Here is a 72,089-nt window from a genome sequence, read left to right as displayed (position 1 = left end):
AGTTGACTGTGCCTTTAAACAACTTTGAAAATTCCAGAAAATTATGTCATGGCTTTAGAAGCTTCTGATAGGTTAATTGACATAATTTGAGTCAATTGGAGGTGTACCTGTGGATGTATTTCAAGGCCTACCTTGCTTGACATCATGGAAAAATCTAAAGAAATCAGCCAAGACCTCAGAAAATGAATTGTAGACTTCCACAAGTTTGGTTCATCCTTGGGTGCAATTTCCAAACACCTGAAGGTTCCGCGTTCATCTGTACAAACAATAGTATGAAAGTATATGGGACCACGCAGCCATCATACTGCTCAAGAAGGAGACACGTTCTGTCTCCTCGAGATGAACATACTTTGGTGCGAAAAGTGCAAATCAATCCCAGAACAACAGTGAAGGACCTTGTGAAGATGCTGGAGGAAACGGGTGCAAAAGTTTTTATATCCACAGTAAAACGAGTCCTATATCGACACAACCTGAAAGGCCGCTCAGTAAGGAAGAAGCCACTGCTCCAAAACCTCCATAAAAAAGCCAGACTACGGTTTGCAACTGCACATTTTTATTTATTTTTATTTTACTAGACATGTCATTTAAGAACAAATTCTTTTTGGGGTTAAAACTTCTCTAGGGTAGGGGGCAGCATTCGGAATTTTGGATGAAATGCATGCCCAAATTAAACTGCCTGCTTCCCGGGCCCAGAAGATATGATGTGCATATAACTGGTAGATTTGGATAGAAAACACTCTAAAGATTCCAAAACTGTTAAAATAGTGTCTGTGAGTATAACAGAACCGATTTGGCAGGTGAAAACCTGAGAAAAATCCATTCAGGAAGTAGTTTTTTGGGGGTTTTGTAGTTTTCTATTCAATGCCATTACAGTATCCATTGACTTAGGACTCAAATTGCAGTTTCTATGCCTTCCACTAGATGTCAACAGTCTTTAGAAATTTTCAGGCTTGTATCCTGAAAAATGAGGAAGTAAGAGCAGTCTGAATGAGTGTCACGACTACAACCGAAGGTGGCTCCCCTTCCTGTTCGGGTGGCGCTCAGCGGTCGTCGTCACCGGCCTACTAGCTGCCTACTAGCTACTTGTCTGTTTATTAGTTACACCTGTTTGTAATTAGGTTAATTAGTTGGGCTTTATTACCCAGCCCGCCTGCTGGGTGTGCGGGATTGTTTTATGTGTACTGTTGGACACGCCTGTATGTTACGGTTGTTTCATATACATTAGTTCTTTTCGGGACTGTTTAGTTCCCCTGTGTTTTGGGGCATTTGTTTTCAGTGACGTCGTTTTCACCTATATGGTGAATAAAGAAGTAGCGCTACTCTGAACTCTCTGTCTCCTGCGTCTGACTCCTTCCTCCACTACACCCCGGGCATTACAATGAGTGGACCCTAAAGTGACACAGAGCTTTATCGTGTGCAAGACGGAGAGAGTGCGTTTCTTGTTTACCTTTTAAATTGACAACGTTATTGTCCGGTTTAATATTATTGATTATTTAGGCTAAAAGCAACCTGAGGTTTGAATATAAACATCGTTTGACATGTTTCTATGAACTTTACGGATACAATTTGTATTTCTTTGTCTTCCTGTTTTGACTGCGTTTGAGCCTGTGGATTACTGAAGAAAACGCTTAAACAAAACGGAGGTTTTTGGATATAAAGAGACTTTATCGAACAAAAGGAACATTTATTGAGTAAATGAATGTCTGCTGAGTGCAACCATATGAAGATCATCAAAGGTAAGGGATTAATTTTATCTCTATTTCTGACTTGTGTAACTCTTCTATTTGGCTGGTTACTGTTTGTAATGATTTGTCTAGTGGGCTATGTTCTCAAATAATCGTAAGGTATGCTTTCGCCGTAAAGCATTTTTTAAAATCTGACACCGTGGTTGTATTCACAAGAAGTTAATCTTTAAACCTATGTAAAATATGTTTTGTTTTCTGAATTTTTATAATGAGTATTTCTGTATTTCACTGGCTGTTGAAGAGGTGGGACACTAACGTCTCACGTACCCAAGAGAGGTTAACTGCCTTGTTCATGGGCAGAACGACAGATTTTTACCTTGTCAGCTCATGGATTCAATCTTGCAACCTTCCGGTTACTAGTCCAGCGCTCTAACCACTAGGCTACCTGCCGCCCATGGGGACAAAGATCGTACTTTTTGGTGAAATGTCCTCTGGTCTGATGAAACAAAAATAGAACTGTTTGGCCATAATGACCATCATTATGTTTGGAGGAAAAAGGGGGAGGCTTGCAAGCTGAAGAACATCATCCCAACATTGAAGCACGGGGGTAGCAGCATCATGCTGCTTTGCTGCAGGAGGGACGTGTGCACTTCACAAAATAGATGGTATCAGGAGGCAGGAAAATTGAAGCAACATATCAAGACATCAGTCAGGAAGTTAAAGCTTGGTTGCAAATGGCTCTTCCAAGTGGACAATGACCCCAAGCATTCTTCCGGTCGGCGGTTCGGAGCCTCCAGCGACGGTCGGCGGTCCGGAGCCTCCAGCAACGATATGCAGTCCAGAGCCTCCAGCGACGGTTCCCAGTCCGGAGTCCTCGGCAACGATCCACGGTCCAGTTCCTCCAGCGACGATCAACGGCCCGGAGCATCCGGCGACGATCCACGGTCCGGAGCATCCGGCGACGATTCACGGTCCGGTTCCTATGGCGACGACCCACGGTCCGGTTCCTATGGCGACGACCCACGGTCCTGTTCCTCTGGACAACAAAGTCAAGGTATTGGAGTGGCCATCACAAAGCCCTGACCTCAATCCCATAGAACATTTGTGGGCACAACTGAAAAAGCGTGCGGGAGCAGGGCGGCCTACAAACCTGACTCAGTTACACCAGCTCTGTCAGGAGGAATGGGCCAACATTCACCCAACTTATTGTGGGAAGCTTGTTGAAGGCTACCCAAAACGTTTGACCCAAGTTAAACCATTTTAAAGGCAATGCTACCAAATACTAATTGAGTGTATGTAAACTTCTGACCCAGTGGGAATGTGATAATAAAAGAAATAAAAGCTGAAATAAATCATTCTCTCTACTATTATTCTGACATTTCACATTCTTAAAATAAAGTGGTGATCCTAACTGTCACGCCCTGACCATAGAGAGCTTTTTATTCTCTATGTTGGTTAGGTCAGGGTGTGACTAGGGTGGGTCATCTAGGTGATTTATATTTCTATGTTGGCCAGGTATGGTTCCCAATCAGAGGCAGCTGTTTATCGTTGTCTCTGATTGGGGATCATATTTAGGCAGCTATTTCCCTTTTGTGCTTTGTGGGATCTTGTTTTTGTGTAGAGCCTGTTAACACTGCAATTTCTTCACGGTTCGTTTGTTTTTCTGTATTTGTTTTGGTGAGTTTCTTTGATTAAAACATGTGGAACTCTACGCACGCTGCACCTTGGTCCAATCATTCTAACGAACGTGACAGAAGATCTCACCAACAATGGACCAAGCAGCGTGCCCAGGAGGAAAGCCAGGAGTGTAGGACATCCTGGACGTGGGACGAGATTATGGCAGGAGACAGAAGCCTGACATGGAAGCAGGCGGAGGCAGCGAGGGAACAACAACGACCACACCGGGGTTCGCGGCCACGATGCAAGCCCAAAAGACAACCCAAACTTTTTGGGGGTGGGGCACACTGAGTGGTCGGCGACACTGAGGGGTGAGTCAGAGACCGAGGAGGAATATTGGGACAGATTGAGCGAGGAGTGGGCAGGGAAAGTTGATGGTAGTGAACCAGAGACTGTCAGTGAGTTGAGGGAGAATGTGGAGGAGAGAGAAATGAGAGAGTTATTGAATTGGTGGAGGATGCACGACATTTGCCCTAAGGAGCGTGTTAACGATTTAAAGCCACCTGAGTCAACTCCCCGTACTCGTCCTGAGAAGTGTGTTAAAGTTCCGGTACAATTGATACTGGCTATACGCACCAGGTCTCCAGTCTGCCTTCACAGCCCAGTACGTCCTGTGCCAACTCCTCGTAATCACCGTGTGAAGAGTGTCATCGTTCCGGTACAATGTGTGCCGGTTCTACGAACTGTGTCTCCAGTGCGCCTCCACAGCCCGGTACGTCCTGTTCCTGCTCCTCGCACTCTCCCTCAAGTGTGCCTTCCCAGTCAGGTACATCCTGTACCTGCTCCTCGCACTCTTCTTGGAGTGCGTGTCCCCAGTCCAGTACGTCCTGTACCTGCTCCTCGCACTCGCCCTGAGGTGCGTGTCACCAGCCCGGTGCCACCTTTACCGGTCCCACGCATCAGGCCTCCAATGTGCCTCTACAGTCCAGTACGTCCGGGGCCTCCTCTCCGCACTCGCCCTGAGGTGCGTGTCACCAGCCCGGTGCCACCTGTACTGGCCCCACGCATCAGGCCTCTAGTGCGCCTTAACAGTCCAGAGCATCCGGCGACAGTTCCCAGTCCAGAGCTTGTGGCGACGTATCACAGTCCGGAACCTCCAACGACGGTCCACGGTCCGGAACCTCCTGAGTCGGTCGGTGGTCCGGAACCTCCTGAGACGGTCCGCAGTCCAGAACCTCCTGAGACGGTCCGCGGTCCGGAACCACCAGCGACGGTCTGCGGTCCGGAGCTTCCTGCAACGGTCGGCTGTCCGGAGCCTCCAGCGACTGTTCCCAGTCCGGAGCCTCCGGTGACGATCCACGGTCCGGAGTCCTCGGCAACGATCCACGGTCCAGAGCATCCGGTGACAATTCACGGTCCGGTTCCTCTGGCGACGACCCACGGTCCGGTTCCTCTGGCGACGACCCACGATCCGGTTCCTCTGGCGACGACCCACGATCCGGTTCCTCCGGCGACGAGCCACGGTCCGGTTCCTCCTGCGACAATCCACGGTCCGGAGCTTCCGGCGACGCGCCCCGCACCGGAGCCGCCCCCGACGGTAGATGCCCACCCGGACCCTCCCCGATTGAGTCAGGTTTTGCGGTCGGAGTCCGCACCTTTGGGGGGGGGGGGTACTGTCACGCCCTGACCATAGAGAGCTTTTTATTCTCTATGTTGGTTAGGTTGGGGTGTGACTAGGGTGGGTCATCTAGGTGATTTATATTTCTATGTTGGCCGGGTATGGTTCCCAATCAGAGGCAGCTGTTAATCGTTGTCTCTGATTGGCGATCATATTTAGGCAGCCATTTCCCCTTTGTGCTTTGTGGGATCTTGTTTTTGTGTAGTGCTTGTTAACACTGCAATTACTTCACGGTTAGTTTTTTTCTGTATTTGTTTTTGTGAGTTTCTTTGATTAAAACATGTGGAACTCTACGCACGCTGCGCCTTGGTCCAATCAGTCTAACGCACGTGACACTAACTGACTTAAGACAGAACATTTTTACTAGGATTAAATGTCAGGAATTGTGAAACACTGCTTAAATGTATTTGGCTAAGGTGTATGTTAACTTCTGACTTCAACGGTATATGACATAAAATGCAGTATAAAATAGCTAAAAGGCTATAAAGTTGCATTAACTGTAAAGCTATCAGTCACTAGTGGAAACATTTACAACTGAAATTAAGTTACGTTATCTTAATGTATTTTACCTCAGACGATCTGGTAGTAAGGTTGCTACCTAGTACTCCTAGCAGCTTATGCTAACTAGCTAGCTGGCTAGCATTTACTGCTAGTGAAGTTGCTAGCTATCAAGTTAGCATAAACAAGTGCTAACTGGGTGAGTCACTGTCTAAATGACAGGTAGATACACATTCATCAACATAAAGAGGTAACTAGCCCCCAACACACTCATCCAACATATTATAGTATTACTTTACTAAAAGAGTAGCTACATTTCTGTCTCTAAACAATTTGATAATTTATCTTAAGGCTTTCCTACTGTATATTTAAAAAATATATATTATAGATCTAACTTCATTAGAATATATCTACAACTTTTTCAAATGTTCAATAAATTAGATCAACTTACACAAAATAATTTTTGGGAAATTTCTCAAAGTTCTGACGACACAGAAAAAAAGTTTTGTTCACCAAGAAGGACAACCAAGGACAGTGCTGGGAAAATAATTGAGACATCTTGTGGTCTTTATCTGAATTACAGGGGGAAGTCACCTCATACAAGTACTTGGGAGTATGGCTAGTCGGCACACTGTCCTTCTCCCAGCACATATCAACGTTGCAGGCTAAGGTTAAATCTAGACTCGGTTTCCTCTATTGAAATCGCTTTCACCACAGTTGCCAAACTAACCCTGATTCAGATGACCATCCTATCCTTCTTGCCCTTCGTGCTGTTGTCTGTGCCCAATAATGTTTGTAACATGTTTTGTGCTGCTACCATGTTGTGCTGCTGCCATGTTGTGTTGCTACCATGTTGTTGTCATGTTGTGTTGCTACCATGCTGTGTTTCATGTGTTGCTGAGATGGTATGTTGTTAACTAGCATCCCGGAGTCGCCTCTTCACTGTTGACGTTGAGACGGATGTTTTGCGGGTACTATTTAATTAAGCTGCCAGTTGAGGACTTGTGAGGCGCCTGTTTCTCAAACTAGACACTCTAATGTATTTGTCCTCTTGCTCAGTTGTGCACCGGGGCCTCCCATTCCTCTTTCTATTCTGGTTAGAGCCAGTTTGCGCTCAGTGAAGGAAGAAGTACACAGAGCTGTACGAGATCTTCAGTTTCTTGGCAATTTCGCGCATGGAATAGCCTTCATTTTTCAGAACAAGAATAGACTAATGAGTTTCAGAAGAAAGTTATTTGTTTCTGGCCATTTTGAGCCTGTAATCGAACCCACAAATGCTGATGCTCCAGATACTCAACTAGTTTAAAGGCCAGTTTTACTGCTTGTTTAATCAGAACGACAGTTTTTAGCTGTGCTAACATAATTGCAAATGGATTTTCTAATGATCAATTAGCCTTTTAAAATGATAAACTTAGCTAGCACAACGTGCCATTGGAACACGGGAGTTATGGTTGCTGATAATGGGCCTCTGTACGCCTATGTAGATATTCCATAAACAATCAGCCGTTTCCAGCTACAATAGTCATTTACAACATTAACAATGTCTACACTGTATTCCTGATCAATTTGATGTTATTTGAATGGACGCTTTAAAAAAAAAAAATCTTTAAAAAACAAGGACATTTCTAAGTGACCCCAAACGTTTGAACGGTAGTGTATATATGAATATAGGACAAAACACACAACATGACAAGAGAGACAACACTACATAAAGAGAGACCTAAGACAACAACATAGCAAGGCAGCAACACATGAAAACACAGCATGGTAGCAATACAACATGACAACAACCTGGTAGCAACACAACATGGTAGCAGCACAAAACCTGGTACAAACATTATTTGACACAGACAATAGCACAAAGGGCAATAAGGTAGGGACACCAATACATCGCAAAGCAGCCACAACTGTTAGTAAGAGTGTCCATGATTGAGTCTTTGAATGGAGAGACTGAGATAAAACTGTCCAGTTTGAGTGTTTGTTGCAGCTCATACCAGTCGCTAGCCCTCGTCCCTGTAGGAAGCCTTTGGCCTTCTGGTAGGCCGTCATTGTAAATAAGAATCTGTTCTTAACTGGCTTGTTAAAAAAAGGTTCAAGAAAACAATTGAAATACTATACTACACTACTGTTGTGTATTCTGTTGCCCCTTCTGTTGACACGGCTCTTTCAGAACTACAATCTGCCTTTTTTGCTTTCCAGATCGCCTTGGTTGAACTGAAATTGGTACTTAATGCAGGTAAAACTAATTACATTTTATTTTCCAAAAAGCTTCAAAATATATCTGATGAATTATGCATATATAGGATTGGACGGTGCCCACATTAATAATCGTGTCCCCGTTTATAAATATCTGGGTATCTGGATTGACGAAAAGTTTAGTATTTCAAAAAGCATATTGATGAGTTAGTTAAAAAGTAAAGAATTCAAATGGGCTTCCTTTACAGGAAAAGTGCATGCATTTCGTTAAAAAGCAGAAAACAAATCATTCCGACGATATTACCGGCTATAGTTTATGGTGATATCATCTGAATGATACGGCTGCCGCTATATTGAAACCTATGGTCGCAGTTTATCATAGCACACTGCACTTTATTACGGGCGACAGGTACACATTATTTCTTTCTGTATCAGGAAGTAGTTTGGCTCTTGTAGAAGTCTCGTAGATGGAGGCATTGCACTTGTTTTGTTTATAAAGCCCTCTTGCACAAATTTCCACCATACCTTCCTTCATTGTTAACCTACATATGTAAAGTACGAGCTACCAGACCCTGTCTCAGAGATGGCTAACTCTGGAGATCCCTTCGTTTGCCACTGAGTTAGGTAGATCTGCGTGTAGTTTTCTTGCACCTTACTTGGGGAATGATCTCCAGAACTCTCTTTAGTTAGACGTTTTGGTGCGGCTTGAGCAGTTAGACCGCTGCGTGATTACCTTCTTTTTGTCTTACTGAAGAATGTGTTTGTTTTCATGATCATGTTTTGTAAGTTACTTTTATTAAATTGCTTGTAAATATTGTGTTTTTATTGCGTTGGAATTGTGAATATGTATGATTGTGTGCAATGGGTATGTGGTGTAAGGGAGACCTTTTTAATAAGAACGGTCTACGGTTTATGGATATACCATACCTTACGACGTGGAACACGTGTTGCTAAACAGTCATTTCAGTGTGAATTATTCAGAACGCGTTCCCTATGGAATGCGATTAGACCTCGTCTTATTAATGAATTAAATATTTAATGAGAGGTCTACATTTGGGAAACGTTCACCCCAACAACCATATAAATTACCTCTCCCATTTACACGCCTGGATTACCTGTGACGTCAAAAATAAAATGACATTATCTAGAAACCGGCACCAAACTGTGACAGATAAACATTGGGCTGTATCTAAAAGCTGATGCTTGGTGTTGTGTCACTTCAATCACACTCACCCAATTAAGTCTAATCATAGAGAAATGGGATAAACCAACGGTTGTGTGTATACAGCAATAGATAGAGGTGAGAATCCTAGGCTTCTGACAACAACTTGCTCTCTCTATCTGCCCATGTTTGTGTTCCTGCCTTGGAACCATAAACTTAGAGCCCTCCAGTCAAGGGTTCTGAGTTCCACCCCAAGCAGTTCTAAATACAATAGTGTTCTGAACCTGCATTCTACACCCTACCCACGGGGCACATACTGCTTGAATCAGTGGTGTTTCCACAACATTTCTATGAAATTACATTGAACCAACGTGGAATAGATGTTGAATTGATGTCTGTGCCCAGTGGGTAAAGGCATACAGCTTTGTGTGGCTTGATTGTTGTTGCTTTTTACTGGCTGACAATTACCCTGGTTGACTGTTCATCTAAGGCATAAGAGGCTAGAGGGAATATCTGTGATAAAAAATATAGTATCATCTTAAGAAATGATCTGCCTACTGATAGGCCTACTGTGCGACAACAGTGACACTTACAGGTTATATGTATAATAAGAAATGATGATAAAGATAAGTGACAACAAAATATATCCTGAGCACATTTGATAAAATCAATTGTGATGAATTAATAGCCAAAATAGTTCAAGGAAAACCAATCGATACACACTGCTCTAATGACAAAGAGCCTTGTGTTAATGCCCTGTACCCCCCCCCCCCCCCCCCCCCCAACCCCACTGACAACAGCTGCACATCCTCACACCCTCTTGTGGCATCACTGGGATAAACTGCATCTACAGGTAGGCCTAACCCCTATTTGCCCTTACTTTGAGAACTACAGGCTAAAAAGTACGCAAAAATACAGAAGAATCTCTTTAATTAATCTGTATGTTGATTAAAGATGGGAAATAAACCAATCAATGATTCAGAGAGTACGTTTAGATGCAGTCAAACCATACAAACCATCATGCTCAAACTGTAGCTCTCTTCTTTGAAAAACCTAGTGTAGTCTGGACGAATCGGAGGCTCTTACCTATGCTGAGAAGAGGATCAGCATCTACCCAGATCTGAGTGCCGAGCTGCTGAAACAGAGGTCAACCTACATCTGGCCCTTCCAGAACACAAGACACACATTTCCCACTGCCAAGGAGGCTCAAGACTTCTTGGAGAAACACATCAAGCACAACACACAAGGGGACAAGCCGAGAGATCTAGGCTAGCCCTAATTTGACTGGCTCAATATTGAGATATCCTATCCATGAACAATCATGCAGCTTTAATTGGGTTAAAGGAACACAACATTGTACTTCGTTATTATTATATTGCCTATGGTCCAGGACATTTAGACAATGATGACACCATGCCAATGAATGAACAATGGACAATATATTGCAGTGTCATACAGACTGGCTCTGCTTCCTCGTCCCTGGTCATCCCTACTGCCTCTGATCTGGTGGACTCACTAAACACAAATGTTTTTTTTGTTTGCTTAATATAAGGAATTTGAAATTATTTATACTTTTACTTTTGATACTTATGTATATTTTAGCAATTCCATTTACTTTTGCTACTTACGTATATTTATAACCAAATACTTGTAGACTTTTACTCAAGTAGTATTTTATTGGGTAACTTTTTTGTTTTGTTTACGCTACTGATCTAGATTATAGACTGCATTTCTTGCACAATAGCGCCTGTAGCCCCCCTCGTCACCGTCCTCATCCGCCACCGTGGAGAAGGTCCATCAGGAGGGTCTGTTGTTGATTTTGGTGGCTCCCCGTTGGCCCAGACAACCCTGGCTCCCGGAGATCATCCGCCTGTGCGGGGACCCGTGAGTGGTTCCGTGTTGTCGGGATCTTTTGTCTTGTGTAATTTAGACAAAACATTCACATTAGCCTCCGAGGTGTAACCCATGTCTAGGGCACAAATAAATATTGGATGCAGAACACTGTTTATATGGTATTATGTAAAGGGTTGTTATTCCACATGGACCTGTTACTCCATTTGAAAGATATCAAGACACTTAGTTTAGAATATCTACATAAATTTAGCAATTGCATTCTTCTCATATTACTCTGTAGGCTACTGACCTTTTCAAAGCTTCTTCCAGCATCTTACCATACATCTGCCTGTAGTTATTGAACTCAACCTGCAGGTTTGTTTGTTGTGATGGAGTGGGGGGAGACAGTGGCGGGAAAGGTTCTGACAGATGGGTGTGTCTTGGTGGTGGCAAGGACACACCAAAGAAACACCCACATCAATCTACACCCTCTAGCCAACTGACGTTTGGCTTCTGTCATGGCCGCCAACATTTCTTGATCAGCAAGCCAAAAAACGAGGCCAAATCAGCAGGTGCAGTTCTTTAAAGGTAACAAATTCAACACATTTTTGTCTATGTTGAAATTTGGTTACTTTGATGACATAATCCCGTGGTTGATATTTGACCCTCAAAACAACAGTTTCAATGTATTTTCCACATATATTTCACGTCACAATACATTGAGAAAATTAGGGTGAAACAATGTTGATTCAACCAGTTTGTACTGGTTGTGGGTAGGCTTTGCCTTGGGTAGGCTTTGCATGGTATTATTTTGAGTGAACACAAACACCTGCCTCTAGGCCTACTCACTAATGCTGTTGAACTGGCGTCCTAGAATAGCGGGCACCTGTCATGTTCACAGCTTCAATAACCATAGGTTGCTAGCCTCTCATTATTTGGTTTATCTCGTGAAAGGGGTGTTGATTATCAGAAATACTAATGTCAATGCAAATGATAACTTTTTTCATTAACGAGCACATTTATTGTGCAATAGTATTGCCAATAAATGGGCAATCTGCAGTTGAAACAATAAAGTGGTTTCCCCGCCACTGTTTCTTTGAAAAGCTAAGGAATGGGGCTGGAGAAATGTTACCACTCTCAAATGCATAGTTTTAACAATGTTTTGAGGCTATACAGTGTTTGCTTACATTTACTTTGTTTACAAACATTAGAGTATAATAAGCTTACATTGACCCCTTTACTCAAGGACAACTGCTTGTCTAGGCAACTGTCTAGGATGCTGTAACTTTAGCTCTGCCATAGGCATACTCAAATGTGTGAGTTTATGGATTTTGCCATGTGTTTGAAGCATTTTGCATTAGTCCTCAAGTCATTTTATTATTTTGTCAAATATCTTTCATAATTTTGGTCATCTGTATATCTTTGTACCTGAACCTCTGACTCATCTCAACTTTTGCTGCTCCACACAAACTAAATAGGCTTCCGGCTCCTCTATAGTAACACTATATTTGGTTTTATTTCATATAACTTAGAAAAATTGGCTAATACAAAAATAATCAATCAATTGTAGCACTTTTGAACCTTGTGTTACAACCAGTCCATAGAATGTAATAGCTGCTTTTGCCACTGAGTGGGGCATATACACTCAAACAGAAGCAGGATGAGTTATAGACAGCTAGGTCTGAGTATATAATAGGAAGTGCAGTCGTTTTTTTTGGTGCCTAGGTCCTTGACACACACACTGTGCATACAGTACGTACCATATAACGTACGGAGAAACATACTGTGGGGGGGTCTTGGATGGTTGGAGGTCGCAGGTAACCTGGCAGTTAGGAGCGTTGGGCCAGTGGCCGAGAGGTTGCTGGTTCGGGTCCCCGTGGCGACTGGGGGAAGGATCTGTCGATGCGCCCTTGAGTGGGGCACTTGACCCTGAATGCTCCTCTGGGTCGCTCTGAATGGGAGTGTCTACTAAGTGACTAAAATGTAATGTAAATGTTGAGCAGCTTCACCACAGGTGGATTGCATGTTTTATAATGAAATACAAATGAAATAAATTAAAACATGAATAAAATACCAGACTAAGATCAAATCCTAATACACCGGCTCTGACACTCGTTGGTTCTGGCAGGGCTTGCAAATGATCACGGCACGCAAAGGAAAAACCAGCCATGAGCTACCTACTGACACGAGCCTATCAGATGAACTAAATGCCTTCTATGTTTGCTTCAGAGGAATGTGTGAACACTTTGTACGTAGCCGATGTAAGTAAGACCTTTAAACAGGTTACCAATCACAAGACTGCAGGGCCAGACGGATTATCAGGACGCTTACTCAGAGCATGCGCTGACCACCTGGCAAGTGTCTTCACCGACATGTTCAACCTCTCCCTGACCCAGTCTGTAATACCTACATGTTTCAAGCAGACCACCATAGTCAATGTGCCCAAGAACGCCAAGGTAACCTGTCTAAATGTATATCGCCCCGTAGCACTCACATCTGTAGCCATGAAATGCTTTGAAAGGCTGGACATGGCTCACATCAACACCATCATCCCAGGCACCCTGGACCCACTCCAATTCCCATACCGCCCCAACAACACAGATAACGCAATCTCTATTGCACTCCCACACTGCCTGTTCCCACTTGGAAAATAAGAACACTTCAGGGCCTTCAGAAAGCATTCACTTTTCAAATAAAAAATTAATAAATAGAAATTCACACCCCTTTACTTTTTCCACATTTTGTTGTGTTATAACCTGAATTTAAAATAGATTAAAATGTGGAATCTTTTTTGTCACACAATACCCCATAATGTCAAAGTAGAATGATGTTTTTTGAAATGTTATGAATACTTTCTGAAAGCACTATATGTGAGAATGCTGTTCATTGACTACAGCTCAGCATTCAAAACCATAGTGCCCTCCAAGCTCATCACAAAGCTAAGGACCCTGGAACTGAACACCATCTTCTGCAACTGGATCTTTGACTTCATGACGGGCCATCCCCGGTGGTGAGGGTAGGTAACAACACATCAGCCACGCTTACCCTCAACACGGAACCCCTCAGGGGTGCGTACTTAGCCACCTCCTGTACTCCCTGTTTATCCATAACTGCGTGGCCGCACACGACTCCAACACCATCATTAAGATTGCCGACGACACTTTCGTGGTACTGTAGGCCTGATCACTGACAACAATGAGACAGCCTATAGGGAGGAGGTCAGAGACCTGCCAGAACAACCACCTCTCCCTCAACGTCAGCAAGACAAAGGAGCTGATCGTGGACTACAGGAAACGGAGAGCTGAGCACACCTCCATTCACATCGATGGGGCTGTAGTGGAGCGGGTGTCCACATCACAAAGGATCTATCATGATCCAAACACACCAACACAGTGGTTAAGAGGGCACGACTATGCCTCTTCCCCTCAAAAGATTTGGCATGGGCCCCAGATCCTCAAAAGGTTCTACAGCTGCACCATTGAGAGCATCTTGACTGGCTGCCTCGCCGCTTGGTATGGCAACTACTTGGCATCCGACCGCATGGCGCTACAGAGGGTAGTGCGTACAGCCCAGTACATTACTGGGGACGAGCTCCCTGCCATCCAGGACCCCTATACCAGGCGGTGTCAGAGGAAGGCCCTAAAAATTGTTGAAGTCTCCAGTCACCCAAGTCATAGACAGTTCTCGCTGCTACCGCAAGGCTAGAGGTATCAATGCACCAAGTCTGGAACCAACAGGACCCTGAACAGCTTCTACCCCCAAGCCATAAGACTGATCAATAGTTAGTTCGAGGAGCTATTTGGTGAACTATTTAACTATCTGCATTGATGCTTTTTGCATTAACTTTTTTGTCTCAGCACATACGCTGCTGCTACTGTTTATTATCTGTCACTCAATTACCTTGTACCCCTGCACAGTGACTTGGTACTGCTACCTCGTGTTTACTCTGTACTGGTACCCTATGTATAGCCAAGCTATTGTTACTCATTGTGTATTTATTATTATGTGTTTTACTTTTATATTATTTCTCTATTGTCTTTCTCTCTGCATTGTTGGGAAGGGCCCATAAGTAAGCATTTCACTGTTAGCCTACACCTGTTCTTTACGGAGCACCTTTCATTTGAATAAGGACTTTCTTGGGGCTTTAGCAGCTCTTTGTTGTAGAATGATAGTTTGAAACATGCTCAGTTGATTATGTTCATGGGTTCATAGCTGATATGAACACTCAGTCCTGATATTACACATAGACTATAAATGGATAACATGAACAATACATGTCAGTTGAGAACTCTGGACATTACAGTGAAATTATAATAATATACAAAATCAATAAACACCTGATAATGAAAAAGGCATATATGGTTCAGTTGAAGGGTTCAAATGTCACTGTAGAAGAAAATGTTTCAGTTCTGAGAGAGATAACATAAAAATACATGTTTCATCTCTCAAAGTGAACATTGTCTTTTTGAATAAAGTTTAGATATAATTTTTGCTGTTGTGTCTGCATGGGCTTTAGTGCCTCCTCGTGTGTCTGTGCAGAATGGACCCAGCTATCACATTTGGCACCTCTGCAGCCATTTATCTTTGTGTAATGCTTACTATGATCCAGCAGAGGGGAGAAGCACATCAGTGACTGGGAGCCTTGGATTAAACAAGTCCATATATGTAAATAGTCAATGTCTACCACTGAAGGAGGCATGTGTACACCAACAGCAGCAGTAAGAGAGATAGAAACAGTGATGTCTAAGTAGATAATAGGCAGCCAGCAGTGCGAAGGACAGTCATTATCTTTGGTGTCTTGGTCCTTGACATATTTACACTCATACCCACACATGGATCCCCATCTCTTCCTGTCCCCCTCTCTCTCCCTCTACCTCCTCATATTTTTCAGACTCTGAAAAAGGGTGATATGTTTCTATGAAGTGATGAAGTCTCATGGTTCAGTGCACTTCTCTGTGACGCCAGGGATACATGCTGAAACGCTGAAGACAGGAGCATCAGACGGACTAGCAAATATTGTCTTATCAATAACAATACCTCTATTAGCAATGTTTCCTATGGTGCAGATGTCATAGGATTTTTCTGCTGTGTGCGGATGGGCTTGAATCCCATCTTAATGTGTTTTTCTGCTGTTTTATCTTCAGGTGCTGAGTCTGTGTATGTGAAGACAGGGTGGTCCACCATCATCCCATATTGTTATGGTCAGATCCAGTCTGGACAGGATGGTTCGACCTGTCTGTCACTCCAGGTAAGATCCCTTACAACTCAGTAAAGCAGAATAGGTAGTTCTCAGTAATGATGACACAATCAGCAATAGCCTGTTTTCACAAATTACATTTCCTGGTAATGGTATCACCATTATTGTTCAAGTCGTTGACCTGAGGAATGTTGGTATACTGTACTTTCTGTTCTCTATCCATTTTGGAAGTGGTCGGTTGTTACCAAAAACACACTTGATCACTCAGAACTAATAGAGGCCTGCTCCGGACCTCCTTTTTGTCTATACCTCTGTGTTCAGGTCCTCCAAAACTCCATGTGGACCAAAGCGAGGTGACTAGAGTAGAAGAAGGGAGTATCACTGTCCACTGTTACTATGCACCAAGCTGTCTGTTGAACTACTGGCACACAGCCCAGACACCCATGCATACCATGCCACCAGAGTTCTCTTCATAGTCCACAAGTCCAGAACAGACTATGGGAGGCGCACAGTACTACACAGAGCCATGACTACATGGAACTCTATTTCACTTCAAGTACCTCATGCAAGCACTAAAATTCAATAAAAAGATAAAAATACACCTCATGGAACAGCGGGGACTGTGAAGCAACACAAACATAGGCACAGTCACATGCATACAAACACACGATAACATACACACTATGCACACACATACACATGGATTTTGTGTTGTAGATATTCTGTTGTGAATGTATTGTAATGTTTTCAAAATTGTATAAATGCCTAGATTTTTCTGGACCCCAGAGGTAACACACACCATGGAGCCCAGGGGTAAGTATACACTACAATGATCAGCACTCGATATCAGAACTCAGGATAAGACCCAGATGCAGACAGTTCGAGTTACAGAAGTTTATTTACAAAGCAGGGGGCAGGCAAACAACAGGTCAAGGGCAGGCAGAGGTCAGTAATCCAGGACAGTGTCAAAAGGTAAAGAACGGCTCAGGGCAGGCAGAATGGTCAAAACCGGAAGAACTAGAAAACAAGGACTAAAGCGAACTGGAGTACGGAAAAACATGCTGGTAGGCTTGACGAGACAAGACAAACTGGCAACAGACAAACAGAAAACACAGGTATAAATGCACAGGGGATAAGGGGGGAAATCGGAGACAGCTGGAGGGGGGTGGAGACAACCACAAGACAGGTGAAACAGATCAGGGTGTGACACTCAATTTATTTTTAATTCCAATGATTGACAGTAGACAAATATTTTGATCAGGGATACTGATATAATATTACTAAGCATATTAATGATTAAATATCCAGTATGTTTCCCTGAATCTCGATGTATGTTGTTGTTCGCCCTTTACATTTTTTGTTTGTAACGATTGTCCTCTGGAGAAGGAGAGGAGGACCAAGGTGCAGCGTGGTAAGTGGTCATATTTTTTAATAAAATACGAAAACACTTGACAAACAACAAAAACGACAAACGAACAGTCCTGAAATGTGAAACAAAGCAATAAACTGGAAACAACCACTCACAAACAAAAGTGGGAAAACAGGCTACCTAAATATGGCTCCCAATCAGGGACAACGAAAGACAGCTGCCTCTGATTGGGAACCACACCAGGCCAAACACACAGAAACAGAAAACCTAGACCTACAACATAGAATACCCAGACATAGAATACCCACCCACATCACACCCTGACCAAACTAGAAATAGAAACATACAAAGCAATCTACGGTCAGGGCGTGACATTGTTGAATTGCTGTTTGCTAACATTTCCTCAAAACCAATGGTATTCTTCTATGGAGCACTCTTCTACATGTCCAAAACTGTTAATGCAGTGCTCTTCCTCCTTTGCACCATCATTGCTGGGTTGAAGTTTAGGGCAAACCAACTCTGAGGTGAAATTGAGTCTAGAAACCAGACAGGTCTCTCTGGTGCCATCAAGGGTCAGATGTACTTTCCCCCAGCTGTTTTTGCAGTATGTGATCACACACACACACACACACACACACACACACATGCACGCACACACAACTAAATTTGACTTTCTAGCTTCATCCAATACTGGTTTGATTGTAAAGACTTTCATCATAAAGTTTTTTTTCAATAGCTTTGGTACTATTTTCACAAGTAAGTGGTGAATTTTCAAAACTCTCAGTACAAAACTGCAAACTGGTAACACTGGTAACGAAGCCAGTATTACATTCAAAACCTTTCATTTTGTTTGTAGACATCTTTCACCACATAACCAATTATTCAACATATTGGTTTAATCACCAAACACAACATAATGATATATTCTCAATTAGGTTATTTTAACAACCAGTTAACCCAATAGCAACACATTAAAGATACATGTTTGATAATTGCTATTTGAATGTAAACTCTGCAAAAAAAGAAACATCCTCTCATTGTCAACTGTGTTTATTTTCAGAAAACTTAACATGTGTAAATATTTGTATGAACATAACAGGATTCAACAACTGAGACATAAACTAAACAAGTTCCACAGACATGTGACTAACAGAAATTGAATAATGTGTCCCTGAACAAAGGGGGGGGGGGGGGGGGGGGGGACAAAATCAAAAGTAACAGTCAGTATCTGGTGTGGCCACCAGCTGCATTAAGTACTGCAGTGCATCTCCTCCTCAAAGACTGCACCAGATTTGCCAGTTCTTGCTGCGAGATGTTACCCCACTCTTCCGCCAAGGCACCTGCAAGTTCCGGGACATTTCTGGAGGGAATGGCTCTAGCCCTCACCCTCCGGTCCAACAAGTCCCTGTCATGCTCGTCGTATGAAGTAGAAGGAGACCAAGGTGCAGCGTGGTAAGCGTTCATGATATTTAATCAAACTGAACACTGAAACAAAATAACAAAGTAGAACAAAACGAAACAGTTCTGTCAGGTGCAGACACAAAACAGAAAACAACTACCCACAAAACACAGGTGGGAAAAAGTCTGCCTATGTATGATTCTCAATCAGAGACAATGATAGACAGCTGCCTCTGATTGGGAACCACACTCGGCCAAAAACAAAGAAATAGAAATATAGAATGCAAACTCCTGGCCTAACCAAAATGGAGAATAAAAACCTCTCTATGGCCAGGACGTGACAGTCCCAGACGTGCTCAATTGGATTGAGATCCGGGCTCTTCGCTGGCCATGGCAGAACACTGACATTCCTGTCTTGCAGGAAATCACGCACAGAACGAGCAGTATGGCCGGTGGCATTGTCATGCTGGAGGGTCATGTCAGGATGAGCCTGCAGGAAGGGTACCACATGAAGGAGGAGGATGTCTTCCCTGTAACGCACAGCATTGAGATTGCCTGCAATGACAACAAGCTCAGTCCGATGATGCTATGTCACACAGCCCCAGACCATGACGGACCCTCCACCTTCAAATCGAGTACAAGCCTCGGTGTAACACTCATTCCTTCGATGATAAACGCAAATCCGACCACCACCCCTGGTGAGACAACCACGACTCGTCAGTGAAGAGCACTTTGCCAGTCCTGTCTGGTCCAGCGACGGTGGGTTTGTGCCCATAGGCGACGTTGTTGCCGGTGATGTCTGGTGAGGACCTGCCTTACAACAGGTTTACAAGCCCTCAGTCCAGCCTCTCTCAGCCTATTGCGGACAGTCTGAGCACTGATGGAGGGATTGTGCGTTCCTGGTGTAACTCGGGTAGTTGTTGTTGCCATCCTGTACCTGTCCCGCAGGTGTGATGTTCGGATGTACCGATCCTGTGCAGGTGTTGTTACACGTGGTATGCCACTGCGAGGACGATCAGCTGTCCGTCCTGTCTCCCTGTAGTGCTGTCTTAGGCGTCTCACAGTACGGACATTGCAATTTATTGCCCTGGCAACATCTGCGGTCCCCATGCCTCCTTGCAGCATGCCTAAGCCACGTTCACGCAGATGAGCAGGGACCCTGGGCATCTTTTTTTGTGTTTTTCAGAGTCAGAGTCAGTCACTTAAGTTTTCATAACTGTGACCTTAATTGCACACCGTCTGTAAGCTGTTAGTGTCTTAACGACTGTTCCAGAGGTGCCTTTTCATTCATTGTTTAAGGTGCATTGAACAAGCATGGGAAACAGTGTTTAAAACCTTTACAATGAAGATCTGTGAAATTATTTGGATTTTTACGAATTATCTTTGAAAGACAGGGTCCTGAAAAAGGGACATTTCTTTTTTTGCTGAGTTTAGTATTCCTCAGTACTGCAAATTACAGTACATTACACGGTTTTCACGAGGCAATACATTTGCACAAACCATTCAAATTGACTGAACAACAAATTTCCATCATTTCTATTGCATATGTGATCAAATGTGTGATCATTGAAGCCATGATTCACAATGTAATCAAATGAAAGAAACATTATGTTTAGCAGGCACTAGTTTGCATCAAGCCTGGCTTGAGCAGTTGGGCATAGGTTCTCATCGAAATGGCAGTAAATATCCTCATTGTTCATGCACCTGGGGAAAAACCCTTTGGTATGGCGAATTCAAGTCTGACATAAAAATTATGTCATTGCATGCCTCATCCATGGCCTGAAGGAGGTAATTATACATCTTCCACCTGTATTGTAATTGTGTATTGCATGTTACAGCATTGTATTGTACTTATGTATTGTAGTGGTCCTGTACGTTGCTCAGTTCATAAGACTGAAACTAGCAACACTAGAGTTGTGGGTTTGATTCCCAGTGGGTTCACACTAGCAGCACCAGAGTTGTGGGTTCGATTCCCATTGAGGTCCCACTGGGGACTGCTGGTTTGATTCCCATTGTGAAAGGCAATTACTTTATATGAACATGTATTGCAATGTGAAATATAGCTTTCTAGATGAAACACTGATTAAATTTGGGGAAAAGTGACTACATGATTTTGTGTGTTGTACTTAATCAATTAAAAATATGCTTAGACTTTTGAAACAAATGCCTTCTTGATGATCTGTTTTGTGTTTTGTACTACAGTAGTGAAAATGTACCACATACTTGTGAAATTGCACCAAAGCGATTTAAAAAAATGATTAACTAGAAACTCATGCAACTCATGATGTCCACCTTGTTGTTGCCTATTTGTTGACTTCTTGTGTTTAGTTCATATTTGAGCTTCTCGTTTACTGTAACAATTTCTGTACTTGTTGAATCACAACATTCTGTTTTTACCTTCTCCAGCTTGAATATACACTGAACAAAAATATAAACGCAACATGTAAAGCAGAGGAGGCTGCTGACGGGAGGACGGCTCATAATAATATCTGGAAGAGAGTCAATGGAGTGGTATCTACCACATGGAAACATTGTCACCGAAAACACTCACACTCATTCAAACTTTTACAGATGCACAATCGAGAGCATCCTGTCGGGCTGTATCACCGCCTGGTACGGCAACTGCTCCGCCCACAACCGTAAGGCTCTCCAGAGGGTAGTGAGGTCTGCACAACGCATCACCGTGGGCAAACTACCTGCCCTCCAGGACACCTACACCACCCGATGTCACAGGAAGGCCAAAGAAAAGATCATCAAGGACAACAACCCCCCTAGCCACTGCCTGTTCACCCCGCTATCATCCAGAAGGCGAGGTCAGTACAGGTGCATCAAAGCTGTGACCGAGACTGAAAAACAGCGTCTATCTCAAGGCCATCAGACTGTTAAACAGCCATCACTAACATTGAGTGGCTGCTGCCAACATACTGACTCATCTCTAGCCACTTTAATAATTAAACATTGGATGTAATAAATGTATCACTAGTCACTTTAAACTATGCCACTTTATATACTGTTTACATACCCTACATTACTCATCTCATATGTACAGTTGAAGTTGGAAGTTTACATAGACCTTAGCCATATACATTTAAATTCAGTTTTTCACAATAGCTGACATTTAATCCTAGTAAAAATGTCCTGTTTTAGGTCAGTTAGGATCACCACTTTATTTTAAGAATGTGAAATGTCAGAATAATAGCAGAGAGAATGATTTATTTCAGCTTTTCTTTCTTTCATCACATTCCCAGTGGGTCAGAAGTTTACATACACTCAACTAGTATTTGGTAGCATTGCCTTTAAATTGTTTAACTTAGGTCAAATGTTTCGCCTTCCACAAGCCTTCCACAAGCTCTCCACAATAACTTGGGTGAATTTTTGCCCCTTCCTCCTGACAGAGCTTGTGTAACTGAGTCAGGTTTGTAGATATCCTTGCTCGCACACACATTTTCAGTTCTGCCCACACATTTTCTATGGGATTGAGGTCAGGGCTTTGTGATGGCCACTCCAATACCTTGACTTTGTTGTCCTTAAGCCATTTTGCCACAACTTTGGAAGTATGCTTGGGGTCATTGTCCATTTGGAAGACCCATTTGCGACCAAGCTTTAACTTCCTGACTGATGTCTTGAGATGTTGCTTCAATATATCCACATAATTTTACCTCCTCATGATGCCATCTATTTTGTGAAGTGCACCAGTCCCTCCTGCAGCAAAGCACCCCCACAACATGATGCTGCCACCCTTGTGCAAAAACGGTTGGGACGGTGTTCTTCGGCTTGCAAGCCTCCTCCTTTTTCCTTCAAACATAACGATGGTCATTATGGCCAAACAGTTCTATTTTTGTTTCATCAAACCAGAGGACCTTTCTCCAACAAGTACGATCTTTGTCCTCATGTGCAGTTGCAAACCGTAGTCTGGCTTTTTGATGACGGTTTTGGAGGAGTGGCTTCTTCCTTGCTGAGTGGCCTTTCAGATTATGTCGATATAGGACTTGTTTTACTGTGGATATAGATACTTTTGTACCTGTTTCCTCCAGCATCTTCACAAGGTCCTTTGCTGTTGTTCTGGGGTTGATTTGCACTTTTCGCACCAAAGTACATTCATCTCTAGGAGACAGAACGTGTCTCCTTCTTGAGCGGTGAGACGTCTGCGTGGTCCCATGGTGTTTATACTTGCGTACTATTGTTTGTACAGATGAACGTGGTACCTTCAGGTGTTTGGAAATTGCTCAATTGTTTTTGTTTTTCTGAAGTATTGGCTGATTTCTTTTTATTTTCCCATGATGTCAAGCAAAGAGGCACTGAGTTTGAAGGTAGGCCTTGAAATACATCTACAGGTACACCTCCAATTGACTCAAATGATGTCAATTGTCCTATCAGAAGCTTCTAAAGCCATGACATAATTTTCTGGAATTTTCCCAGCTGTTTAAAGGCACAGTCAACTTAGTGTATGTAAACTTCTGACCCACTGGAATTGTGATACAGTGAATTATAAGTGAAATAATCTGTGTGTAAACAATTGTTGGAAAAATGACTTGTGTCATGCACAAAGTAAATGTTCTAACCGACTTGCCAAAACTATAGTTTGTTAACAAGAAATTTGTGGAGTAGTTGAAAAACGAGTTTTAATGACTCCAACCTAAGTGCATGTAAACTTCCGACTTCAACTGTATATACTGTACTCTATACCATCTACTGCATTTTGCCAATGCCGCACGGCCATCGCTCATCCATATATTTATATGTACATATTCTTATTAATTCCTTTACACTTGTGTGTATAAGGTAGTTGTTGTGAAATTGTTAGATTACTTGTTAGATATTACTGCACAGTCGGAACTAGAAGCACAAGCATTTCGCTACTCTCGCATTAACATCTGCTAACCATGTGTATGTGACCAATAACATTTTATTTTATTTTATTTGAGTGACTGTGCCAAAATGGCCGAATGGATTTTCAAGCCTGACATATTAAAATGACCTTAGTCATCAGGCCTTTTAATTTTTGGAGTTTGTTGAAAAAAAGAAGACACAGACAGGTGAGGAAATCTTACAATCTTATTTTCCTATTTACTTTTCCTATTGTAAACAACGAGCTAGAACAACGACACATGTGGAGGATGCACACAAAGTAATGTGGATGGAGAAGGAAATGCATCGCTTTACAATGACCATCAGGGTGTACCCTTTCCATGCATACTAAATGTTGGCACTTTTGGTGACTTGACCTACATTGCATATACTATGAATATGACCATAGCACATGATTTATGGCGTTCATGAGGAGGGGGGCGGTGGGGGAAGATTCTTATGACATTGCCAGCAGTAAGACCTGAGTTCAACTTTCAAAAAGACAAGGACTGTAGCTTTCAAATGATACATCCCCCAAACTCCCTGGTCCAAAACAACCACTCAGAGTTGAACAGGTTTAAAGGGCAACGGCATCATGAACTTCCTTTACCAAGTACCAGGACATTTTAGGGAAAAAAACGGGTTGCCTCAATAACCCATAGCACACATCAAAATCCACAAAGAAATGGTTAATTGACCCCAAAATCACAACTTTGCAATGGCCATATCAGTCTCTGGACTTGAACCCCATTGAAAACCTGTGGTTTGAATTGAAGAGTGGAGTCCATAAGTGCAGATGAGGGATATAAAGGATCTGGAAAGAGTCTGTGTGGAGGAATGATCTCTCCCAGTGTGTTATCTAATCTCATAAAATATTTTTGAAAAAGGCTCAGTGCCGTTATCCTTGCAAGGGGAGTATCACGTTCCTGACCCGTTTTCTGTTATTTTTGTATGTGTTTAGTTGGTCAGGGCGTGAGTTGGGGTGGGCATTCTATATTTTGTGTTTCTATGTTTAGGTGGTTTGTAATTAGCCTTATATGGTTCTCAATCAGAGACAGGTGTTTGACTTTTCCTCTGATTGAGAATCATATAAAGGTAGGCTGTTCACACTGTTTGTTTGTGTTTGGTTGTCTTCTGTGTCTGTGTATGTTGCACCACACGGGACTGTTTCGGTTTGTTCGTTCGTTTGATGTAGTCTGTTCCTGTTCGTGAGTTCTTCGTGTCTTTATGTAAGTTCCATGTTCAGGTCTCGTCTACGTCGTTTTCTTATTTTTGTAGTTTGTTGAAGAATTTTTGTGTTTCGTCTTTTCTTGAATAAACGTTCATTATGTCCAAATATCACGCTGCACTTTGGTCCAATCCCTACTCCTCCTCTTCGTCTGAAGAGGAGGAGGACAGCCATTACAGGGAGGGTGGCAGAGTATTGAAAACAGGGGTGCCAATCATTTTTTGCCATATCTTTTTTTAACCTTTAATTTAAATTACTTGTTAAAGAAAATGTCTGTCTCTGAGCAACTGTGTTAGTATAAAATAAGATAATTTCCCAATTTATTAAAGCTTACAATATAGCTCAGTATTTGGAATATCTATTTTTAGCTCATTTTTATCAAGGGTGCCAATAATATTAGACGTGACTGTACTTGACTATGATGTGAACAGAACAAAAGCAAAGGTGCATCTTTTTCACTAGGTGGCACTCTATCCTTTACATGTTAATAAAATCATAGAACATCTAAACAAAGAATATTAGCCATTTGTTTGATTTCTTTTAAACCATAGCATACATTAGACACATTTCAGTTCATAATTTCACTGCAACGATTGTTAGAATGTTGTGCATGTTACATATATAAAAGGTGTAATACCAGTTTGGAAAACCAATATGAAATGTATATGCCACCATAATGCAAGAAATCTACATGTAGGGTATCCATGTTGGTGACCTAAACAAGACAATCGATTCAAACCAAGACAATGGTCAATACCAACATGAACGAAGCAGGTCTTTATTGTCGGTCATCATTGATGAAATGGATAACTTGTCAGCAAGCTAGTTCATATAATAAGCAGTTTATTTGATAATGATTTAACTCATGAAACACATTCATGCAAAGTCCATCCTAGATTGGGAAGAACAATAGTCCAGATAAGTAAACGTGGATTGAGGACAGAAAACGTCTTGAATGTACCCATAACAGAATAATATCATTTCTCCCTCTTCCTACCAACATTTTATGTATTCATCGATTCATTACTTTTGTTTTTAGATAGATCTTTAATCAAAGTTAAAGATTAAGTACATGTACAAGTTTACTGTTTACATCGGATACTTTATCTTGATGTTCTTTAAAATGTAGGTACATGTAGTCCGTAATACCCTTGATTGGTTAGCATTTCGTTGCACTTCAATTTACATACCGCATTTAATTATGAATGTTGTAGTCTGTCATTGCTGCAAGTATTTGTTCTGATAACTTTCCATAAGTTCTCTCTCTCACCAAACATTATTTTGAATAATGTCAAACTAAACAAATGCTGTATATTTAACACCACACAAATGTTAAACACATTTTGACTTGTTAGTTTGAATGAAGCAGTATCGTTAAAGCTTGAGGTCTCATTCAACAATTTGACACTTCTGAAAATGAAAGTAAATGAAACAAATGCAATTACACATTTTTTCTAAAGACTTGATTTATCAAATAAAAATAAAAATAACTTCTTGTCTCAAGAAGTAACTATATTATGTACAATACACTATGGGTAAATTATTATGGAACACCAGTATATTTCAATGGCAGGCATGGCAAATTTCTTAGAAGTGCTGATTGGTGCACACTATAGATGGACCAATCAAAAGCAAACTTTTATTGGTGTGAGCCAATGAAATGGCTTCTTATTAAACTGTGAATGAGTGACACATCACATAGCAGCTCTACCTGATTGCATGTCTTACTAAATTGCACAAAACATTTTGTTGGTGTATTGTTGTTGGGGTATTGTACAAAGCAAAATAAATACATTTTAAAACATTGCATTGTACTATTGTAGATGTATCGCTATATTGTGAGTTGCATTATCCTTGTCATTTGTTGAGAGAAATTATGATTTCCGTAAGTTAAATGGTAACACGTTTTATGTGAAGTGCAGACTAACAGTGAGAAAAGACAAATAAACAGTGACATTTAAAGTGCAAAATAAATACTATTCTACAGTGACGTTTTTAATATGCAGCATGTAGTAAGGGGACACACATGTTCAGAATAATAGTTCTTTGTAACTGAAAAAAAACAAGGAATTAGCTAAATCTCTGAAATGTGAATGATTGACTGATGATTTTACACCTGAAGTAAGGATTCTGTGAAACTGTATAGCTAGCACCCCCCATTCATGCGTATTAGCTGAATCATGTTCATTTGGACACATTCCACAGTATCTATCTTCAAATTTGTTTCTCATTTAATATGCGCCCAAAATGGCACTCAACTCCCCATTTAGTGCAGTACTTTTTAACAGTCCCCTATGAGCCCTGGTCAAAAGTAGTGCACTATATAGGGAATAAGGTGCCATTTGGGACGTAATGTTAATCTCTGGGTACATCCAGTGAATTCCCTTGAAGAAAAGCCACTTGTGATCATATCTGGGTGAAACCATCTCCCGAGGTAGACAAGAACACATGCGGACCATTACAAAGCCACAAGTAGATACATCGACTTTATCTTGCAAAACGCATTAATTTCGATTCCCCCCAAAATCCTGTTCTATCTCAATGAACAAAGAAAGAGTAATAATGACACTTATTTTCTGTAATACTTTACTTAATGTAGTATTACCGTTATTTCAAATGGTGATATAGGCCTACTGTAGGTAACATTTAGTAACACTTGAAGCAGTTCCTCGTGAAGTGTTATATTGTCTGATAAGCACATTCATAGCACTTTATAGATGCATTCGTAGGGCTTAATAAGACTGTATAATAAATACTCTATAATGGTTATCATAGATACGGCACACTTTTTCACTCCAAATGCAGACTTACCAGCTGTGATAGTCCCTGATTGGGTGTGAGAGAGAAATAATAACGCCAAGTGTAAACTGCACATTGCCTTTTTATAATCAAACACCATTTCAGATCTGATTCTTATGTACATGAAGGTAAAACTTTACTTGATTCCCCTTATGTGTTATAACGCTTTAAGATCATGAATGCAGCTCATAGATGCAGTCAGTGAGCATTGTGAAACTTTACAATACAGGTAATAAGGCATGAGAGATATTAATGATATATAACAGTCTCTGGCACCTTATTGCTTTATTGTACAGTTTATTTGACTTAATCTTTAAGGTGCTATGAATGCTTGTAAAGCAATACAACAGTTGATAACCCTTCATAAGAAATAGCGTCAAATAAAGTGTTACCTAAATTACTTCTGAGATCTGACCTATATAAAGTGAATCCTATAATTTAGCTATATATTATGTTCATATCACACATGATCATTCTAATTTAAAGCACTTCTTTAAGCAAACTAGTCAGTAAGATCAGATGAGGCTGCTGCTCTCCTGTTACAGTTCTTGTTTTGTCCCTGGAAGCGTTTGTGATGGGAGGAGCAGATAAGAACAGGTCTTAGAACAGGTCTTATTAAGGCTTTTGAGGGCTGCTGTACTGAGTCAGACTCCATTAGATTCCTCCAGGATCAGGGTTTAATTACAGAGGGGCTAGGGGAACCCAAATTTGCCAACGACATGGACATTGGGCACCATTGTCGTGCAGAGCCATCAAGAGTCAATGTGTAATTCGAACCCTGCTAAGGAACATGTTCCTAGACTGGAGCAGGGAGGCCTCAGCTGCAGAAGGAGGTTAGTAACACCCATTTCCCTAGTCTGTGCAGCATTGGGGGTCACACCGCTGCCTAGTGCTCCCTATTACTTCCTTTGTTCTTGGGCTTAATTGTAATTTGAAGCAGACCCCTCTTTGTATTCTTAAGCTGAGAGTTAAAACAAAGCGTTTTTGCACAATTTGCGACAAACACGTTTGTGATTGTGGAGTTACTCTGACATACAGTAGATAAACGGGTGTGTGAAGTGCAGTTTGGATAGACTGATAGATAGATTGCCCTGGGCTAGCCTATATTATCTGGTGGCTGTCTTGCTCTCAGAAGCATCTAACTTCCCCTTAGTGGGTGTGGATGTAGATGACGATGGGTAAAATTTGCCTCGCCTTCTGGGCATCCCAGTGGTGGAGGAGTCCTCGGTCTGAGGCGGTCTGGGTTTTAGCGGAAGTGCAGTCTGCGCCCGCACAGATATGAGCTGCCTACGGACCTCTGTGACTGCAGCCCCCCGTCGTGGGCGCTGAGGGGAGGGGCTGTCGGTCCGGGAGGTGGAGTAGCTGCGGGGGGAGGTGCTGAGGCTACGGGGGGAGGGGAATGCAGAGTGAGGGGCTCGGAAGATGACACCACGCAGGGGGGTTCGGGAGGTGGAGAATAGGGAGGAGTCAGCCCCGGGTCCATGTCGGGATTGCAGAGTCTGGGATCTCTGGTGCAGTGGAACATTCATGCTTGGGATCCTGGGTTTGTGAGATTGATGCCTGAAAGACAGAGACACAACACAGAAATAGTCAAAGCTCTAGAATGATGCTTTGAATCCTCAATTCTGTTCTAGAATGATGCTTTGAGTTTATAACATGGAGTCTTTCAAATAATATGAATATTATTATCCATTCAGAATATTATTCAAAGGACAGGGTGAACAACACAGTCTTGGCTTGAGCCCCTATAGATTGACAATTGATAAGAGCATGTGTTTCCTGTCAGATATGTTATAACTGAACCCACCTAGTATATACAGTTGAAAGATGTGGCTTGTGGACACTAGAATTGGTGCCAGTTTGGGAGATGGCATCAGATGCTGTAACAGAGGGACCCTGCAGCTTAACAGGTGTGACGGGACGGGGTATCCTGCTTCTTTGACGCCCCCCACGCCTCTCCCTTTCCCAGCCAACACCCCTCTCCTTCCTGGGCAGAGAGTCGTCCTCATCATGGGTGTCTTCCTCCGACTGAGTCTCTGCTGCTGCTTTACAGCCATCATCCGCAGACGAAGCTGAGGAAACAGAAGCCAGTCTTAGCATACGACCTTGTGTCCTTTCCATGACCAGCCGGGCTAGGTGAGGTTGCTTGGCCTTCTGACGAGTCTTGAGTGACTGGGACGCCGCCGACTGGTCCTGGTCTGAGCCAGTGTCCTCCTCAGACCGGGAGAGAACCGGGATTCGGCTCAGTTTGCGAGGCCTGGTTTGTTTGCTAGTCTCTGCCACTTCTTTGCTCTCCACCTGGTGCACTGCCAATGTTTCTGGATCACCAGAGTCCTTAGGATCTTCTTTTGGAGAAGCCTCAATGTTTTGTTTGAGCTGGACCTGGTTTTCCATCTCTGCCAATGTCACATCTTGGGCAGGCGCCTTCTCAGGGGAAACAGCAATAGGGGTATCCTCTTGTTCAGAGTATAACTTGGTGTCTGTGGAAACGACCAGGACATCCTCGGCTTCAGGTTCTTCAGAGGGACAGAGAATGGGAGAGGAGAGGTTTGACTGTTTCTCTGGCGGAGCCTCCGCCCCAAGTTCCGTCTCTTCTTCCTTCTCTTTTTCTGTAGAGATTAACTCGTCAACCTCTTTGTTTGCAACATCTTCTTCCTCCTCCTCCTTAGCCATGTTTCCATCTGGGGAACCTGGGGTTTCTCTCTCTGGAACTTCCCCCTTGGACCTACCATCTCTCTCCTCCTCATCCTCATCTTTCTCATCCTCCTCGTCGCTCTCTGGAATGTTCTCCTCAAGCCTGCTCTCTTCGTCCCCTTCCTCGACTTTCTCATAGACGTCACCTTCTGATCCACTCTCCCTCCTGTGTACGTTGTATGTCTTTGGGACCTCACTTTCAGACTCCCTCTCCGTCCCCTTCTCAACGTCGTTTTCTGAAAGGTCCCCATCGGATCTGCTCTCCCTACCTTTCTCTTTCTCTCCATCGGAGACATCCTCCTCTTTATCTCCCTCCAAGCAGTACTCTTGTTCAGCTGTGGGCTCCTCAACCAGCCCGGGGAGCAGCAGCCTGGGTTGCAGGGCCCCCGAGGAGCTCATCACATTATGGTGGGTGGTCTCGGCAATGTGGAGAAATGTACGCTCCACTTTGGTGAAAGGAGGGGAGGTGCTAGTGGGAGCAACCACATTGGACGCCATATTGACCAGGATGGAAGTGACGGCTGTCAAAGACGATTTGGGCTCGGACTTCAGCTGGGAGGACAGAGTACCTGGCTCAGACACGTCCAGCAGGCTTCCCAGAGCTCCCAGGGCTCTCTCGCACTGGGGTGTGACGGCAGCCAGGGTCCCCTGGTGGCTCCCGGTATTGTCCGGGGGCAGATCGCCCACCACGGCAAGGGACTTCCTCATGTCTCCAGGGGAGAAGAGCACCAGGGTCTTGGAGCCTTCCTCCAGCTCCAGGTCCGGATCACCCCCCAACCCCACTCCCGTAGAGACCCGGTGAGGGTAGTCCAGAGGAGGCTCGTCTGCAAGGAGAGTAGAGGGCGCTCCATCATCACCCTCCTGGCTGTGCTCGCTGCTTTTGGGGCTCCCAACACCGCTGGACCCAACCCCGGCCCCATTCATATCCCCATCACGATCCTGCTCAACAAGGGTTCCGGAACCAACCTCAAAAGAGGTTTGGAGAGGTGGAAGGGTGGCGGTGAGCATGGCAGAGAGGAAGTCCACCCGATGTATGCGATGCTGGGCCAGCATGGTAAGGTCAGGTCTCTCTCTCTGGTCCTCCACACTGCCAACCTGGTATGTGTTGATCTGCTCCTGGGCCTATAACATATGACAAAGAGAGAGGCTGGCTGTAGTACATGAGTATTAAAGAAAAGGAAACACTTTCCCTGAAGCCTAGGACATAATACATACAGTATATAATAATGAAATATCAGATGTATTATCTAACAATGTGTTACTGAAATGAAACAGAACAAACATATCTGAAGAGCACCGTCACAAAGACTTTAGTACATGTCAACAAACGCAGACACCTGTAAACAGTTGCAGAGCAGAACCAGTGTATGACCTTAAAAATATGAATCTATTAGAAAAATTCAGATACGTTTAAAATTACTATCATTGCATCAAAACAGCTCAAGCAAAGACAACATTTCCGCAAAGTACTTCCCCAAATCCTTTAATCATATTTTGGTTGTATACAAGCGTCTGAGGATTGTCTAGTATAGTTTACATCCACGGATAGAAAAGGCACAGAAAGTCCATACTGTCTGTATGTACATGTTATGTTTTCTGTTTTCTTTTAAATTGCTCAAACCAGGTTTGATTTCAAGTGTGGCCAAGGTGTAGCCATGATTAAAAACAGTGTGTTATCAAATTAATGTACAGGTGTGAAGCAGATATACAAGATCACATGACATGCTGACATCAGTGTTGCAATGTTGTTGATCCACCAATGTACTAATATACATGTTTTTAAACATTTATTGAAAAAGATTGCTTGATATACATGCTTTTAAATACATTATGGAATACATGACTCTACAGGGTTATTGCGATAGAAAAACAAATGCTTATAATATATTCACAAAAGGCGATAGGGACTGTCCCGTCCTCCTTTACTGAGAAAGAAACTCACAGATCACGATGTTGTTCAAATAATGGTTGACATCTTTTACATTCACTCAAAAGTGTTAGAAAATAATGATTGGTACTGTATTATCTTACACATTCCCATGCCATCCCATCCCACACGTACATTATCTGCAATGAACTGGAGGAGATAATAAGCAAGTACTGCGAACCATTATACATCCTAGGAAGAATTTGCGTCAGGAAGGACTTTCATAGAAGAGTCCCCAATGAAACGGAGTCAAAAATATTGTTTCCAAGTGTTTGATATTTGGTACCATTCCATTCATTACAATGAGCCCGTCCTCCTGTAGCTCCTCCCACCAGCCTCCTCTGACGTACACACAAGACTGGGGCAACATAATACAGGCTAAAGCAGCATCATTACAGTATATGATTGCATGTCATTTTACATGAAAATGCTTCGGCAGGAAAACTCCCAATACGCATTTCAACGTTAACAGCCAAACAAAATGTTTGACATACATGTTTTTAACACATGGTTACTAAGCCTACTAAGGTAATCACTGATCCGTGAGTATCCTTTTTTGGTTAGGAAATAAACCAAAGTGCAGAAGATAAACTCTAGACCAACGTATACAAGGACATATCAAATACAAATCAGACTTGACAAAATATAGTTCAAGCAAAGTGGCAACCATTATTGTTTATTGTGAGAACTGAACTGAGATCAGGGCCCCTATTCACAAAGCGTCTCAGATAAGGAGTGCTGATCTAGGATACATTTTCCATTTTAAATCCTAACTAATAAGATTACATGGACAGGGGGTACCTGACCTTAGATCAGCACTTGTATTCTGAGATGCTGGATACATACAGCCTCAGAACTGAGCTTAACCAGAGGTTGAGAAATACATTCAGTGTTTCATTATTAGATCTCTGAAAAAGTGAAATTGATGGAAGACCAAAAAGGCAAGTGTATTATAAGATATTTTTTGCTCACTATACAATCTATATATGGTCTCAATTCAATTAAACCTGCATTGTGGTGTTTACGCAGCATAGCTCTTCCTTTCCCACGGTCAAATGAAATGACAGAGCGGTGTTGGGTACTGTTAAATCCAATTAGGAATTAGAATACAAATGGATCATAATGAGAGGGAGGGAATATGTTGTGTACCTCCAATCAAGTTTACTTGCAAAGTTTCATCGACATAGGTGTCATTTTGGCTTAGATTTGATGGAAGGAAGACTTGAATTTAACATTGAGCATCAATCAATGTTTATTGGATCTCTATAGTTAAATCCTACTACTACTGGCCTAAAGCATGTGGATGATACTCTCGCCTCTGGAACCATATACAGTGCATTCATGGAAATATTCAGACCCCTTCACTTTTTCCATAATGTGTTACGTTACAGCCTTATTCTAAAATTGATTAAATAAATAAAAACCCTCATCAATATACACACAATACCCCCATAATGACAAAGCAAAAACAGGTTTTGAGATTTGTTTGCAAATGTTAATTTTTTTTAAAATAAACGTTTTTTACATAAGTATTCAGACCCTTTGCTATGAGAGTCGAAATTGAGCTCAGGTGCATCCTGTTTCCATTGATAATCCTTGAGATGTTTTTACAACTTGATTGGAGTCCACCTGTGCTAAATTCAATTCATTGGACATGATTTGGAAAGGCACACACCTGTCTATATAAGGTCCCACAGTTAACGGTGCATGTCAAAGCAAAAACCAAGCCATGAGGTTGAAGGAATTGTCCATAGAGCTCCGAGACAGGAGTGTGTCGAGGCACAGATCTGGGGAAGGGTACCAAAAAATGTCTGCAGCATTGAAGGTCCGCAAGAACACAGTGACCTCCATTGTTCTTCAATGAAAGAAGTTTGGAACCACCAAGAGACTCTTCCTATAGAGCTGGCCGCACGGCCAAACTGAGAAATCAGGGGAGAAGGTTCTTAGTCAGGGAGGTGACCAAGAACCCGATGGTCACTCTGACAGAGCTCCAGAGTTTCTCTGTGTAGATGGAAGAACCTTCCAGAAGGACAACCATCTCTGCAGCACTCCACCAACCAGGCCTTTAATTCTAGAGTGGCCAGACAGAAGCCACTGCTCAGTAAAAGGCACATGACAGCCCGCTTGGAGTTTGCCAAAAGGCTCCTAAAGGACTCTTAGACCATGAGAAACAAGATTCTCTGGTCTGATGAAACCAAGATTGAACTCTTTGGCCTGAATGCCATGTGTCACTTCTGGAGGAAACTTGGCACCATTGCTACGGTGAAGCATGATGGTGACAGCATCATGCTGTCAGCGGCAAGGACTGGGAGAATAGTCAGGATCGAAGGAAAGATGAACAGAGCAAACTAAAGAGAGAACCTTGATGAAAACCTGCTACAGAGCGCTCATGGCCTCAAACTGGGGCAAAGGTTCACCTTCCAACAGGACAATGACCCTAATCACACAGCCAAGACAATGCAGGAGTGGCTTCGCTGAATGTCCTTGAGTGGCCCAACCAGAGCCCGGACTTGAACCCGATCAAACAAACAAAACCTGCTGAGCCGCGATGCTCCCCATCTAACCTGACAGAGCTTGATAGGATCCACAGAGAAGAATGGGAGAAACTCCTCCAATACAGGTGTGCCAAGCTTGTAGCTTGATACCCAAGAGGCTGTAATTGCTGCCAAAGGTGCTTCAACAAAGTACTGTGTAAAGGGTCTGAATACTTATGTAAATGTGGTATTCTCTGTTTGTTTTATTTTTATACATTTGCAAAAAAATCTAAAAAACAGTTTTTGCTTTGTCATTATGTGGTATTGTGTGTCGACTAATGAGGGGAAAAAACGATTTAATACATTTTAGAATAAGGCTGTAATGTAACAGAATGTGTAAAAAGTCAAGGGGTCTGAATACTTTCCGAATGCACTGAAGGCCTTCATCCCCCTGTAGAATGGATCCCAGTTTGATCCTCGCATGAGCTATTTCTGCTCCCTCTACTCTGTCTCCCTTCTTCTGCTCCTATCCTGTCATGAAACAATTATTACTAAAGGAGTTCGGAAATTCCGTTCTACTTTGTAAAAAAAGTCAAATCTACTAAAATTATCAGGTAGACTCGTCTCACAAGTAGATATGTTTGTAAACAAACATTGCATAAACATTGCTAGGACAGGTTCAATTGAATTTCATCCGTAATCCCCTCCTTTTAAACAATTACATAAGTGAGCAACAAATATTGACAATATGGACATTTCACACAATCTATAGTTGTGACTGGTGCAGCAAAATGAAGGCATGTTCTTGAAGCAACAAGATCTGTGTCTTCTATCCAGAGTCCAAACAGCAGTATCAAAGGCAAGAGAAATTAAATGATTGACAATAATAAACATTATAAACTATAAAATTATGAAAAATGAATAATTATTGCTGGTAACACTGGTAAAACTGTCAAAACTGACATGAAAAAACCAGATGCAGTTGTTTGTGTGCATATGAATAATACAATATTATAGACATGTTATAGGCATTCTACATACATGTTATAAACATTTATATGCGGTAAGACAAAGCAGCATTCCACTAAAATGGTGGAATCTATTACCTATCAATCTATTGCTTATCAATCTATTGCCTATCAATCTATTGCCTATACTGACCCATAATTGACCCTCAGACAGTAAACAATCATATAGAATTCATCTCTGTTCATCTCACCATCCTGGCACATTGACTATGATAAAGCAGCATCCGGAATAGCCATTCAACATTTTGCTATGCTTTGCTATTTTAAATAACAAAACCTTAAACTTGATCAAACAAGAACAATACATGAGGATGAAGAGGGTAGTAGTGTTTGTGGGGATGATGATAATAATGAGTAGGAGTGGAATAATACTTATCCCCCCTACACACACACACACACACAAAAGCCAGTCCTAAAGCACATTAAGCATGTGCAGATGAAAGCCTGGGCAGAGCAGAAATGAGCAGAAAACGATTTTTCCTAAAAGTCTACCTCTAACAAAGCTACAGTACTCAGCACTTGAATAAAAACAGCATCTTTCAAAAAACAAATGTCAGTGTACAGTAAAGTGGTGTGTACAGTAAAGTGGTGTGTACAGTAAAGTGGAATGTACAGTAAAGTGGTGTGTACAGTAAAGTGGAATGTACATTAAAGTGGTGTGTACAGTAAAGTGGAATGTACAGTAAAGTGGAGTGTACCGTGTCTGTGGTGTACAAGTTTTTGAAACATGTGGATCGTTCTCTCTCTCTCCTCTCTCTCTTTTCTCACAATACCTATCTCTCCCTCTGTCTCTCTTTTAAAGCTGGGTGATATTGACAAAAATCCATATTGCGATAAATTGCCTAAATTAATGCAAAAACGATAAAAAGAACGATAAGTTTATAACATGAAATTGCACCACAGTTGTTTTATTCTCCTTTAAACTACTACTACTACTAACTTGGTTGTAGCCATCAATTGTGCCATTAACAATCACATGGAGTGATTGCAGTGCCAACAGAAATTGTATTTGAATTCCATAATTTTTTATTTGTATTAGGATATTGCATTTGAATTGAATATTTTTGAATTTGCAATGCACAAATTTAATCATTTAATTAATAAATTGAACTTGTATTTCATGATTTGAAACGGAATTGAATGAATATTTAAAATTTATTTTCAATTTAATTGAATATTCAAATTCAATATTTAGATATTCCGATATTCCATTCATTGTCTGTGTATGACGTTTACAAACTATTATTTCAAGTTGATCAAAGTTTCATATATTCAACTTCTCAGATGCGTTCAGATTCAGTTTTCAAATTCAGTTCTCTGAATTCAGATTCAAAACCAGAGACAACATCCTGGTACTTTGCCAGCCAGGACAGGTAGAGGAGAACAGACAGAATCAAACTCTCTCTGTGGTAGAAACTTCTGGCGGTTTCTGAAGCCAATGTTGCATGTTACATTAATTTTCTAACTAAGAATTTGGCTCTGTTGGCACTAAAATCGCTCCATACAATCACCCATATTAGCAAATTTATTTCATTTCAAACTTCACATTTCTCTAGTATAGGCTACTTATCGTAATGAACAATATCAGCAAAATGCCTGCGATTAGTGATCGTTATGGTCTGTGTTGATAATCTTCGGTTTATCTTCCCAGCTCTATTCTCTCCCTCCACATCCACAATATCCACTGAGCTGTATGCCTCGTGGAGTGGCCATTTTAGGAGCCTGGGGTTCGTATCCAGTGACCTTGCCTGCATTTCCTCCAGAAGGACGAAACCCGATCATATTATTCCTGATCTACAGGCCCACAGGCTTATCTGGAGCACAGTGTACAGGCCGGGCAGGGCCGGCCCCAGTTTATTGCACAATAAATAAAAAAGTAATTGTTGTTGTAATATTCCCTTTTGTTAAACCCTCCAGTCCACTTAGATATAGCCAGGATTGTGTTTATTTCTGTGACGAGGTGGAGGAGGGAGCAGAATGTATTGTTGTTGTTGTGGTTTGGGAAAAAGCGCTGCATGTGGTTACACAAAATGCTAGCTACAACCCTTACTGGGGTTTTTATCCGATCACGTCTTATTCATTAGTTTGGCCAGCATCTGTTGTATCTGGAGTCGGGACAGGTTGAGGACAGAGTGTCTGGGTCGCGGCACCCCGGGGCTGCCGGGTACCAGGGGTATGTGGCGCCGCGAGGGGAGACGGGCGGGGCTGCTCTCGGCGGAGCGGCTTCTCTGGATCAACGCCCCAGCTTCCGAATTACCATGGGGATACTGCTCCGTCTCCAGGGTAGAGGACGAGAACACGTACGACGCCAATCTCCTCAATTGGTTGGGCCTCGGGAAAGAGTGGTGGGGGTGGGGCCTGTCCTCCTCCAACTGAAAAAGACCAATAAGAGTGGAGGAGAAAGGCATCAGGCGGGGGGGGGTGGCCAAGAAGACTCCGTCTCTTCTCTATCTCTGCTGGCAGGGGAATGTCTGGGTCTCTGTGTGTCTGTGTGCATGTTGTAGTGAGCACACTACACACACACGCACATACAGCAGAAATATAAGGGGAGGGATCTCTTTTTTCAATTTCTTTTTTTTAGGGAGGGATAAACGAGACCGAAGCACAATGGTTTGGGTTGGGTTTTATTTTGAATGGATAAAAAGAGATGTTCGAGCATTTCAGTGTTTGCCGACTGTCACTGGATATGGATATGCAGGCACAGGGCCAGAGTTGTTCTGGCAAGATATTTAATGGGGTTTCCGAGGGGCTGAGATTGACTTGGCGCTGAGAGAGAGGAGAGAGAGGAGAAACATATCCCTACTTGTTTTGTGAAACAGTTTTTGTGTACTGTCTGGAGCAGTTTACTGTCTTAAGCCATAACATATCTTCTATCAGAACATGTATTCACACAACAGCATAATATTGCATCATCAGCACAAAATGGTTGAATTGGCTGCTATCTTGAACAGGTCTTTCTTGCAAAATAACTCTTTGTATCAATGAGACAATCATGGTTAAATCAATAAAAAACGCATACTACAAGGAACTTTCGCTCCACCAATTTCAGTAGCTGCCAAAATGAATGCTATTAAAACTATGGCCAGAATTTAACCATTGAAGATAACTGTTCCTCCACACTGCTGTGCTTCATGAAGTGTGTTTCACTTGCACAGCTGTGTATCCCGAATGGAGGGAATTCATTCTTCATAGGAGATAGGAATCTGCAGTCCTCTTGCACACACTGGATGACTTATTAAATACAATACTACCGGTATAAATAAAACATTAACCATTGACTTTATGACAGCTTGGTAATTATAGGCTTTAGTCAGTGGATAGATGAAGCAAAAATAGAGTAAAAAAATACAGTAAGCTATGTAATGCACTGTTATTGGTCAAATTAACACTGGGTGTACATAAATTGACCTTCAAAAAGTAACTACCAATGGCTGAGAAGATTAAGAATAAGTATATGATTCATTCAAATTGTGTCCAGTTACATTGTCGACACAAGAAATAACAGGAAATGGCCCACGGCCCAAGATAACATAGACATATACCCGCAGAAAGACGAACACAGATGCAGACGAAGACAGACAGGTGGCCAAGTACATTTAAATTTAATTAGAATTTCAATTCAGTTCAAATGGACCCCAACCCATACAAACACACTCACACACCAAGACACACACCAATTCTCCACCCCGCAGTCCCTTGATCTTACCTGTCCTTGAGCTCCAAAGTGCTCCGACTGCGGCCGTGGTCTTTGTCCACGGCTATGAGGCAGAGTGTGATAACCCGAGTGTCCAGGACTAGCCCCATTAGACCCCTCCCCTTCCGGAAGTGCCACTATGCCTCCTGCTCGCATCTTAGGCCTCACCACCACCTCTCCACCTACAGCTCCCCGTAACCTCCTCCGTTCCTCCAGTTCATCCAGGGGCTTCAGCTCCTCGGGCTCCTCATCGGTGGTGGGCCCCGAGGTGGTGGGCTCAGCACCCGGGCCCAGGAGACCCAGGAAGTCCTGGAGCTCAGTCTCCTTGTCAATGATCACCCACTCCTTGCTGTCAAAGTCTTCCTCCTCGGCGAGTGGTACAGACCGGATGAAGGCGTTACTGTGGGCCTCGGGGTCAGCCGCGGAGGCAACGGAGACCTCCTGGCCTGGTCTCCCACCGCCACCCTGCCGGTCCCCACCTCCTCCCTCCAGGGAGTGCATCTGGGCCGGCTGGGAGGAGTGCACGTAGCGGGACGGGGATCCCAAGATGTCCATACGAGACCTGGTGGGGAGACAAAAAAAATCACTGTCCAAAACCTTGGTAATTTGACTGTGTGTATGTATGTGTGTTGTGTTTTAATGCGTTTTCAGTGTGTGTGTGTGTGTGTGTGTGTGTGTGTGTGTGTGTGTGTGTGTGTGTGTGTGTGTGTGTGTGTGTGTGTGTGTGTGTGTGTGTGTGTGTGTGTGTGAGTGAGTGGGGGAGATCTTCCTGGGTTATACTCAACCTTGTCTCAGGGTAGTAAGTTTGTGTCTGTTCACATCCCTTAACACTAGAACCGCCTTTAAATTTTAATTTAATTTTGTAAATAAATAAAAGAATCAACCAAAAAAAAAACGATGTCCTGCTCCTTCCCTGACTTTTCCTAAATGTTTGTATTTTACACTGCTAATTTGTCAGACTTTTAAAATCACAAACAGAAATGTATTTGGAGCCTTTTTACCGTTTTTTTTCACACCTATTCCTAACTCTATCAGCCAAGATAATGTGCTGTAGGATTCTGGTACCCAGCCAGGGGCTAATGCTTCTCTCTCCTCACTTAATGAATGACAAATGGATGAATGGGCGATACTTGTGCACCTTACTTCATAATTGAATTTAAATTAGGCCTAACTGAATGATAAGGAGGGCGAAGAGGGCGATTTAATTTCAAACAACAATAGTGTAATGATGAGTTTGTGTTATGCCTATTTATCAACGTTGGCACTCATGTTAATAATTTGACCGCACGCTTTGCGGGTTAATACCATTCTCTTTTACATTTTCATTTGTAAAAGGAAGCTGTTACAGGACTGTTTTATTTACTATAACTCTATTACTAATCAAATGTATTGTAAGGGAAACGAAAACATGCTGTGTGTTGCAGTGGGACATTAGAATAATGCAAAACATATCCTTGACTGCATCCAACTTGATGAGCTGGAACCACCGATGCAAGTCAGCCTGCACATCAAAACTACATCTAAACTATACCAAAACTATACTGAAACTAATTTCACACATAATAAGACTTAGCCTATACACAAGATTATATTGACAATAATTTAATTAGTGACAATATTAGGCCTATCAGTTGTTAAATTGTACATGAAGAGATGGGTGCATCTTGTAATTTACAGATGCATGTGAAGGAGCATCGCTTTATCAAATCCTCCTTCAGAGTCACATGCAGGTAAAACATTGTGATTTCTATATACTCTGCTCAAAAAAATAAAGGGAACATTTAAACAACACAATGTAACTCCAAGTCAATCACACTTCTGTGAAATCAAACTGTCCACTTAGGAAGCAACACTGATTGACAATAAATTTCACATGCTGTTGTGCAAATGGAATAGACAAAAGGTGGAAATTATAGGCAATTAGCAAGACACCCCCAATAAAGGAGTGATTCTGCAGGTGGTGACCACAGACCACTTCTCATTCCTATGCTTCCTGGCTGATGTTTTGGTCACTTTTGAATGCTGGCGGTGCTCTCACTCTAGTGGTAGCATGAGACGGAGTCTACAACCCACACAAGTGGCTCAGGTAGTGCAGCTCATCCAGGATGGCACATCAATGCGAGCTGTGGCAAGAAGGTTTGCTGTGTCTGTCAGCGTAGTGTCCAGAGCATGGAGGCGCTACCAGGAGACAGGCCAGTACATCAGGAGACGTGGAGGAGGCCGTAGGAGGGCAACAACCCAGCAGCAGGGCCGCTACCTCCGCCTTTGTGCAAGGAGGAGCACTGCCAGAGCCCTGCAAAATGACCTCCAGCAGGCCACAAATGTGCATGACTTTGTAGAATTACACAAAACATTTCCATGACTCTATCTAAACAAATAACTATTGTTATTTTTTAAAATAAACAGTGCATTTGAAAAGTATTCAGACCGTTTGACTTTTTCAAAAAAAAAATCTTCAATCTACACACAATACTCCATATTCACAAAGCGAAAACAGGTTTTTAATTTTTTGGGGCAAATGTATAAAAAAACTAAACAGAAATACCTTATTTAAATATGTATTCAGACCCTTTGCTATGAGAATCAAAATTGAGCTCAGATTCATCCTGTTTCCATTGATCATCCTTGCGATGTTTCTATTGGAGTCCAACTGCGATACATTCAATTGATTGGACATGATTTGGAAAGGCACACACCTGTGTATATAAGGTCCCACAATTGACAGTGCATGTAAGAGCAAAAACCAAGTCATGAGGTCGAAGGAATTGTCAGTACAGCTCCGAGACAGGATTGTGTCGAGGCACAGATCTGGGTAAGGATACCAAAACATTTCTGCAGCATTGAAGGTCAGCAAGAACACAGTGGCCTCCATCATTCTTCAATGGAAGAAGTTTGGAACCACCAAGACTCTTCCTTGAGCTGGCCGCCTGGTCTAACTGAACAATCGGGGGAGAAGGGCCTTGGTCAGGGAGGTGACCAAGAACCCGATGGTCACTCTAACAGAGCTCCAGAGTTCCTCTGTAGAGATGGGAGAACATTCCAGAAGGACAACCATCTCTGCAGCACTCCACCAATCAGGCCTTTATGGTAGACTGGCCAGACGGAAGCCACTCCTCAGTAAAAGGCACATGACAGCCTGCTTGGAGTTTGCCAAAAGGCACCTACAGACTTTCAGACTATGAGAAACAAGATTCTCTGGTCTGATGAAACCAAGATTGAACTCTTTGCCCTGAATGCCAAGCATCACGTCTGAAAGAAACCAGGCACTATCCCTACGTTGAAGCATGGTGGTGGCAGCATCATGCTGTAGGGATGTTTTACAGTGGCAGGGACTGTGATCTAGTTAGGATCGAGGGAAAGATGAACGAAGCAAAGTACAGAGAGATCCTTGAGGAAAACCTGCTCCAGAGCACTCAGGACCTCAGACTGGGGTGAAGGTTCACCTTCCAACAGGACAATGACCCTAAGCACACAGCCAAAACAATGCAGGAAAGGCTTCGGGACAAGTCTCTGAATGTCCTTGAGTGGCCCAGCCAGAGCCCGGACTTGAACCCGATCAAACATCTCTGGAGAGACCTGAAAATAGCTGTGCAGTGACGCTCCCCATCCAACCTGACAGAGTTTGAGAGGATCTGCAGAGAAGAATGGGAGAAACTCCCCAAATACAGATGTGCCAAGCTTATAGCGTCATTCCCATGAAGACTCGAGGCTGTAATCGCTACCAAAGTTGATTCAACAAAGTATTGATTAAAGCGTCTGTATACTTATGTAAATGTGATATTTCAGATTTTTCTTTTTTATACATTTGCAAAAAAATCTAAAAACCTGTTTTTGCTTTGTCATTATGGGGTATTGTGTGTAGATTGATTTGGGGGGGGGGGGTGATTTAATCAATTTTAGAATAAGGCTGTAATGTAACAAAATGTGGAAAAAGTCAAGGGGTCTGAATACTTTCCAAATGCACTATATTTACACAAATATGATGTTTGCTGCATCTTGCAGATTTATATGCATCTGATGCATATGCTAAAGAGGAGGACCGGCAAGGTTCTCTAGTGGGTACTTATAGGCTGAAAGGTCAGGCGGTTCTAGGTTTAAGTGGTATGGGGGCTGAGCTTTGGAAGAGTGGTTGGGGTTAACTCCTTCCTGGTTGGCCCCGTCCAGGGGTGATGTTGTACGGGGCCACAGTGTCTCCTGACCCATGTGTCTCAGTCCCCAGTAGTTATGCTGAGAATAGCTTGTATGTGCCAGGGGGCTAGGGTCAGCCTGTCTTATCTGGTGTACTGTGATCTAACGTATTCTCCCACTAATCCCCCTCTATCTCTCTTCTTTTCTTTGTGTGTCAGGACCTGCGATCCGTACTGACCCCATTCTGGGTCCGGATCCGGACCGCCTGTTGAGCATGGCTGCTCTATAGCCATCATGGTTACTATCTGACCATGCTGGTCATCCATGAACGTTTGAACATTTTGAAAAAACCATCTGGTCTTAATGGTCACACGTACTCTTAAATCTCCACCGGTACAGCCAGAAGAGGACAGGACACCCTTCTGTGCCTGGTTCCTCTCTAGCTTTCTTCCTAGGTTCCTGCGTTCCAGGGAGTTTGTCTTAGCCACTGTGTTTCTGCCTCTGAATTGCTTGCTCTTTGGGTTTTAAGCTGCCGCTTTCAAGGAGCTGCTACGTTCAAGGAGTGGGACTCTTATAAGAAATCCCGCTATTCTCTCCGACGAACCATCAAACAGGCCAAGCGTCAATACAGGACTTAGATCGAATCGTACTACACCGGCTCCAACGCTCGTCGGATGTGGGAGGGCATGCAAACTATTACAGACTACAAAGGGAGGCACAGCCGAGAGCTGCCCAGTGACATGAGCCTACCAGACGAGCTAAATAACTTCTATGCTCGCCTTGAGGCAAGTTACACTGAAACATGCATGACAGCCTCAGCTGTTCCAGACGACTGTGTGAACACATTTTCTCCAGCCGATGTGAGTAAGACCTTTAAACAGGTCAACATTCACAAGGCCACAGGGCCAGACGGATTACCAGGACTTGTACTGCGAGCATGCGCTGACCACCTGGCAAGTGTCTTCACTGACATTTTCAACCTCTCCCTGTCTGAGTCTGTAATACCAACATGTTTCAAGCAGACAACCATAGTCCCTGTGCCCAAGAACACTAAGGCAACCTGCCTAAATGACTACCGACCTGCAGCACTCACGTCTGTAGCCATGAAATGCTTTGAAAGGCTGATCATGGCTCACATCAACACCATTATCCCAGAAATCCTAGACCCACTTCAATTTGCATACCACACCAACATATCCACAGATGATGCTATCTCTATTGCACTCCACACTGCCCTTTCCCACCTGGACAAAAGGAACACCTATGTGAGAATGCTATTCATTGACTACAGCTCAGCGTTCAACACCATAGTGCCCTCAAAGCTCATCCCTAAGCTAAGGACCCTGGGACTAAACAGAGATGCTAGTTCTTGGTCCCAAGAAACAAAGAGATCTTCTGTTGAATCTGACAATTAATCTTGATGGTTGTACAGTCGTCTCAAATACAACTGTAAAGGACCTCGGCGTTTCTCTGAACCCTGATCTCTCTTTTGACGAACATATCAAAATTGTTTCAAGGACAGCTTTTTTCCATCTACGTTAACAAAAACTTTCTGTCAGAAAATTATGCAGAAAAATTAATCCATGCTTTTGTCACTTCTAGATTAGACTACAGCAATGCTCTGCTCTCCGGCTACCCGGATAAAGCACTAAATAAACTTCAGTCTGTGCTAAACACGGCTGCTAGAATCTTGACTAGAATGTATCATAATACTTCAGTGCTAGCCTCTCTACACTGGCTTCCAGTTAAGGCTAGGGCTGATTTCAATGTTTTACTGCTAACCTACAAAGCATTACATGGGCTTGCTCCTATCTATCTATCCGATTTGGTCCTGCTGTACATATCTACACGTACGCTACGGTCACAAGACGCAGGCCTCCTTATTGTCCCTAGAATTTCAAAGCAACAGCTGGAGGCAGGGCTTTCTCCTATAGAGCTAAATTTTTATGGAATGGTCTGCCTATCCATGTGAGAGACGCAGACTCGGTCTTGACCTTAAAGTCTTTATGGAAGAATCATCTTTTCAGTAGGTCCTATGACTGAGTGTAGTCTGGCTCAGGGGTGTGAAGGTGAACGGAAAGGCACTGGAGTGACGAACCACCTTTGCTGTCTCTGCCTGGCTGGTTCCCCTCTCTCCACTGGGATTCTCTGCCTCTAACCCTATTATGGGGGGGCTGAGTCACTGGCTTACTGGTGAGCTTCATTGCCGTACCGAGGAGGGGCGCGTCACTTGAGTGGGTTGAGTTTCTGACGTGATCTTCCTGTCTGGGTTGGCGCCCTTCGGGTTCGTGCCGTGGCGGAGATCTTCGTGGGCTACTCGGCTTTGTCTCAGGGTAGTAAGTTGGTGGTTTAAAATATCCCTGTAGTGGTGTGGGGGCTATGCTTTGGCAAAGTGGGTAGGGGTATATCCTGCCTGGTTGGCCCTGTCCGGGGGTATAGTAGGACGGGGCCACAATATCTCCATACCCCTCCTTTCTCAGCCTCCAGAAATTATGCGTGGGGGGGCTAGGGTCAGTCTGTTATATCTGGAGTATTTCTCCTGTCTTATCCGGTCTTATCCGGTATCCTGTGTGAATTTAAGTATGCTCCCTCTGATTCTCTCTCTCACTTTCTCTCTTTCTCTTCTCTCGGAGGACCTGAGCCCTAGGACCATGCCTCAGGACTACCTGGCCTGATGACTCCTTGCTGTCCCCAGTCCACCTGGTCGTGCTGGTGCTTCAGTTTCAACTGTTCTGCCTGTGGCTATGGAACCCTGACCTATTCCCCGGACGTGCTACTTTGTTCCGGACCTGCTGTTTTCAACGCTCTCTACCGCACCTGCTGTCTCTAACTCTGAATGATCGGCTATGAAAAGCCAACTGACATTTACTCCTCAGGTGCTGACTCGCTGCACCCTCTACAACCACTGTGATTATTATTATTTGACTCTGCTGGTCATCTATGAACATTTGAACATCTTGGCCATGTACTGTTATAATCTCCACCCGGCACAGCCAGAAGAGGACTGGCCACCCCTCAGAGCCTGGTTCCTCTCTAGGTTTATTCCTAGGTTCCTGCCTTTCTAGGGAGTTTTTCCTAGCCACCGTGCTTCTACATCTGCATTGCTTGCTGTTTGAGGTTTTAGCCTGAGTTTCTATATAGCACTTTGTGACATCGGCTGATGTAAAAAGGGCTTTAAAAATACATTGATTGATTGATTGACTCCTGACTGCAAGGCCAGGCATGACTCCAACACCATCATTAAGTTTCCTGATGACACAACAGGGGTAGGCCTGATCACCGACACATGGGCGGCAGGTAGCCTAGTGGTTAGAGCATTGGACTAGTAACCGAAAGGTTGCAAGATCGAATCCCCGAGCTGACAAGGTAAAAATCTGTCATTCTGCCCCTGAACAAGGCAGATAACCCATTGTTCCTAGGCTGTCATTGAAATAAGAATTTGTTCTTAACTGACTTGCCTAGTTAAATAAAGAAAAAAGAAAAAAATAGGGAGGAGGTCAGAGACCTGACCGTGTGGTGCAAGGACAACAACCTCTCAATCAACATGCTCAAGACAAAGGAGATGATTGTGGACGACAGGAAAAGGAGGACTGAGCATGCCCCCATTCTCATGGATGGGGCTGTAGTGGAGCAGGTTGAGACCGTCAAGTTCCTTGGTGTCCACATTACTAACATGGTCCATGCACACTAAGACAGTCATGAAGAGGGCACGACAAAACCTATTCCATCTCAGGAGACTGAAAAGATTTGGCATGGATCCTCAAAACGTTTTACAGCTGCACCATCGAGAGCATCCCTGCCTGGTATGGCAACTGCTCGGCAGGGCACTACTGGGGTAGTGCGTACGGCCCGGTACATCACTGGGGCCCAGTACATCACCGGGGCCAAGCTTATTGCAACCCAGGACCTCTATACCAGGCAGTGTCAGAGGAAGGACCTAAAAATGGTCAAAGACTCCAGCCACCCTAGTCATAGACTGTTCTCTCTGCTTCCGCACGGCAAGCGGTACTGGAGCGCTAAGTCTATGTCCAAAGGGCTTCTAAACAGCTTCTACCCCCAAGCCATAAGACTCTTGAACAGCTAATCAAATGGCTACCCAGACTATTTGCATTCCCCCCCTTCTTCTACACTGCTGCTACCCTCTGTTATTATATATGCATAGTCACTTTAATAACTCTACCTACATGTACATATTACCTCAATTACCTCGACACCGGTGCCCCCGCACATAGACTCTGTACCAGTACCCCCTGCATATAGCTCCGCTATTGTTATTTACTGCTGCTCTTTAATTATTTGTTACTCTTATTGCTTACTTAAAAAAATATATATATCTTAAAACTGCATTGTTGGTAAGTAAGCATTTCAATGTAAGGTCTACCTGTTATATTCGGCGCATGTGACAAATAACATTTGATTTGATTGTAAGGCTGGTGTTGATGCAAAAAGGTCTTTATAAAATCAATTTCATGCATGTATGGTGTACAGAAAGTATACATCTGCACAAAAGTGTATTATAACTTGTCTGCACTCTATAGAGCCCTCACCCTCGTTTATCATAGACGTCTGGTCTCCCATCTGCAGCGGACAGACGGTCTGACTCTGGGCTGTTGATCCTCCGGTACCGCAGAGCGCAGACCTGAGCACCAGTCATTTCTGGGGGAGCTCCACCCACAGGGGCCTCGGGACACACCCCTCTAGCAGGCTCCTCCTCCGCAGCCAACTGTCCCTGGGGGAATGAGGGTTTCTAGGGTTACCACTGTTAGAAAGCTCTGTCAAGAGTTAGAACTATTCTGTTGACTCATTTCAAATAAGTATTATAGGTATATAGCAGCTTGAATTGTACTGTAAATGCTTTACTATTTGCTTTACCATGTTTGAGCACTGTAAATTCATGGTAAACACAGTACCTGAAATATATCTCTTGCTCTATCTACAACCAAGTATGTCTATATCCTCTGAACATAATAGATGGCAATTAAAAACAAACAAGAAAGTAAACTAGCCCTTTTCATTTATTTCTAACTTTGAGTATATTTACAGTAGGCCATGTTTTACAGTGCTGCAATCACCAAAGTGAGATACACAGAGGATGTATTAGATGGTCCCTCCTGTACCTTGCTGATGCTGATCCTGAGTTGGTTGCGGTTGAAGTCGGTGTCGTTCCACGCCTCGCCTTCCGCCTGGGGTCGTGTCCCCTCGCAAGGCCTGCTAGGTACTGCAGGTGGAGCATTCTCCTGGTCACTCAGGTGCTCATCTTGTAGAACGTCATCTGTGTTCTCCCTCGGCAGTTCCCCAGGAATCAGAGTCACGTTCACCACCCTGGGAAAGCACAGAACATACACTGATGTTTTTATCATTTATTTATTGATTGCCTTTATTTAATCAGGTAAGTTATTGAGAACACATTCTCTTTTACAAAACGACCAGGCAATTAAATTAATTTGTGTTGTCGAAAATATCCTGTACCACTTCAAATGCAAACAGTGTGCTACAAATTCTCATAGCTGCATTCTAATCCTGAATGAATTATCACAACCCAGCATTGGACTATTTGTTCCTGATTTTTTAATGTAAATTAGGCTATAGGTAATGGGAATTGTACAATCTCTTGGCTAGCTGGATGTTTTAATATTTAATATTAATGTGTCCAAAATGTTCTTAAGTGTGATCCCATTTGAATTCCTTTCTGCTGTTTAATCTTGTTGATACACTGTTCAAATCAAATCAAATCAAATTGTATTAGTCACATGTGCCGAATACAATAGACCTTACAGTGAAATGCTTACATACGAGCCCCTAACCAACAACACAGTTATAAAAAATGTCAAATACAAATAAGAACAAGAAATAAAAGTAACAAGTAACTAAAGAGCGGCAGTAAAATAACAATAGCGAGACTATATACAGGGGGGGTACCGGTACAGAGTCAATGTGCGGGGGCACCGTTTAGTTGAGGTAATTGAGGTAAAATGTACATGTAGGTAGAGTTATTAAAGTGACTATGCATAGATGATAACAACAGAGAGTAGCAGCGGTGCAAAAGGGGGGGAGGAATGCAAATAGTCTGGGTAGCCATTTGATTACCGTAATTGCTGGACTATTAAGCGCACCTGAAAATAAGCCGCACCCACTGAATTTATTTATTATTATTTTTTTGTACATAAATAAGCCGCATGTGTCTATAAGCCGCATGTGCCTACCGGTACATTGAAACAAATGAACTTTACACAGCCTTTAAACGAAACACGGCTTGTAACAAAAATAAATAGGCTTTAACGAAACACGGCTTGTAACAAAAATAAATAGGCTTTAACGAAACAGGCTTGTAACATTTTTTTTTTTTAAATAGCAGTAAACAATAGCCTACCAAGAAAGTCCTTGGTCACTATCTTCCTCCTGTGCACTGAAACCACTGAAGTCATCTCCTTTGGTGTCGGAGTTGAAGAGCCTCAGAATTGCTTCATCCGATGTTGGATCGTTTTCATTGCGCTCTCCTCACTTTCATCCGGAGGCAAACTCATCCAAGCCTCATTTTCTAGTTCGGGCCATCTGCTTTTCTTTCCTCTGAAAACTTTTGTTGTCTTTTTGCACTAAGTCAGTTTCTCACGCTGCTGTTTCCAACGTCTTATCATCGACTCATTAAGGCTCCCGTGCAGCAGCACTATTTCCTTTTCCAACAGCCAGATCGATCGCCTTCAAATTGAAAGCTGCATCATATGCATTTCTCCGTGTCTTTGCCATGATGAGGGTGACAAAATGACTACCGTAATCAGAATGATGGAAAGTTTGAGCGCGCTCGATTTACGTCACATTATGTGACGGTGCTCAGTTTTTTGGCGGCATGAATTTGTGAAAGCGGGAAAAATCCATAAATTAGCCGCGTCATTGTATAAAGCGCAAGGTTCATAGCGTGGGAAAAAGTAGCGGCTTATAGTCCGGAAATTACGGTAGATGTTCAGGAGTCTTATGGCTTGGGGTAGAAGCTGTTTAGAAGCCTCTTGGATCTAGACTTGGCGCTCTGGTACTGCTTGCCATGCGGCAACAGAGAGAACAGTCTATGACTTGGGTGGCTGGAGTCTGACAATATTTAGGGCCTTCCTCTGACACCACCTGGTATTGAGGTCTTGGATGGCAGGAAGCTAGGCCCCAGTGATGTACTGGGCCGTATGCACTACCCTCTGTAGTGCCTTGCGGTCGTAGGCTGAGCAGTTGCCATTCCAGGCAGTGATGCAACCAGTTAGTATGCTCTCGATGGTGCAGCTGTAAAACCTGTTGAGGATCTGAGGACACATGCAAATCTTTTCAGTCTTCTGAGGGCGAATAGGTTTAGTTGTGCCCTCTTCATGACTGTCTTGGTGTGCTTGGACCATGTTAGTTTGTTGGTGATGTGGACACCAAGGAATTTGAAGCTCTCAACCTGCTCCACTCGGTCCTCTTTTTCCTGTAGTCCACAATCATCTCATTTGTCTTGATCACGTTGAGGGAGAGGTTGTTGTCCTGGCACCACATGGCCAGGTCTCTGACCTTCTTCCTATAGGCTGTCTCGTCGTTGTCGGTGATCAGGCCTAACACTGTTGTGTCATCGGCAAACTTAATGATGGTGTTGGAATCGTGCCTGGCCGTGTAGTCATGAGTGAACAGGGAGTACAGGAGGGGACTGAGCACGCACCCCTGAGGGGCCGCTGTGTTGAGGATCAGTGTGGCGGATGTGTTGTTACCTACCCTTACCACCTGGGGGTGGCCCGTCAGGAACTCCAGGATCCAGTTGTAGAGAGAGGTGTTTAGTCCCAGGGTCCTTAGCTTATTGATGAGCTTTGAGGGCACTATGGTGTTGAACGCTGAGCTGTAGTCAATGAATTGCATTCTCACATAGGTGTTCCTTTTGTCCAGATGGGGAAGGGCAGTGTGGAGGACAATAGAGATTGCATCATCTGTTGATATGTTTAGGCGGTATGCAAATTAGAATGGGTCTAGGGTTTCTGGGATAATGGTGTTGATGTGAGCAATGACCAACCTTTCAAAGCACTTCATGGCTACAGACGTGAGTGCTACGGGTCGATAGTCATTTAGGCAGGTTGGCTTAGTGTTCTTGGGCACAGAGACTATGGTGGTCTGCTTAAAAGCTGTTGGTATTACAGATTCGGACAGGGAGAGGTTGAAAATGTTAGTGAAGACACTTGCCAGTTGGTCAGCGCATGCTCGCAGTACACATCCTGGTAATCCGTCTGGCCCTGCGGCCTTGTGAATGTTGACCTTTTAAAGGTCTTACTCACATCGGCTACGGAGAGCGTGATCACACAGTCTTGCTGAACAGCTGGTGCTCTCTTGCATGTTTCAGTGTTATTTGCCTCGAAGCGAGCATATCAGTAGTTTAGCTCGTCTGGTAGGTTCGTGTAACTGGGCAGCTCTCGGCTGTGCTTCCCTTGTAGTCTGTAATTGTTTGCAAGCCCTGCCACATCCGACAAGCATCAGGTGTAGTACGATTTGATCTTAGTCCTGCATTGATGCTTTTCCTGTTTGATGGTTCGTCGGAGGGCATAGTGGGATTTCTTATAAGCTTCCAGGTTAGAGTCCCGCTCCTTGAAGGCGGCAGCTCTAGCCTTTAGCTCAGTGCGGATGTTGCCTGTATTACATGGCTTCTGGTTGGGGTTTGTACTTATGGTCACAGTGGGGACGACGTCATCGATGCACTTATTGATGAAGCCAATGACTGATGTGGTGTACTCCTCAATGCCATCGGAGGAATCCCAGAACATATTCCAGTCTGTGCTAACAAAACAGTCCCGTAGCTTAGCACCTGCTCCATCTGAGCACTATTCAGGAACCAGGAAGATAGAATTATGGTCAGATTTGCCAAATGGAGGGCGAGGGAGAGCTTTGTATGCGTCTCTGTGTGTGGAGTAAAGGTGGTCTAGAGTTTTTTTCCCTCTGGTTGTACATTTAACATGCTGATAGAAATTTGGTAAGACAGATTTAAGTTTCCCTGCATTAAAGTCCGCGGCCACTAGGAGTGCCGCCTCTGGGTGAACGTTTTCCTGTTTGCTTATGGCGGAATACAGCTCATTGAGTGCGATCTTAGTTCCAGCTTCAGTCTGTGGTGGTATGTAGACAGCTAAGAAAAATACAGATGAAAACTCTCTAGGTAGATAGTGTGGTCTACAGCTTATCATGAGATACTCTAGTATCGTGCACCAGCTGTTATTTACAAAAATACATAGTCCGCCGCCCCTTGTCTTGCCAGACGCCACTGTTCTATCCTGCTGATACAGCGAATAACCAGCCAGCTGTATGTTGATAATGTCGTCGTTCAGCCACGACTCTGTGAAGCATAAGATATTACAGTTTTGAATGTCCCGTTGGTAGTTTAATCTTCCACGTAGGTCATCGATTTTATTTTCCAAAGATTGCACGTTTGCTAGCAGAATGGAAGGCAGTGGGGGTTTATTCGATCTCCTACAAATTCTCAAAAGGCAGCCCGCCCTCTGGCCCCTTTTTCTCTGCCTTCTCTATGCAAATGACGGGCATCTGGGCCTGTTCCCGGGAAAGCAGTATGTCATTCACGTCGGGCTCGTCGGGCTCGTTATAGGAAAAAAAGGATTCTGCCAGTTCGTGGTGAGTAATCGCAGTTCTGATGTCCAGAATATATTCTCGGTCATAAGAGACGGTAGTAGCAACATTACGTACAAAATAAGTAAAAAAATAAGTTACAAACAACGCAAAGAAACGAACAAAAAAAACACAATCTGTTAGAGACACGTAAAACGTCAGCCTTCGTCTTTATTTTGATGCGTTTGTAATAAACCTAAATAGCTCATTTTGATTTCCTTACCCGACCACAGCGGGGGTCTGTCGTGTGTTCTGTTGAGGGGGTGTTGACGTGCAGGTGGACAGAGGCACTCCATCCGTCCCTCCCTTCTCCCAATCAAAAGACTCGTTCTCTGTGATGATGCGTTCCTTCATACTGTTCTCAAAGACCGACATCAGCAACTGCAAAGAGGATCATAGAGAAATGTAAAAAGTAAGGTATAAAGGTGGAATTCAGCCTCCCGGGTGGCGCAGTGGTCTAGGGCACTGCATCGCAGCGCTAGCTGCGCCACCAGAGACTCTGGGTTCGTGCCCAGGCTCTGTCGCAGCCGGCCGCGACCGGGAGGTCCGTGGGGCGATGCACAATTGGCCTAGCGTCATCCGGGTTAGGGAGGGTTTGGCCGGTGGGATATCCTTGTCTCATCGCGCACCAGCGACTCCTGTGGCGGGCCGGGCGCAGTGCGCACTAACCAAGGGAGCCAGGTGCACAGTGTTTCCTCCGACACATTGGTGCGGCTGGCCTCCGGGTTGGAGGCGCGCTGTGTTAATTAAGAAGCAGTGCGGCTTGGTTGGGTTGTGTTTCGGAGGACGCATGGCTTTCGACCTTCGTCTCTCCCGAGCCCGTACGGGAGTTGTAGCGATGAGACAAGATAGTAATTACTAGCAAGTGGATACCAAGAAAATTGGGGAGAAAAGGGGGTAAAATTAAAAAAATAATAATAATAAATAAAGAAGGTGGAATTCAATCAAACCTACAACGCTATAAAATAATAGGCTTTACTTTAAGTACTAAAAGTTATTTACTTTTGTTTAGTTTCTACATAATGTAGTTGTATTACTGAAACTTAAGAGAGCGGGTATGGGAGTTAGTCTCACATTGCCACACTTCCAGGTCTTGTTGACTCTGCTATTGAAGTGAACGCAGAAAAGCAAGGTTCAGTGGGGATAAACAAGGTGAATCCACATGCAGGGTGTGAACAGTACGTATTTCTATCTAAGAATTAACCAATGATATCAGGCCACACCCGGCCATGATTACAGACACCTGTGTGTGTCCTTTGACACTATATAAACTAGTGACCCGCAGTGTTTGTCATTATACCCTGATGAAGACAGCGTGTCTGTCGAAACGTTGGATATTAGGTTATAACATTTTTGCATTTTGAGCTCCTTTTCTTTTTCAAGTGAACGTACGTACCTGGTAATCTGGTTTGGTAAAGTAGTCAAGGCCTAAAACATGATCCAGGAAAACATGAAACTCAGAAGGCATGTGTTTGAGCAGCATTCTGTGGTCGTAGCGCTCCTTAATCTGACCCACTTGCTCCTGGTGACACACAAGAGATACAGTAGATACCATTAGAAATGAGTTGAGCCCAGCAAGACACCAGTCGACACCAGTAACCATTCTCTACTGCAGAGATTCTTAATCCTGTTCCTGGGGACCCAAAGGAGAGATTTTTGTTTTTGCCCTAGCACGACACACATGATTCCACTAATCAAAGGTTTGATGATGAGTTGTTTAGTCTAACCAGGTGTGTAGTGCTAACAATGTGCACCCCTTTGGGTCCACTGGACCAGGATACAGAAATATTGGAAATAACCGAAACTGCAATAGACAGTAGCTCACCTTATCTTTTATTTTTCGCCATGGTAGCTGACCGACTGCAAATTCCACCAACATGTAAAATAGCGACCATAGATCGTCATGGCGACCCATTTCCTGAGAAGTTAAATTATAAATTAATAAATTAATTATTTTCATGACTTTGTAGAATTCCTGAAGTACATCTGCAACAGTTATTTTGGATTTCCTGACAAACTGATGTTACACAAAACCCTCAGGTCTAAATTAATCTGTAGTGCATTGCATTTTTCGAACCCAAAAAGACACTTACTTTGTTTTTATGAGCATTTACTGAAGCATAACGAACAGTGCCCCGAAATCCCGCCACAGTTCTGGGCTGGAAAAATAAAATTTGGTAAATTCTCTTTTCAGCACGAAACCTAAAAGAATTTCACACTGACAACTAGAAAGAAAAAGATTGATGGAAATAAAGTATTTAAATTAAAAACTCAAAAGAGACAAGGAAGGATATGGAAAATATCTCAGGCAGGGAGAGATAATAAAATCTGAAATGGGATCAAGCACCTTACTGATGAGACGGATCACAAGCATGCGCTTCGAACAGAAAAGGCCAAAAAGGAACAGCAAAACTGCAAAACATAAAATCACACTGGTGAAAAAAGGACAGCATCACATTGCAGCAAAACAACTGTAAAAGCTTTATTAACATCAACACTTTGTGAACATATAATATATGAAACAATGTTGCAGTAATTTACAGTAACAAACTATGAACTAATGCATTTACAAAGCATAAGGCATCATTTAAATGTATAATTTTCCTGTGATATCTTCCTAATATTTGTAGTTTCTTATGGTCATTGGAATCTCTGATACAATAACTGGAATCTGTATCACCATTTTGGCTCAAGAGTGGAGGATGACAGTTTTGACCTTGATAATAACACCCATTCCATTAGGTAGGTAGTCCTAGGAATATTACCTTAGAAACTGCATGTTAGAATTTACAACAGTGTGGGTGTGTGTATATGTATACTGTATATGTACTGTATGTGTGTGTGTGTGTGTGTGTGTGTGTGTGTGTGTTTGTGTGTGTGTGTGTGTGTGTGTGTGGGTGTGTGTGTGTGTGTGTGTGTGTGTGTGTGTGTGTGTGTGTGTGTGTGTGTGTACGTGTGTGTGTGTGGTCTAGTTGCTGTTCTAAATCTGCAGTACAGACCTGCCCTTCTAATCGATGAGTGGAGGCTGAGTCAGCAAAAAGAAAAGCAGAAAGAATCTCCACTGTGGCTCAGGCTATACATCAGCCTATATCAGCCTAGTCAACTCTACATCAGCCTGTATCAGCCTAGTCAACTCTACATCAGCCTATATCAGCCTAGTCAACTCTACATCAGCCTATATCAGCCTAGTCAACTCTACATCAGCCTATATCAGCCTAGTCAACTCTACATCAGCCTATATCAGCCTAGTCAACTCTACATCAGCCTATATCACCATAGTCAACTCTACATCAGCCTATATCAGCCTAGTCAACTCTACATCAGCCTATATCACCATAGTCAACTCTACATCAGCCTAAATCAGCCTAGTCAACTCTACATCAGCCTATATCAGCCTAGTCAACTCTACATCAGCCTATATCACCATAGTCAACTCTACATCAGCCTATATCACCATAGTCAACTCTACATCAGCCTATATCAGCCTAGCCAACTCTACATCAGCCTATATCAGCCTAGCCAACTACATCCACCTATAACAACCTATATCAACCTAGCCAATTACATCAGCCTGTATCAGCCTAGCCAACTACATCAACCTATATCAGCCTAGCCAACTACATCAACTTATATCAGCCTAGCCAACTACATCAACCTATATCAGGCTAGCCAACTCTACATAAACCTGTATCAGGCTAGCTAACTCTATATCAGCCAGTATCAGGCTAGCCAACTCCATCAACCTATATCAGCATAGCCAACTCTCCATCAGCCTGTATTAGGCTAGCCAACTCTACATCAGCCTGTATCAGCATAGCCAACTCTCCATCAGCCTGTATCAGGCTAGTCAACTCTCCATCAGCCTGTATCAGGCTAGTCAACTCTACATCAGCCTATATCAGGCTAGCCAACTCTCCATCAGCCTGTATCAGGCTAGCCAACTCTCCATCAGCCTATATCAGGCTAGCCAACTCTACATCAGCGTGTATCAGGCTAGCCAACTCTCCATCAGCCTATATCAGCCTAGCCAACTCTCCATCAGCCTATATCAGGCTAGCCAACTCTACATCAGCCTATATCAGCCTAGCCAACTCTCCATCAGCCTGTATCAGGCTAGCCAACTCTACATCAGCCTGTATCAGGCTAGCCAACTCTAGATCCGTCTGTATCAGGCTAGCCAACTATTAATCACATCACAAATAGGCACATGCCCTGTGCTTTCCTATTCTCCTACCCACAGTGCCCTGAGGACCAAGCATTTCCTGTGCAAAAAACCCATTGCCACTACCCCCAGGTTGTGTGAACTACCCCTCCTAACTCAACACCAAAACAGCAAACCTCATACCCCATGTCCTATATTCTTGCTAGAATGATTCAACAGGTTTAAATATTAACATAACATAATAAATTAAATCAACAAAATCCTTCCACGGCTACTTACTGGTCGGACCTCTCCGGTAGTGTTGGTGTACTGGCGAGCCAGGCCAAAGTCTAACATAAAGCACTTTCTATAGGTGGAGGGGAGTCGACCCATGGCAAAGTTTGACTGGGAAAACAACAACAAAGAAACAGAGTCGAGGACATCACAGGCGTATCAACAGGTGAAGCCCAAAGCAGTGTTTCTCTCTGTCAGTGTATAGACATGACCCTAGCTCACACCCTCTCTCTCTCACAATCTCTCTCACACACACACACACCTCTCTCTCTCTATCCCACACCCACTCTCTCTATCTCACCCCCATTTCTCTCTATCTCACATCTTTGCTCTTTCTCTCACCCACCCCTCTCTATCTCTGACATGTAAAGTGCCCCCTACAGGCTTGATATCTTAGTGCAGGAATCCCACAGAGTCAATGACCTATATGGACTCTAGAATAGATTAATTAGTCTTACAATGCATTATAACCACACATCATAATGCCTTATACCTGCAGGCTTTAGGTAAAGTGCTACAGAGAGGGCCACCTACAGGCTTGATGTCTCTGTGCAGGAAGCCCACAGAGTGGATTGCCTCTATGGACTCCAGGATCTGTTTGCCCAGGCGTAGCGTGGTGCTCATGGTGAAGGTGCCGCGGGGTTGACTCCTCCTCAGGTCCGCTAGGTTTCTCCCCTGCTGGGGTGGAGAGAAGGGAGGGGGAAGGTGTGGGGAGAGATGGAGATGGAGGGGTCAGAGGGAGGGAGGGTAGGGAGAGATGAGAGAAAACAGGGGGAGGGAGAGGGGGGGGGAGAGGGAGAGCAGGGAGATAGAGGGAGAGAAATATTTTCATTCATTTTTTTCTACTTAGTTGTAGCCTTGGCTACGATTCTCTCTACCTAAAGCAATTGTATCAGACTGTTCTGATAGATGGTTACCTGAAGTTGCATGACCACATAGTTAAACTTCTCGTTCCTTCCACATCCAATGAATTTACAGACATGATTTTTTCCTGTGAAAGAAGTGAGAGGTTAGTGTAAATGTTATTATACAGTCATTATAAAATGAGCTAGCTACGAATCTACTTGTACAATCACAGTTAAACAACTGATTCAGTTGGATGTTTAAGATTAAGATGACGTTCTTTTTGCATCTGTTTTTGGGACAACAGACCAGAACAAGCAAAGCTGACAGACACAGAAATACCCCAAAATAAATACTGCCTAAGAGATTGACGATGTGAAACACTCACTGCCAGAATATAATTTTGCACAAAGCATTATAAACCCCAGTGCAGCAGACATGTCAACTGATTGACTACCTACCATCAAACGCCAGAACAGAACAAACAATCACCACACCTACAACCTTGCCCGTCACACTAATCAAATGGTTAGACAGACAGATGTTTACCTCACATCACATCAGACCATAGCCAGACAACTTAATTAACCTTGCCATGCTTATTCATGTACAAGGTGATGTTGTCATTGATTGATCATGTCCTTAGTGAACCCTATCTGTCCCTGGTATCTGCCTGCCCTTACCTTGCAGTTTCTTTTTCATAACAGCAGAGTGGAATTTCATCACAAAGGGTGATATATAGTGCAGGAGAAGAGAAAGTGGCAAAGGTCACAGGGATTGAACCCACAACCTTTGAGGTTCTAATACATGCTTGTATTAGTGGTGTTACCACGTAACCACACAGACACACAGCTGTATGTGTGGTTGTGTGTTACTGCTCAAACACATAGGCCCTTACCTTGCAGTTTTTTGAGGACAGCCACCTCCATTTTGAGGACCTGTTTAGGCTGCTGGGCTGACTCTACCTTGAGAGCCACATTCTCTCTGGTCAGCAGGTCCAACGCCTCGTAGATCTCCCCGAAACCTCCCCCACCAATTTTCTTCAGCTGGGAATGGTGGCAGAGGAGAGATAAGGGTGGAATAAACACAGTAGAAAAGTGAGGATTGTGGATGCCTGCTTCTTACTGTTTGCTGCCTGTTCTTTGAAGTGAACATTTAGAAAATGCTAGTTCTCCACTAACCTGGTCCCAGATCTGTTGGTGTTGTCTTGACAACTTTTATGGTCACTGTCACGCCTAACAATGACCATATCATTTGGCAAGACAGCACCAACAGATCTGTGACCAGGCTAGTTCTCATCAGGTTAAGGAACATTCTAAATCAGGGACTCTCAACTCTTGCATTATGAGTTTCATTTTAATCAATTGCTTAATTATTCCACCAGTCACTCAGCTGAGAGTCAATTACATGATCAAAATGTCTCTGAAGATAAAACCAAACTCACCACTTTCCATCGGTCCTTTACCAAGCAGTTTGGGGGTAGGATGTCCACCTGCTCCCCCGCTCCGTTCATGTTTTCGTCGGGCTGGGCGGCCGTCCCTACGCACTGCATTGGTCGGCCAGACAGAGACACAGCAGCTCCCAACTTGATTCAGCCATTTACCTGTGAAGAAGAACACAGTAATGTAAGCTACAACATACACAAATAGAGTATACGACACATACATTATGAATTAAAAAAAGCATACTCTAAACTGACTAACTCATTTTAAAACAAGGTACAAGCTTGACAATACAATGAGGCCACAAAACCAATATGTCAGGAAGAGCAGCAGATTTAGCCTCAGCCTTCAGATTTAGCCTCGGTCTCCTGGTAAACTGTCGACATGTCACTAAGGTCTCTGAACCCCAAATATGTCTATGTGGTCATAAGTAAACAATTTGGCACCATGGACAGCACCGCTATCCGTGCTTAACAAAAATTCCGCACCACAGGCAGCACCGCTATACTCGCTTAACAACAATTCAGCACCACGGAAAGCACTGCGACCCACGTTTAAAACAAATGTGTTGGTCACAAATTCAGCACTAGGGACAGCAACAGTTAGCGCTAAAATATTAGATAGATTGCATGCAATTTTGCTACAAATGAAATCCATAGGCATAGGTGTGACTGAAGCTGTCTTTTCAGCACATTGGACAGCACCACTCATTACAGCACTGTGCTGGCCAAGGACAGCGCCGCAGCACCCCTCATTTAACACACTTGCTGGCATTCTCTAGGCCAGTGTTTCCCCACTCCAGTCCTCAAATACACTTTTTTGTTGTAGCCCCAGACAGGAACACATGATTCAACTAATCATCAGGCCCTCAATGAGTTGAATCAAGTGGGTTTGTCCTGGGCAACAACAAAAATGTGTGCTGTTTGGGGTACTAGAGGACTGTAGTTGGGAAACACTGCTTTAGGCTTGTGCTACCTGCCAGACAGCATACCTACAGGTAACTGCTAAAATAAAGGAAACACCAACATAAAGTGTCTTAATAGGGTGTTGGGCCACCATGAGCCAGAACAGCTTCAAGGCACCTTGGCATAGATTCTATAAGTGTCTGAAACTCTATTGGAGAGATGCGACAATTTTTCCACAAAAAAATTACATAATTTGTTGTTTTGTTGATGGTGGTGGATAATGCTGTATCAGGCACTGCTCCAGAATCTCCCACAAGTGTTCAATTGGGTTGAGATCTGGTGAGACAAACACATAGACACCCTTTAAATCCCTTATGCTCCTTTGAGACCCCTCTTTCAAAATCACTCAGATCTCTTCTAGCCATGGTAGCCAAAATAATGGGCAACTGAGCATTTTTATACATGACCCTAAGCATGATAGAATGTTAATTGCTTAATTAACTCAGTAACCACACCTGTGTCGAAGCACCTGATTTCAATATAACTTATATCCCTCGTTTACTCATGTTTCCTTTATTTTGGCAGTTACCTTTATTAGAACAGCTGGGCTAAAAGCATTCCCAAATCAAATGCAGAAGCAGGAGAGAACATCCTGAGCCTTACACTAGTGTGGAAGCTTCCCGCTGCCATAGACAGTTAATGTGCTGAAGGTACACTCAATGCAACAATGCAAAGTAATAAAGCAATGTTCAAGTTAATTAACTCTGTCATGCAATTACCTCGAGGTTCAATAATGTCAATTTACACTTGGGTGATTAAAGTAAAGTGCACCTGCATTGGGGACTTTGGATTGAACGACTCCAATACCATACACCCAGTGTTGGCAAAACACTTTTAGTATGCCAATATTTAAACCATGTCTTTATATTCTTCTAAATCTATAATGAACCCCATCACAAAAAATAGACTGGTCAATTGCAACACCCAAAATCCATTATCATAGTAGGCTACTAAGAAAACCCTGTGATCATTTTCAAGTATGTAACTAGGCTACATTTTACAGCTACATTTATATTTAGAATTAGGAAAAGGGTGTAACATTTTAGTAGGCCACTGCACTGTCTAATGTTGGGCCTATGAATTACTTGTAATTTGCGCTCTCACCTTACTGCTACAATCACAGGGTGGGATCCGTTCTGTTTCCAATAGGCTTTCCTTAGATATCATTCCATAAGACACAACCTCTCCTCCATCGCAACTAACAGCAGTCCCTAGGCCTATAAACTATACTATCATTCTCCTCCTACTGTTACATTTTCTCCGCACTGCAGTTTCGGCGCTCTCTCAACGGATAGGGAGGGTTACCATCCAAGCGGCAGGCGGTGCGCACAGCCCATACAGAGTTCTAATTCTAGGATTGACGTTTTCCAAGTATCAACATTCACCATCGCCCTGCGCCCCTGGCCAATGGACAGGTTGTGTACCTTTACTCCGCCCCTAAAACATATTTCAGGAATCACCCATTGGATCAATATCAGTCAATCAGCCGCCATGCAACGTTCCACTGCGTGGCAAGTCGCGAGTTGCACTTTGGGAAATGTCGTTTATAGTCGGGAAAGCCGATGCAAAGGGACCCGACTAGATGGTTGTAAAAGACTACACCTCATGTTGTGAGCGACTCAAATCACTGACGTAAGTCTGCATTATGATGATTCTTTCTAAATTATTCATGATTCTTGTTATATAGATGTAAAATATACTAATTGTTATGTTCAAGCTCCTTACGTCATCTGGCATCATTGCCAATAACTGTGTTGTGGAGTGACACTGCTTTATTCTCTAGAAACAGCGCATCGAAGTGGCGTTGCTCTCCCAAGTTATCATACCAAAGCGAGCGACCTTGTATTCAGCATTATTGACAAAGTGCCAATGCCTTGGATGTTCTTTATGTCCGCAAGATCATCTACATCAATTCAACAAAGAGCAAAACATTGTATCCAGACCTGATCTTCTGACGTCGTTGTAGGGCCTCGGTCCACGAGGCATTTGAGAGGTGCATCAGTCCTTGTGCGAGGTCGTGTTAATGACATATGTGTCGGTTATCGTTGCACCATTCTCCATCCTCCCCGTTATACGCCTCTACTCCTCTGAATCAGCATCACCGAGATTCTCCCATTACGCAACGCGCGCGGTCTTGCATGACCATGGATGGTTGTTGCGTGGTAACGTGAGGAGCGCACGGCGCTCGATAAGCGCCTGTTGAGAAATTATGAATTGTGTGAAATGTTCCATAAATAGCAGATTCAGTAGCAGCACCAAAACGAACAGTGTGTCTGTAGGATATTAGGCAAATGCAAAAATGCACTAGTGCACAACGGTCTCACTGAGTCACTAACCATGGCCTCCTCCTTTGTGTAGATTCATTTTACACGCAAGAGGGCACTGTTTTTCGACAGATAAATTCCAGTTCTCATTCGTACATTTAACCTTGACGTTTGGCCTTCAGGACCGAAGCGCCTCTGCCTATATGCAGATTACCGACTTTTTTTTTTTGGAGGGGGTACTCAATTTACTGTTGAGTGTTAGAAAGGTAGAATGCATCAGCAGTTTTCCACTTGTTATGTCAGTCACTGATAGTCACTCAAATCTAAACCGTGTAGTTGACCTAATCATCAACAACCAGACACGTACAGTAGGGCATGCGCCCAGGGTCCTTGACCTCCAGCGGGCAGTCATTGATTTTGCTAGTCACACTCATTCAGATATCATGAACCTGGCATAAGTCATGGCAAAATGTGTAGAATTGCAGGAAATTAGCTTTAAAACTGCCAAAGTTTCTTACCACCACATGGGAAAAATATGTAGAATTGGCAGATATTACCTTTGAAACTACAATATTTTTGCTCAGCCCCAAGGCAGAAGGGTGGATGGGGAGCGTTGCTGTGCAGCTATTTTCAGGTCTCTCCAGAGATGTTCGATCGGGTTCAAGTCCGGGCTTTGGCTGGGCCACTCAAGGACATTCAAAGACTTGTCCCAAAGCCACTCCTGCATTGTCTTGGCTGTGTGCTTAGGATCGTTGTCTTGTTGGAAGGTGAACCTTCGCTCCAGTCTAAGGTCCTGAATGCTCTGGAGCAGGTTTTCATTAAGGATCTCTATGTACTTTGCTCCGTTCATCTTTGCCTCAATCCTGACTAGTATCCATGCTTCACTGTAGGGATGGTGCCAGGTTTCCTCCAGACGTGACACTTGGCATTCAGACCAGAGAATCTTGTTTCTCATAGTCTGAGAGTCCTTTGGGTGCCCTTTGGCAAACTCCAAACGGGCTGTCATGTGCCTTTACTGAGGAGTGGTTTCCGTCTGGCCACTCTACCATAAAGGCCTGATTGGTGGAGTGCTGCAGAGATGGTTGCTCTTCTGGAAGGTTCTCACCTCTCCACAGAGGAACTCTGGAGCTCTGTCAGAGTGACCATCGGGATCTTGGTCACCTCCCCGAACAAGGCCCTTCTCCCCGATTGCTCAGTTTGGCCGGGCGTCAGCTCTAGGAAGAGTCTTGGTGGTTCCAAACTTCTTCAATTTAAGAATGATGGAGACCACTGTGGTCTTGGCAACCTTCAATGCTGCAGAAATGTTTTGGTATCCTTCCCCAGATCTGTGCCTCAACACAATCCTGTCTCGGAGCTCTACGGACAATTCCTTCGACCTTATGGCTTGGTTTTTGTTCTGACATGCACTGTCAACTGTGGGACCTTATATATACAGGTGTGTGCCTTTCAAATAGTGTCCAATCAATTTAATTTACTTGAGGTGGACTCCAATCAAGTTGTAGAAACATCTCAAGGATGATCAGTGGAAACATGATGCACCTGAGCTCAATTTCGAGTCTCATAGCAAAGGGTATGAATACTTATTTAAATAAAGTATTTCTGTTTTTTTATTTTTAATACATTTGCAAAATATTCTAAAAACCTGTTTTCACTTTGTCATTATGAGGTATTGTGTGTAGATTCATGAGAAATAAATTGTATTTAATCCATTTTAGAATAAGGCTGTAACATAACAAAATGTTAAAAAAGGGAAGGGGTCTGAATACCTTCCAGATTAACTGTATTTAACACTTGTTCATATGCCTTTTGATTAGATAATAGTAGATAGAGATACTGTATGTGACCAATGCCACAATTTCAATAAGTGGGTCTGGAAAAGTAGACACTGATGCATACACAATCATTTCCAAACTCTATGAACAGCACCGATGAAGGCTCAGAAGCCAACATGTATGCTCCTATTTTTAAGCACCTTGCACTTTTACCCTTTGTATTCTTTCGACCATGGTTTAAATTAAGTATATTATTTTTGTATTTCTGCCTCATTGCAAGTACCTTTTGAACTCTATTAACACACATTCTTCCCTTCAACAAACACGCCAGTGAAGAGAGGATGAATACCAGTTTGAAACGGTCTGGAACTTGCGACATCCAGAGTTTGGTTTTAGATCAAGATTTCACAGATTTTCACAAAACAGAAATCACCATGGCCCAACAAATATTCAAGTACTATGGTAACAATTGCCAGCAGAAATTACATCACATATTACTTCTGAAAGTAACTGGGGTATCATTCACTTGCCACACCTTGGATGAAAACGGATAAAGTGTGCCATTGACTTCATGCACTCAGAAAACGTACTTACTTCGCTGGTATACTAGAACTAGAATTATAAACCGGATCATTCAAGCCCTGAATTCAGATTTTTCTGATTGGCTGAAAGCTGTGGTATATAAGACCATATACCATGGGTATGACACAAACTACTTGTTTACTGTTCTAATTACATTGATAACCAGTTTATAATAGCATTAAGGCACCTCAGGGGTTTGTGGTATATGGCTGTATCCAGGCACTCTACGTTGCGTTGTACATAACAACAGTGCTTAGCTGTGGTACTGTATATTGGCCATATACCACACCTCGTACCTAACAACACCCATGCCAATATATCCTCAAAACACTGGCTTCTCTGGCTTTATCAATTAATTATATGACGAGTGGGTCTTATCCTGGATGCTGATAGGTTAAAACTGCGTTTCAGCCGGTGTCCCTTCTACAAGTTACCACCGACTAAGGCTATGCCATCGAAAGGCCTATTTCCATCTCACTGCGCAATCCACTGTCTCATCAGCCCAACCAGGCATTTTACACACTTGATTTCCACTGTAAAAAAACGTATAGACATTCTCTCCCATTTCTTTTAGACTATTATTTGGTTTGCAACAGCGGAGATGTGTATAAACCTTGCTGTCTGTTTCTCCGACCTTTGCAACATTGTTAAAATATTGAAATTCGATCTCCACTGTCCTATTGAGGATTAACGTGTCAGGAGGTGCTGTCGCTCATCATAATTGAATCTCTGCTAGCTAGCTACATGCATATGATTTGTTTCGCAAAACAACATTGAACATAGAATTAACGACTGGGTCAAAACATGACAAAATAACTAACGACCAGCCTGGTTGTGTCGCAACTTTAGAATGCAAAACCTTTCCGATGCGGTAATGGCTGTGAGTGGCCATCGGTGTGAGAGCTCACTCAAGAGTTATTGGCAGCGTAACATTGAGAACAGAAAGCACGGGAGTGCCATTTTAGCTGGCAAAGATGTGAGTGGGACGTCCCATTCTCTACCAAAAAAAAGGCAAGCACTGGCTGTCACCAACCAGTGCCAGGACCATGGAAAGTTCTTCGATTCCTGTGCCATCAACGGAAACGTCACTATTAACTTCACCAACTAGCTTGGTTGGCTCGGACTTGCCAACCATCATAGTTGTTGCCTGTGTAGGCCTATGTAATATTTACAAATGTGCTCTTTAACGCATAGGAGTTGAAATGTCATCTGTTGATCTGTTGGGGCGATTTTCAAATTAGATTGGGTCCAGGGTGTCTGGGATCAAATCAAATCCAATTTAATTTGTCACATGTGCAGAATACAACAGTGAAATGCTTACTTTCAAGCCCTTAACCAACAATGCTTTAAGAAGTTTTAAGAAAAAACAAGTGTTAAATAAAAAATAGATAAGTAAAAAATATAAAATAAAAGTAGCAAATAATTAAACAGCAGCAGTAAAATAACAATAGCGAGGCTATATATAGGGGGTACCGGTACGGAGTCAATGTGCGGGGGCACCGGTTAGTCGAGGTAATTGAGATAATATGTACATGCAGGGGCGAAAATCTGAGATCAACCTTGGAGGGGACAATTACATTAAATTTTCTCAAGAGCAATTCCTGAGGGGGACACCAAAAGTAGTGCTGTAACACATAGCATACGTTGTTAAATGTATATTGAGGAACCATAATTCCTACAACTGGATAATTGATAGGTACAGTAGTTAACTGAAGGGTTTTCCCAACTTGTTCAAATGTTTAAATCATTATAATTCTACTACTAATAATAGTTATAGCAGTGCTCCTTACCAGTCCAGTATGTATGCAGGTATTCGTACTTACAACCAGCAATATCAAGAAAGGTCAGTAGGTGACAATGGTACTGTACACTGTATGGGTGTAGTTTTCATAAATACAATGAACATGGTGTGATCACATCTAAAAGAATCTCCATTGAGAACCATCACAAAGTTGGTCTCCGTATTGAATTGACCTTTTAATTTGACTTTTTCTGATACATTTATATAGTCATTAAATATGTCCACCTGGCCTGAGTCTAATACAATATCTTTACAAGAACAAAAAGCTTAAAATAAGTACAGTTCTAAAAGCAAAATAACTACTTCAATGAAAAACCCAAATAAATCAACCAAAATATCCTTCAGTCAGTGTCTCAACTCTTCAAACAGCAGCTATGGACAAGTATGTCGCACAAAGTATGCAATTTTAAATAAAATAACATGAAATAAATCATTTGTAAGTGTACTAAAAACTACTAAACAAAAGAACAACTATCAATTACACCATAGGTTCTCAAACAGGGGTCCATGGACTAATTGCAAGGGGTCGGTGAAATAAAAAAGTGTAATGAATGTAGTCATTACCACAAGGTTTCCAGTAAGTTTACATATAATATAGAGGGGGTGGAGGTCCCTGAGGACCGCTCAAAACCTTGCCTGCCTTGCCTCAAAATATGTAGGGGTTCCAGTACCCCAAAAAGGTTGAGAACCACTGCTATACACACTACTGAACAAAAGAACCGAGCATATGTTTGCGGGTTTCCTCAACAACACATCAGTTGGAACTTTCGCAATGCCCTCGCCTGTTGTCTCCGACACCCTGTATAGCCCAATAAACTCCTTGTGAGGGACAAGGTCATGGTCAACATAATGCAGACAGACATTCTCCTGTTCAGCACCAGAGACATCTTGAGTACCATCAACAATTAATGAAAATTGTACAATCGGAAGAGACCTAATCTCAGCTGCAATGCCTCGAATGACTATTGGCCATGATGTTCAGAATTTCATTCTGTGCTTTGGGGCCTGTGTACATTGTGGTACGCTCTGTTAACCACTTCAGTAAAATGGGATCATCCTCTTCTGCCCCTAAATTTCAAAATCTGGTATAAATTCCCACTGTCATCCGTGTGGCCTCTAAAGGCTTGTCCCTGTCTTACTACATGCCGCACCGAACTAACAATTTTCATCAAAGCTCCAAGAAGGCGTAGCAGTCGGACGTGTGTTTGTCTTGTCTTGTCCCGTCTTGTCCCGCGTAAATAGTCCTCGTATTTTTTGTATACATTTCGTATATATTTTAATTTCACTTTCCATCTTGGAACTGAATATACATTCCCGCAACCCGCCTCACCCAATGTGGTACGGATCTGCTATTTTTTATACTTTAGAACCGTAACCCCAATCAGAAGCTAGCCAGATAACTAGCTACTAGCTAGTAGTCAGTTAGCCACTGCTGCGGTCTTCGCCCTTAACTTGGACACCAGCCAGCTTCAGCTCGGGCAAATACCTGCCAGTCTGCAGGCGCGATATCAACCCAGAGAATATAGGACTGCTTTTTCTCTACAACATCACCGGATTCCTGACGCAAGCTCTGGACAATTACCCCGGATCATCGTCGCTAGCTAGCTGCAACCAGGTGGCTACTACTGGCTAATACCTCTGTCCCGAAACAAGCACCAGTTAGCCTTGAGCTAGCCTCGAGCTAGGCCCATCTGCCGGCTAGCCGAAGAGGCCTACCAGCGAATTATTGGGCTACAATACCTCTTTTGCCAATTGGACTGGACCCTTTATTGCCGACACGGAGCCCCGCCGATCCATCACGACTGGTCTGCCGACGTAATTGTCCGAGGTGGTTTCAACAGGCTTTTCCATTGCGACGTTTCTGAATACCCATCTGCTAATTATTAGCTGTCTTATCGGCTGCTATCTAAATAAATATACCGGACAATTTTTTCTTTTTCCTGGGTCACTATATCTATTTTGCCAATTGGATCGATCCCCTCTACCACACGGAACCCCACTAATCTACCGACGGAAACGAAGGAGGTGACAAAAAAATAAAAAATAATAAAATAAAAACAGACCTCCATCCTATGTTATCTTGCTACCGATAGCCAGCTACCCGGCCAGCTGTCTGGATCGCCGTGCCCCCAACCAACCTCTACTCACTGGACCCTTATGATCACTCGATTAAGCATGCCTCTCCTTAATGTAAATATGCCTTGTCCATTGCTGTTCTGGTTAGTGTTTATTGGCTTATTTCACTGTAGAGCCTCTAGCCCTGCTCACTATATATCCAACCTCTCAGTTCCACCACCCACATATGCGATGACATCACCTGGTTTCAATTATGTTTCTAGAGACTATATCTCTCTCATCATCACCCATTACCTAGGTTTACCTCCACTGTATTCACATCCTACCATACGTTTGTCTGTACATTATTCCTTGAAGCTATTTTATCGCCCCCAGAAACTTCCTTTTACTCTCTGTTCTAGACGTTCCAAACGACCAATTCTCATAGCTTTTAGCCGTACCCTTATCCTACTCCTCCTCTGTTCCTCTGGTGATGTAGAGGTGAATCCAGGCCCTGCAGTACCTAGCTCCACTCCTATTCCCCAGGCGCTCTCTTTTGATGACTTCTGTAACCGTAATAGCCTTGGTTTCATGCATGTTAACATTAGAAGCCTCCTCCCTAAGTTTGTTTTGTTCACTGCTTTAGCACACTCTGCCAACCCAGATGTTTTAGCCGTGTCTGAATCCTGGCTTAGGAAGACCACCAAGAATTCTGACATTTTCATCCCTAACTACAAGATTTTCAGACAAGATAGAACGGCCAAAGGGGGCGGTGTTGCAATCTACTGCAAGGATTGCCTGCAGAGTTCTGTTTTACTATCCAGGTCTGTTCCGAAACAATTTGAACTCCTACTTTTAAAAATCCACCTCTCTAAAAACAAGTCTCTCACTGTTGCCGCCTGCTATAGACCACCCTCTGCCCCCAGCTGTGCTCTGGACACCATATGTGAACTGATTGCCCCCCATCTATCTTCAGAGCTTGTGCTGCTAGGCGACCTAAATTGGAACATGCTTAACACCCCAGCCATCCTACAATCTAAGCTTGATGCCCTCAATCTCACACAAATTATCAATGAACCTACCAGGTATCACCCCAATTCCGTAAACACGGGTACCCTCATAGACATCATCCTAACCAACTTGCCCTCCAAATACACCTCTGCTGTTTTCAACCAAGATCTCAGCGATCACTGCCTCATTGCCTGTATCCGTAATGGGTCAGCGATCAAACGACCTCCACTCATCACTGTCAAACGCTCCCTGAAACACTTCAGCGAGCAGGCCTTTCTAATCGACCTGGCCGAGGTATCCTGGAAGGATATTGATCTCATCCCGTCAGTAGAGGATGCCTGGATATTTTTTTAAAATGCCTTCCTCACCATCTTGAATAAGCATGCCCCATTCAAGAAATTTAGAACCAGGAACAGATATAGCCCTTGGTTCTCTCCTGACCTGACTGCCCTTAACCAACAGAAAAACATCCTATGGCGTTCTGCATTAGCATCGAACAGCCCCCGTGATAAGCAACTTTTCAGGGAAGCTAGAAACCAGTATACACAGGCAGTTAGAAAAGCCAAGGCTAGCTTTTTCAAGCAGAAATTTGCTTCCTGCAACACAAACTCAAAAAAGTTCTGGGACACTGTAAAGTCCATGGAGAATAAGAACACCTCCTCCCAGCTTCCAACTGCACTGAAGATAGGAAATACTGTCACCACCGACAAATCCATTATAATTGAGAATTTCAATAAGCATTTTTCTACGGCTGGCCATGCTTTCCACCTGGCTACCCCTACCCCGGTCAACAGCACTGCCCTCCCCTCTGCTACTCGCCCAAGCCTTCCCCATTTCTCTTTCTCCCAAATACAGTCAGCTGATGTTCTGAAAGAGCTGCAAAATCTGGACCCTTACAAATCAGCCGGGCTAGATAATCTGGACCCTTTCTTTCTAAAACTATCTGCTGAAATTGTTGCCACCCCTATTACCAGCCTTTTCAACCTCTCTTTCGTGTCGTCTGAGATTCCCAAAGATTGGAAAGCAGCTGCGGTTATCCCCCTCTTCAAAGGGGGAGACACTCTAGACCCAAACTGCTACAGACCTATATCTATCCTACCCTGCCTTTCTAAGGTCTTCAAAAGCCAAGTCAACATACAGATTACCGACCATCTCGAATCCCACCATACCTTCTCCGCTATGCAATCTGGTTTCAGAGCTGGTCATGGGTGCACCTCAGCCACGCTCAAGGTCATAAACGATATCTTAACCGCTATCGATAGGAAACAGTACTGTGCAGCCATATTCATTGACCTGGCCAAGGCTTTTGACTCTGTCAATCACCACATCCTCATCGGCAGACTCGACAGCCTTGGTTTCTCTAATGATTGCCTCGCCTGGTTCACCAACTACTTCTCTGATCGAGTTCAGTGTGTCAAATCGGAGGGTCTGTTGTCCGGACCTCTGGCAGTCTCTATGGGGGTGCCACAGGGTTCAATTCTTGGACCGAATTCTCTTCTCTGTATACATCAATGATGTCGCTCTTGCTGCTGGTGAGTCTCTGATCCACCTCTACGCAGACGACACTATTCTGTATACTTCTGGCCCTTCTCTTGACACTGTGTTAACAACCCTCCAGGCGAGCTTCAATGCCATACAACTCTCCTTCCGTGGCCTCCAATTGCTCTTAAATACAAGTAAAACTAAATGCATGCTCTTCAACCGATCGCTGCCTGCACCTGCCCGCCTGTCCAGCATCACTACTCTGGACGGCTCTGACTTAGAATATGTGGACAACTACAAATACCTAGGTGTCTGGTTAGACTGTAAACTCTCCTTCCAGACTCACATCAAGCATCTCAAATCCAAAGTTAAATC

The 72,089-nt window shown here is 43.2% G+C and overlaps 1 protein-coding gene across 5 annotated transcripts; it reads right to left on the bottom strand.

The window, feature by feature from the left end:
- Positions 1-25,471: 25,471 nt before the first annotated feature.
- Positions 25,472-63,100, bottom strand: LOC129858946 (tau-tubulin kinase 1-like). 5 transcript variants are annotated; one of them, XM_055928214.1, is made up of 16 exons: positions 61,852-62,271; positions 60,936-61,023; positions 59,785-59,943; positions 59,239-59,386; positions 58,415-58,488; positions 58,032-58,175; positions 57,504-57,608; positions 55,156-55,221; positions 54,888-54,980; positions 54,459-54,584; positions 53,286-53,443; positions 48,571-48,775; positions 48,001-48,182; positions 39,338-39,887; positions 29,316-31,324; positions 25,472-29,068 (listed from the first exon to the last, which is right to left on the bottom strand). In XM_055928214.1, the coding sequence occupies exons 3-16, from the start codon at positions 59,890-59,892 to the stop codon at positions 28,615-28,617; spliced, it is 4,422 nt and encodes a 1,473-aa protein (XP_055784189.1). In that variant the 5' UTR covers positions 59,893-59,943; positions 60,936-61,023; positions 61,852-62,271; the 3' UTR covers positions 25,472-28,614. The 5 variants fall into 5 exon arrangements, with proteins under 5 accessions (XP_055784189.1, XP_055784173.1, XP_055784197.1 ...); XM_055928198.1 differs by lacking the exons at positions 60,936-61,023; positions 61,852-62,271 and adding an exon at positions 62,691-63,100; XM_055928222.1 differs by lacking the exons at positions 60,936-61,023; positions 61,852-62,271 and adding an exon at positions 62,691-63,100 and having other exon boundaries at positions 58,032-58,172.
- Positions 63,101-72,089: the final 8,989 nt, after the last annotated feature.

The sequence above is a fragment of the Salvelinus fontinalis genome, chromosome 1, assembly GCF_029448725.1.
Source record: "Salvelinus fontinalis isolate EN_2023a chromosome 1, ASM2944872v1, whole genome shotgun sequence".
NCBI classification, from domain to species: domain Eukaryota; kingdom Metazoa; phylum Chordata; class Actinopteri; order Salmoniformes; family Salmonidae; genus Salvelinus; species Salvelinus fontinalis.
The sequence above is the reverse complement of the archived record's forward strand: the minus strand, read 5'-3'. Positions and strand labels throughout refer to the sequence as shown.

Bases quoted from the DNA above. Each gene is read 5' to 3' on its own strand.
- LOC129858946 (XM_055928198.1), bottom strand. From the start codon at position 59,892: ATGCAGTGCGTAGGGACGGCCGCCCAGCCCGACGAAAACATGAACGGA. The intron at 54,585-54,887 runs GTGAGCTACTGT...GTGTGTCACCAG, and splicing joins GGCGAAAAATAAAAGATAAG to GAGCAAGTGGGTCAGATTAA. The intron at 29,069-29,315 runs GTGGGTTCAGTT...TCTGTCTTTCAG, and splicing joins CTTTCAACTGTATATACTAG to GCATCAATCTCACAAACCCA.